The 60,948-nt window shown below is 38.8% G+C and overlaps 2 protein-coding genes across 3 annotated transcripts in view; one reads left to right on the top strand and one right to left on the bottom strand.

Moving 5' to 3' along the window:
• Window positions 1–1,100: 1,100 nt before the first annotated feature.
• mideasb (mitotic deacetylase associated SANT domain protein b) lies at window positions 1,101–39,716 on the top strand. Of its 2 annotated transcripts, none has more exons than XM_007252178.3 (13): window positions 1,101–1,186; window positions 16,301–18,296; window positions 21,794–22,084; window positions 23,920–24,271; window positions 24,644–24,710; window positions 25,977–26,119; window positions 27,373–27,476; window positions 29,660–29,735; window positions 30,269–30,357; window positions 31,014–31,157; window positions 31,272–31,394; window positions 32,298–32,482; window positions 35,457–39,716. In XM_007252178.3, exons 2-13 carry the CDS (start codon window positions 16,680–16,682, stop codon window positions 35,689–35,691), a joined length of 3,426 nt encoding a protein of 1,141 aa, XP_007252240.3. In that variant the 5' UTR covers window positions 1,101–1,186; window positions 16,301–16,679; the 3' UTR covers window positions 35,692–39,716. The 2 variants fall into 2 exon arrangements, with proteins under 2 accessions (XP_007252240.3, XP_007252238.3); XM_007252176.4 differs by lacking the exon at window positions 1,101–1,186 and adding an exon at window positions 8,906–9,338.
• A 12,868-nt stretch (window positions 39,717–52,584) lies between these two features.
• Window positions 52,585–60,948, bottom strand: part of crip1 (cysteine-rich protein 1) — a 9,954-nt gene continuing 1,590 nt past the window's right edge. Inside the window, exons 2-5 of the mRNA XM_007252175.4 lie at window positions 54,998–55,092; window positions 54,724–54,781; window positions 53,188–53,240; window positions 52,585–52,957 (exon numbers count right to left, since the gene is read on the bottom strand). Coding sequence (XP_007252237.1) covers window positions 53,200–53,240; window positions 54,724–54,781; window positions 54,998–55,092 — 194 coding nt within the window. The 3' untranslated portion in view covers window positions 52,585–52,957; window positions 53,188–53,199. The remainder of the gene's footprint in view (window positions 52,958–53,187; window positions 53,241–54,723; window positions 54,782–54,997; window positions 55,093–60,948) is intronic.

Here is a 60,948-nt window from a genome sequence, read left to right as displayed (position 1 = left end):
ACACCGAGCTGTGAGTGTTCAGTGGTTTTGTGAAAGTGTGTGTATGTGTTGGATTACACAGATATAACAAAGTAAAAATGAGTTTTGAGAATGAGAATTTGTATGAGGTGCAGTTTTATCTGTGTAAACATGAAAAACTTATTAACTACTATATCTTTTGTGTTTCCTGCTTACTGTGTAAAACCTCCAGCTCTTCCACCACATGGACAAAGTTCAGATTACTGGTGTGACTGGGAAACATTGAGAGGAGGCATAATTGATAACAAAGAACATAATAGAGCATTCCGTTCTTTAAGGTTGATGATGGAAAAACAACCTTTTTTTCTTAAAACATTTTTTTTTTATTTAACATTGCCTAATAGAAATCGGTTAATGTTAAAATTCTGACATTTAATCGATATTTAGATACGGCCGTAAAGCCTGTCATAAAAATAGTAACACAAACATACATATTTATATTAGTAATTATAGTAATCCAGTAATTCAGTTTATAATGTGAAACTGCATTTCTTTCTTTAATTGTTGATGGTTATGGCTTACAGCCAATGAAAACCCAAAAATCAGTGTCTCAGAAAATTAAAATATAATATAAGATCGATTGGTACTTTTGGTAGTGTGTCAAGTCCTGCTAAAAAGTTATCATCAGGGGGATTTTTGGGGTTTTCATTGGCTGTTAGCCATAATCATCAACCACAAAAGTTGAAGGGAAATTGAATAAAAATGAACGAATATATAAACATAATATATAATCTACTAAAATATGACTGTTACATTCTGAACTGAATTGCTGAAATAAAGTAACTTTAAATGATATTCAATTTTATTTGAGATGCACTCCTATATATATATTTTTTTGGGGGGGGGACCTTAACTGCAGAAGCCTGTAGAAATCACTCCTCAACGTTACACCATGCACATTCATTTATTCAGTGTTCAGTTTAGTGTAAAAAAAAACGCTCTGGTTAAAAGTCTTGCTGCTGTAAAAGTGTTAAGAATTCATTCCCCGGGGAACTTAAGGTCCGGAGAGCCAAATTTGGGAATATCCGATTTTTTTTCACCAGTGCTGTGCTCATGTTACTAACTAGGAAGTGACGATGAAAGTTTTTTTTCTTCTCTCTGTTGAAAACAGCAACACGCAGGACAGAGGGGAGTGCTGTGTCTTCAAACTGCGACCTGAAATATCGAGGTATTGTACTGCAGGCTGCATGATCTGTGTGTGTGTGTGTGTGCAGATTTATTACATGCATTTTTGCACTAAGGAGCGGAGCTTGTTTAGGTTGTTTTCTGCAAAACGTCGAGAGCAGAGCACAATGGGTGGAGGTGCTTCCCTGCAAAAAATGACAGGAGTACAGATGTCAGATTTAGAGTGTGCTGTAGATGCTTCCTAAACTGTAACTGTTCTATAGGGTAAGGGGGGTTTCCCCTCCCACGAGGGTTCTGCTGTGAGACCTCATGTTGGGGGCTTTGTTGAGTAGGTGACAGTAGGTGTAACTTATATATTTTTTTAAAAGAAAAAACTAGAGGTAAAAAGCTTTTCTCCATTATTATCAGCTTTTCAAATGATCACTGTGCATTTTATCATCATTGATTGCTTGAGATGAGAAAAATCAGTATCAGATGATCTCAGATTGTTGGTACAGTAAATGAGCTTAGGCCTCCTTTTCTTGTGCAACTTGGTGTTGCAACAGCTGCTGCTTTTTATGGGTTCTTTAGCCATCACCTCCCAGTTCTGTTTAGTTTTATGGAAGCACAGTGTTGTTTTGTCATAACTATAAATGGCTGTTAAAAACAGGATCACTTTGCATGCTATAATATGATTTACAGGGTGAATATAACTAATACATATTTGTACTTTCCCTGCTTTATATATAGAGGGTTGATAAACTGATATTTTACATACATACTGTATTTCTTCGAAATACAGCCCAGGCTCATATCATCACGATATCATTAGTAGACAGCAAAACCTTCTTAACTTCTTCATTTATTGGAAGTCAGTGTACAAATGTTTTATTCCAGGCCATATTTGATACATTTATTGTTAATTCAAACACATTGTTGTGTATTACCAACAGCAGATTTTATGCGTATTAGCTTATCAACCAAGGCAGTTTAGCTACTTCCATTTATTCTGATGTTATAAGGAATGTGTCAGGTGAAAAAAAGAGATATACAGAGCTCATTTACATACTCTTCATGTCCAATTGTTTGTGGACACTCCTTCTAATTAATTTTAATTAGGTACACACTGTACTGCAAGTATACAGCTTGTCTAGTCCCTGTAGAAAAAAAGTATTACCAACAGAATAGTACTCTCTCTGGCAGATAGACATGACTTTCGTGGCACCATGCCTAATACCAGATCCTAGAGGGGTAGAAATCCCCAGTACTGGGCTGTGGAGCAGTGGATCTGTGTTCTCTGCAATGATTGTACACCATCTAATGATTCTGGAATGAGTGGAGGGGATGGTGAGGGGGGTTGTGAGCATCCAACATCTTGTCCTCACTAAGGCCCTCTTTGCTGAATGCAATCAAATCTAGACACACCAAACACCATAATGTTCCAAAGTTAGAGTAGAAAGCCTTTCCTAGACAGTAGAGACATGTATTCCAGTAAAAACAGAATAAACCCTTGATTGTGAACGAGCTGGTGACCCAATACCTTTTGTCCATATTTGGACATATAGTGTATGTGTATGTCTTTTTCAAAAAGACAGAACCAAAAACTGAGAGATTCAATCAATCAACCTTTATTTCCACTCGGTAAATACATTGAGGGTAACACTCATTTTCAATGCAGTCGAGCATATACAAAATTAAAGGGACTGAAAAAAAAGTTTCAATTATTAAAACAAGCAAACAATATAAGATTTAATTAAGAAGAAATAAAATAATTCAGAGAAAAAGAATATGCAGGCAGGCTAAAATGTAAATCAATAAAAAAATAGAGATAAATAATTAGAATAATAAAATCTAAACACAATTAAAGAAGGCACATGCTATTTGCACCCGGGTGTATGCAGCAGTGTGTGCTATTTGCACCCGGGTGTACATAGCAGTGTGTGCTATTTGCACCCGGGTGTACATAGCAGTGTAACCCTAGCTAAATTAATCAGAATAAGCAACAAAATACAAAACTTTTTACTTAATAACTAAGATAAGGTTAGATACAAGTTACCTAACTGCCTCAAACTTTAATTCAATCAAATAACTTAAACTGAGATCCACCAAAACACTAGCTTAGTTTATTCGTTTTCAGTCAACAGTGTTCGATAGATAATAATTCTCACACTCTGTCTTAAATATTTATCTTAAAATGTAGAGTTAAATTGAGTGATGGGCCTTTTATACATAAATAATAACCAAATTCTGCTTACCATTTCCTATGGTCTCCGTTTCCCCATCTGTGAATTTGCGCCTTTTCGCTCCCTCGCATTGAGTTCTCTTTCTTTCTTTTTTTTAATTAAGGGGTGAAAATAGCCTTGCTGTGTGGCACGTGCTATTTGCACCCGGGTGCAAATAGACACTCCGATTAAAGAAATAAAGGACTACAATAACACCATAATAGATTTGAAGGGATAAAGCAACATCAGAGAATGGTCATGTAAATTAAATCTGTAATTTAGGACAAAAAAATTTATTTATGTATAAGTAAAAAGCATACTATAAAAGTGAGTTATGACTATGTCAGATTCATATTCATTTTGGCTTAGATAAGACTGGACTGGTATGGGTCAGTTTTACTAATTGTAATCATCTCCAAAATGGTAATTTTACAGGAGAAGGCAAAAACCTTCAAAATGCTAACACTTTTAAATTTATGTTTCATCTAATCAGTTTTATATCATTTATATTGGCCCATTCATACACTGTAAAAGGTTCACACAATGTAAAGAACAAATACTGTGCTTTAGTAAAAGAAAATACAGAACTGCATGGTTTTGATTTAACAAAGAAATGTTGCATAACACAATTGTGACACTATATTCTACAATTGCACATTTTTGGCATTGATGCCTAACGTGGTGTGAAACACTGGATGAGTCGGATTGCTTACATTCAGAAATATTCTTACACTCATGTGCAGCGCATAGCTTCAATCAAGAATCGCTGGCCTGGATGTTTGTTGGCTTTACGCTTTATTTTAAGCCATTGCAGAGACAGCAAGCACACACTGACACATGGCTGTGGCCCAGTGTCTGCTTTCTCTTGGCAAGCGTGCTTGGTCATGCCTGTAGCTGTTGTTCTGAGCTGCTCAGCGGCCTGCACATGCAACACCGGCGTATTAGAGACAAGTGGCTCTAAAGTCTCTCTGTGGTTTTCACTTCAAATGAGGGGATCCTACCAAATACCATTACAGAGTAAGGGCCAAGCACTCGGTTGATCAATTCAAGTCTTTAGATTATGAATTATTGAGACAAAATATACATCTGCTTGCAAGGGGCTTTAGCTAATCTATTTACTTTTGCATTTGTGTACTGAATGATAGTCTTACTCTGAGTGACTTACATGCGAATTATGTTACACGGATGGACGAATCTAGCATTAGGGGACTTGCCCAAGGACTCTTATTGGTGTAGGGTGGGGGAATGAGAAATGAACCCTAGTCTACCCTTGGGGAAGGCAGTGTTGTTACAGAGTACATTACCAACCACTATATATAGGCCTCCAGATGTAGAAGAACATATTACATACAGTAAAACCCCTTACACTCTCACTAAGAGTACTGAGAAGAGGTTTTTAATAGGGATGTCACAATCTACACATATTTTAAACACAATCCAGTTCAGAGTCTTTGTTTTTACCATGTTTTCAGTGCTGTTGTGCTGCTGTTTTTGTCCAAGCACTGACCAGTGCATTCAGGCTAATGCTGATGGTAAAACAAACAAACACACACACACACACACACACACACACACACACACACACACACACATACACATACACACACAGAAAGTGACTAAAAACTGTAGTGTTTTAAAGGAACTAGGAGTTGAATGAGCTGAAGGAAGGAGAGTCAGACTGGATTATAAGATATTGACATATAACACATCATAAAACAGTAATAATAAGAAACGTCATTGCTCAACTAAATAAATGATTTTAGTATGTCTCATTATATAAAATGTTACAAAAAATATCATCAATTTATTTCAGCATTACTTAGGAGCACTTCTTATCTAAACTGTTGGACATTTTTTATACAAACCTAATCTAAATTAAATTAATTAAAAACATGATGCTTCAGCATATACAGCTCTGTAAAACAAATAAGACAACCAAGCTAAACTGCTTTTGCACCCGCAGTGGCATAAAGATATCAAAAAGCAGTGTGTAAGTCTGGTGCAGGAAAACATGCCAAGATGTATGAAAACTGATTAAAAAACAGGGTTATTCCACCAAATACTGATTTGTGAACTTTTAAAACTTTATGAATATGAACTTTGTTTTCTTTGCATAGTTTAAAGTCTGAAAGCTCTGCATCTTTTTTGTTATGTCAGCCATTCTTAATCTCATTTTCTGCAAATAAATGCTCTAAATAACAATAGTTTTATTTGGAATTTGTGAGAAATGTTGTCCGTAGGTTATAGAATAAAAGAACAATGTTCATTTAACTCAAACATATACATATAATTAGCAAAATTTTAGAAACTGATTCAGAAACTGAAGTGGTCAGTGTGAGTGTTTTACATGATGAGTGATTTTTAATGAATATTCACATTTGATTTTTGGTGCACCTCAACAAATAGTTAGTTGAAGCACATTTTTCCCCTTATTTATGTCTACAAACATAAAGATTGGATCAGATTAGTGTAGTATAGTGTAGTATAGTATAGTATAGTATAGTATAGTATAGACTAATACACAGCATTAAGAGACTCGGATCAGATCAGTAGGAAAATGACCTAATCAGAACACCCCTACTTCTAACTTATATTAATAATATATATATTTTTTGCTATATTACACATTTAAAAAAAATGTACTGTATATTACTATGTATAAGAAATCTCTATTTTCCCATGAAATAGAATAACTATTTAATCATTCAAATGGTACTTTGAGTGGTCAGTGTTCTATATATAACCATTTCCTTTTCTAAAGTACCCATTAATGAGTGTGTACATAACTTCTGTAAGTGATGTATTTAGAAGTAATATATGACTCAGAATCTATGAAATCCTAAAAATGTATTATTGTGCACTGTCTTAAGACATAACCCTAAAATTGGGTCTTTCTGAAACAGACATGCTAAGCTTGCTGACTTTAAACTCTTGCAGGGAACACTGCTTCCAGTGTATCCTCCTCTAGTGACTCATGTTCCCCAATAACTTCCTCCCTACAAACACATTTACCGAAATGTGGCTCTGCTAAGAAAAACTAATGTGTAAAAACTCCAAACACACTTTTCAACTAGTCCTGTAAACAGATTTACATTATAGCTGTTGTTGCTTCAGTTATAAATGAACATCTAAACAGCAGTGCAGTAGAAACTGTCAGCATTCATCTGGAGGATAAATTGTTTCAGTGGGTGTAGTGTAGGCTACAGTTTCTCAGGACGTGACTCTAAGGAGGCCCTCCACACCCCTCCCACTACACACATATTCATCGTAAATGTATGAGCTGTGCATCCAATGCAATTCATGAACATCAGCATCAGAGAGCAACCTTTTTTCATTCTGAATGTGTCTAAAACTACACAAACAGTAGTGAAATAAATAGGGATTTTTGACACGTTGATTAATATAGTATGTGGAATGGTTTTGGTGTTATACTAATTTTATTCGCTTTACGAAAATATGTTACTGAAAAAAATGAAACCGTAATAAAATTGTATTTAAATTATTGCTAATGTACCCCTCATGCACTTCCTAGTGTTAATCAACTTTAATGAAAAGCAATGTTGGTGAGCAAAACTGGACAGCTGAGTGGATTATGTCTATTTGTGTGTTGTTTATTTTATCTATGGATGTGGGAAGATCTTTTGAGATTATGGTACTGAATTTTTAAGCAAGCAAATATCTGCGTAATTAAATATAATGTAAAACTAAAATTATGTTTTTTTTTATTCATTACATCCAGTAGAACATGTAATGTTAAAAAATGAGAATCAACAAAATACACTTATAATTATTATAATGCATACAAAATATCAGACTATCATGTTGTTAATGTTAAATACTACATTATAGTTTTACTATAGCTTGCCTTGTGATGTGATGATACTCATGTCTCCCATGGCCACAAATAACTGGTGAGGGTTGTGCTTTGGTTTACTGTAATAAAAAAAAATTAGCTTTAGTTTACACAGTACGCCCAAGAAGCACAATACATTGCTCTAAATAAAAATAAATGTTATTTCCTCCATCTCTGATGTTAACTGTAGTGCTTTTAGATCAAGGTTTTAAGGGGTGTATTATATAATTCGATTTCGAATGTTTACGACCAACAACCAAATTATATATGCAAGTTAATTACGCCACCAAGTTTGACCCCAACTTCTAACGTAATCTGCTCTGCCTCCGTCCAATGCACAAGTTTTTTTTTTTGTCTGGCTGAATGTTTGAAACGCTTCAGCACAGACAACACAATGACAGAGGAGACATCCTCAGGTGTGCAGTGTCCAGCTGTAATACTCTGGAGCCAGTCTTGGTTCAGACTTCCAGTTCAGACCCTGCTCCATGCTGTTTACACTCTGAGTGCAGTGTGTACAGCATTCACTGCTCGCAGCTGCTCGACTCCGTTTCCTACGCAGACATCTGTGCACTTACCGTAAGGGATAATGTACACATTACTGAATACTGGCTGTTAAATAGTTCATCCAGGCCATTTAAATGGTCATCCCCCACCATTGTGAGCATGAGTGCAACACCAAACACTTCCTAAGATTTTTATACTCAGCAAATTAACTAATTCAGTAATCCTTACAACCAAGATAAGATGTTTACAATAATGTTGGCTTTATCTCCCCTCAAACAAACAAGTATATATTAGTGTTTTAATTTACACCACTTATATAAATATAATTAAACCACAGTTAGTTCTGACTCTGCAGTGTGATTGGATGAGAGGCTCTCTTTGAGTGCTGTTATCAGCCGGTAATGCACTTTCACTGAAGCTCTCCATGTACTAATCCGGCACATACAGGTAAACTTGCAATGATGCAGCGCTTACAAGGCAAACAGCACAGCCACAAACAGAGTAGCAAATGAATTAATTTAACTCGCGAAATGTTTATAACCAAACAGATTTTTAACTCAAAATCTTTCAATAAGCAGTGATAATTTAACTGTGGTATAATCACAATAATACACTTAAGGTTCGTGCTATAATTTGTAATATTGGCACTCCTGTGTTGCGATCAGACGTTACATTACATGTTTTAGCACTCCCTCTCGTGTATTATTGCTTTATTGCATTTTATTTTTTTTCATATTCATTATTTTATGTACATTAAATATCCACTATAAAAACTTGTCTTAAGAAAAACACATGTGATTAATTAATCTGACTACATTATATAATTGATTGACACCACAAATTTACGCTACGATTAGATACAAATGCAAAAAGATATAAAAAAAACGTAGAAACTGTTAATAATATTACATGATTTCATTGACGTTTTCTTACACATATACGTAAGATATAAGCTGGAAATGGAAATGTAGCCATTTTCCTTTTTCATATCATGATATTCCCCCATTATAATGAAAAACTACACAATTGAACCTTCACTTGCATTGTGTATTGTAGTAGTCTGTGGATTTGGGCGCAGATTCCCCACAGTGACGGAATTTCCCGCATGACCCCGCAGCTCCCCGCATGGACGGGAAGGCCTTATATGGTGCTGGAAGTGGGTGTGGCCAGGCGGAGCAGGAGGGGGATCACAAGACTGGAGCTGAGCTCCAACAGAACGTGTTGTTTCGCCAGTAGCGCTGCTGTAATAAACTAGGCAGCGTTTTCGCTGTTTCTTTTTCTCTCTGCGCGCGTGTAAAAGACTGAGGAGAGGAGCTGAGCGAGCCGTGCAGCAGCTCCACAGAGCTCCACCCCTCCACCCCCTCTCGGATCTCCCAGCTCGCTTTCTCCAGGAGAAAGACTAGAAAAGAGAGGAAAAACAAGACACTTCTCCACTGCATGCCTGTGTGTATATGTGTGCGCTGTTTGTGAATCTACCTCTTGAGTAATACGGGAGTGAGGTCAGCATAGCATGACTCAACCTCGGATATGCACGCAGTCATTTCTCTACTACCGCGCTACCCGCTGGGCGCGTGGACACGGCGACCGTCCGAGCTGCTGAACTGGACCGGGCGGAGAGAGAGAGGAGAGAGGAGACGGTAGGGGTTCTCTCTTATAGTTGTTTTAGTTAGTCAGTGTCTGCAAACTCTAAACTGGGTCACGGGCATGTTTACCAAAATGGTGGACACTTGAAGTAGCTAATGCAGCAGTAGCAGAGAGAGAGAGAGAGAGAGAGAGAGAGAGAGAGAGTGTGTGGGTTTGTAAACAACGTGAGGCTAACTAACTAAACAGCGTATAGCGCGGCTCGTGCAAGACAAGCTTAAACTTCGACATGCGCGTGCAAAAACACACAGCTCTGCTGAGTGTAACAGCGACACAGACATGCATGCTCACGAGAGGGCATTAGGTAGCTGCTCGTGATAGCTAACCTATGTTGGGTTAGGTGGTTTGATTTGTTGTTGACGTGGGTCACCATCTAACCTAGCGTTAGCTTAGTTAACCTAGCGTTATCTGAGGTAGCTAAGTTGCATCCCAATCATATTTATTCATCTAACTGCTCAGTCAGTTAGCGCGTTACAGAGTTGACAAGATAGAAAAGGCTTCCTGCAGCAGCGCTCGTGGCCTCGCCGTTTCGCCACTATAGCGCACTTTTTTTCCAAGCCGCTCGCCTTTTACACGGCGTATTGTTGGCGCACTTTGTTGCAACGTGCCGTGGAATTAGTGACTGGATAATCCCTTTTCTGCAACAAAGGACTTCTCGTAAATAGCGCTGAGCTGGCTGGACTGGAAAAAGGGAGGAGGGGTCCAGGAAGGGGGTACTGGTGGCCTCTGGTGTGTATGTGTGAGAGCGAGCATGTGTGTGCGCGTGCATGCATGCATGCATGCATGTTCTTCTATTTTTTTTTGTTTAGGACAGCCTGTTGTTTCAGTGCTCGACAGACCTAGCTAACGCATATACAGCTCTGGTAAAATTAAGAGACCACTTTTTCTGAATCAATTTCTTTGATTTGGTTATTTATAGGTATATGTTTAATGAAAATGAACATTGTTGTTTTATTCTATAAACTACGGATAAGGTTTCTCCCAAATCCCCAATAAAAATATTGTCATTTGGAGCATGTATTTGCAGAAAATGAGAAATGGCTAAAATAACAAAAAAAGATGCAGAGCTTTCAGACCTTAAATAATGCAAAGAAAACAAGTTCATATTGATCAAGTTTTAAGAGATCAGAAATCAATATTTTGTGTCTTACACACCGCTTTTGGACAATGTATGCTGTATATGATCATCCATCTTCCTCTTGATTATATTCCAGATGTTTTCATTTGGTAAAATCAAAGAAACTCCTCATTTTTAAGTGGTATATTTTTTCAGAGCTGTAGTTTGTGTTTGCCATTGGTTCGCAGTTTACATGAAGAGTCAGGCGGGATTAGCTAACTCTTAAGTGGCTGTGCTTGACGTTGCAAGCCTATTAAACGTGCTGCGCCTCCCCTTTAGCCGTCTGCTGAAAGTGTGGGCTTGTGTAACCCACGCGTTACGCGTTACCGCTGCGCCACATGTAACGCTAGTTAGCTAGCTTATGTAGGTTATGCTAGCTGACTGGCTGGTAGCGTTTTTGCTCGTTCAGTGAAGTAAAATATATATATTTCATAACATTTTCTTTACAGCAGTCAGCGCTGTTTCTGACTGACCTTGTTTACACTGCGGCGCCCACCAACCACACACACAATACACACAGAGGAATGACTCCTACCTAGGTAGTTACATTTCTCGTCAGCGTGCCTAGTCAGGTTACGCCGCGCCGCCCCGCGAGGCTGCCCGCGAGCAGCTGCAGCTGGCTATTTCGAGTAGCTCTAAAGTGTAGCCCCCCTTTGCTGTCATGACATGGTGGTCGCTACTTTTGCAGCTCTGAATGTCAGAACCAGTTGCCGGTGTTGTGTCGAGTTGTGCTACCTTGTCAAACAGTGTTACCATAGTAGTATTTAATTTGTAAAAAGGTAAAAATACAAAAAAGCACCATATAGGACACCATATTAGAAAATACCTCCAGCAGAAACCTGGGGGTCTGATATGTGAATAGGCTAAATCACTGTATCAGGTAAAGTAAAAAAGTTAAGGTCATATACGTGACTATAGACCGTATTTCAGAATCAGAATTTCCTTTATTGTCACATGGTCACAAGTACCAGCGAAATCAACCCATCCATACAATAACTTACATGGGGAGACAGGACAGGAAGACTGTGCACGCGCAGTCATTATTGTATTACTTTATTATAGTTTATAGTTATTTTTTAACTTTCCTTAACTCCTATTTGCAGTTGTTTTTAACATTCAAGTAGGCTGTTTAATGCTGCTTAAAAACTAGTATCATTATCATGAAAAACATGAAAACATAAAAAAATGTTGGTTGGCGCATGTGCAGTAAATAAGCACATATCAATGGGTAGTATAACTCGAAAGAACACCTGGAAAACCGTTTGCACAGACCTAAACCCAAACACAACGGGACCTAAACCCAACGTATAATATCTTATACGTTGTTATAGACATTGTTACAGACTGGTAATAACCAAATCAACTAACTACTCTTGCTGCATGCCGTACCCAGACTCCCCCTTAAAGGTACTGTAACTTTAAGATGCACGCACTGCATGTTGTACAGGACGTTCTGGATGAGCTGCAAATGAGCCTAAGGCCACCATGCACAAAGCCCAAGTTTTGAGGATAGAGGAGTATTAAACCCCCCCTTGCTCTGGACCGTGGATCAGTGGGACCTGATGCTGTGCTCAGTGATGAGCATCATCCAGTACCTTTGAGTACCCTGAGTGGGAGTGGCAAGTTTGTGATTTCTCAATCCTGTCCTGAAGGCACTCTGCCCTGCACATTAGGGGTGGGAATCGATTACTATCTCACGATTCGATTCGATTCCGATTTTGGGGGCCACGATTCGATTCAAAATCGATTTTTGATTCAAAACGATTTGAATTATAAAAATTTCTGCTTCTGGCTTATGAATCTTATTGAAAAAAAAACCCTCCATAATATACACTGGTCCTGGAGCAAGTAATGTGTTACAAAAACAATAAAATGTGCAGGAATGTGGGTCCTCAGTGACAGAGGAATCACTGGGATATCACAATGACGTTAATGAACAATAAATAAATAATAAATAACACTGCTTTATTACCAGGCTACTAGCGGTGGTGTGTAGGTGACGCTGCTGGGCTGATGTGATGATAGCAGTGGAGCGCTAAAGTTCAGGAGCAGCTGCTGATTAACTAGTTAATTTAAGGTCGTTGTATTTCTTCAGAAAGGGGGCAGGAGGTGGAGAAATTAATTCATATTGTCCATTCCTTAATTCCTCTGTGATGAGGAGCTGAAATGAGCTCTGATTAGCTTATTGTTATTTTTCCGTTCCGCCTTAAATGCTGCAGCCCGCAGCCACCTGTAGCGTTATTTAAGGTGGAACTGGAAAGTTAGCTTGTTAGCTAGCTAACAGTTACTGAAACTAACTACTAGCGATCTTTTTTATGCTTGTTATGAAGCATTCTGCCATAAAACATTAAAACTACACGTTAATCTAAGGTAATATAGTGCTTGTTCTGCCATCTTACCGGTGATTCTCAAACACCTACTACGCTCTGTGTGGGTCTGGAAGACCTCGGTTTGAAGGGACAAGCGGGTTGCCAGGTCCAACAAAAATACCCAGCCCAAAATCAGTCCAAAACCCGCCCCTCAGAATCGATTTTGGGACATTTTAAATCGATTCTGAATCGTAGTAAATGAGAATCAAGATTCTTATGTGAATCGATTTTTTGGCACACCTCTACTGCACATTTCAGTTGATTTCCCCCTGCAGCTCTAAAAAGAATTTAGTTAATGAGCTTATGAGATGAATCAAGTATGTAAGTGACTGAGAAAGCACTATAATGTGCAAGATAGGTTAACACTGAGAAACACTGGTCCTAATAATGACTAATCTATCAAACAATTAGAATATCATTGCAAAGTAATTTCAATGTGATTATGGCTTACAGCCAATGTAAAAACAAAAATCAGTATCTCAGAAAACTAGAATATTATATATGACCAATTGTTACTTTTGACAGTGTGGGCAGTGTGCCAGGTCCTGCTGAAAAATGAAATCTGCATCTCCCAAAAAAAATGACGACAGCATGAAGTGCTGTAAGAGTTTAGACTTATATAACACAGTGGACAGACACCAGCAGATTACACGACTTTCCAAACCATCACTGAGCATCTGTAGATTTTGCCTTTCATTTGGAAATCAAAGGACCAGAGTCTGGAGGAAGAGTGGAGAGACACACAGTCCAAACTGCTTGAGGTCTAGTGTGAAGTTTCCTCAATCAGTGATGGTTTGGAGAGACATGTCATCTGCTGGTGTTGGTCCACTGTGTTTTATCAAGTCCAATGTCAGTGCAGTGTTTTCCCAGAAAATCTTACAGCACTTTATGGATCCCTCTGCTGGCAACTTTTATGGAGATGCGGATTTCCTTTTTTTGCGGCAGGACTGCCCATATTGTCAAAAGTACCAATTGGTCTTGCATAATATTCAAACTTTCTGAAATACTGACTTTTGGGTTTTCATTGGCTGTAGGCCATAAACATTAATACAATAAAATAAATAAACGCTTAACGTATCACTCTGTGTGTAATACATGTATATTATGAGTTTCACATTTTGAACTGAATTACTGAAATAAAGTAACTTTTCAATGATATTCAAATTTTTTGAGATGCACCTGTATATAAATGTACTTACGTTTGAATACTATTCAAATTCTTCTGGGTTAAAGCCTTTGCAGAAGCATCTGCAGCAATGCTGGACAAAGTCCCTATAAATACTAGAGGTGTGCCAAAAAATCGATTCACATAAGAATCTTGATTCTCATTTACTACGATTCAGAATCGATTTAAAATGTCCCAAAATCGATTCTGAGGGGCGGGTTTTAGACTGATTTTGGGCTGGGTATTTTTGTTGGACCTGGCAACCCTGGGGATAGCGCTTGTCCTTTCAAACGGAGATCTTCCAGACACACACAGAGCGTAGGTGTTTGAGAATCACCGGTAAGATGGCAGAACAAGCACTATATTACATTAGATTAACGTGTAGTTTCAATGTTTTATGGCAGAATGCTTCATAACAAGCATAAAAAAGATCGCTAGTAGTTAGTTTCAGTAACTGTTAGCTAGCTAACTAGCTAACTTTCCAGTTCCACCTTAAATAACGCTACAGGTGGCAGCGGGCTGCAGCATTTAAGGCGGAACGGAAAAATACAATAAGCTAATCAGAGCTAATTTCAGCTCCGCATCACAGAGGAATTAAGGAATGGACCATATGAATTAATTTCTCCACCTCCTGCCCCCTTTCTGAAGAAATACAACGACCTTAAATTAACTAGTTAATCAGCAGCTGCTCCTGAACTTTAGCGCTCCACTGCTATCATCACATCAGCCCAGCAGCGTCACCTACACACCACCGCTAGTAGCCTGGTAATAAAGCAGTGTTATTTATTATTTATTTATTGTTCATTAACGTCATTGTGATATCCCAGTGATTCCTCTGTCACTGAGGACCCACATTCCTGCACATTTTATTGTTTTTGTAACACATTACCTGCTCCAGGACCAGTGTATATTATGGAGGGTTTTTTTTCAATAAGATTCATAAGCCAGAAGCAGAAATTTTTATAATTCAAATCGTTTTGAATCAAAAATCGATTTTGAATCGAATCGTGGCCCCCAAAATCGGAATCGAATCGAATCGTGAGATAGTAAACGATTCCCACCCCTAATAAATACCCCATAAGAATGTATATGTGACAAAAGAAATGTATACTAAGCAATAATGCAGGTGTTGCATCTGTGGATTTTGTACTTTAGTATCTTGGCCAAAATCAGACCAAAGCTAATAGTGACAACATGAAGGAGATTTTATGATTACTCTTACTCTCCGTTCACCAGTCTCTGCAGCAATGTAGTGCACTTATGAAGGCTTCTGGTTTTAGTGCTGATTGCATGGCCAGTCTCATGATTGCACCAGCTCATTCTTGAGTTACTTGTGGTGTCGATTTTTAAAATCACTTATTGCTCTGTCGCGTAAGGGCTTCTATTATGAAAGAAAATCTGTCTGCCTGGGTTATGAGTGCCGACCAGGGAAGACAGGCTGTTAACCTACAATAAGACTTTTTTTCAGGGCATCACAAGTCTCATTATAAATAATTGAAATGGGACATGGTGTCCCTATTCAGTAGCCTTTACTGCAGCACCTAAATGGCTTAGATTTAGAACTCAAATCTTAAACGTCTTCAAAAATTCTCTCTGCATATTTTGAGGGCATATGACTAGTTTGGCAGCACTTAATGAACAGGCAAGATCAGAGGTGATATAACCACAGAATCATTTCCTTGGAGAAGTGTTTTACTGCTGATAAATGTTAATGTATGTAAGTGGAAATTGACTTGAGATCTGAGGCCTTCTTAATATTACCTTGTGAGAATAGGGAGCATAGGATGTTAAGGTTTTTTGTTGTTGTCTTTGGATGATTCAATGTATTATGAAACAATGTAATCATATTACAAACTGTAGCTGAGTTTCATGATTGAATGAAAATTGGCTGACGTGCTTTGAGATTGCTTGCAGCTTTTGAAAATCTCTCACTCTCACCCTCAACTCCACTGTAAATAATTGTTCATTTGTAAGTGCACACTTTTCCAAACTCACAGTTGAAAGCCTTCTCACATTTCCTGCTGTGACTCACAATGTGGTAGCATTGGTGGTTTGCTGAAATGAGTGTGAGATGTGAGAGTGTTTCTTTTTGTTTGCATGCAGTGGAATAGAGATTTAGAAAGAATTCGTTAGCATGTTGAGCAAAGCTGAAAATTACACCATGGATGCACCATGCCTTCAATCCTTTCACGAGGTCTCTATTCATGAAAGAGCTGAAACAGGCAGTTCAATTGGACTCCCACTGTGTCCTAAGTACTCCCACCCAGGGCTGACCATAATGCTGTTTTTTGACCACTCTCTTTTTAGGTTTTCACCAATGAATGAGCGACACAAGCAGAGCTCCAGGAGACCCAGTTTGATTTGATATCTTAGAAGCGGTGGAAGACAGTGAATTTGAAAGAAGACTCAAAGAAAGCCAATAGACATGTTTGAGTATCTGTCAATTGATACTGTGGTTTCTGCAAATGGGATGCTGCAGTTTTGCACCTTAAAACTCACTTCCATTCCCACTATGCTAAGCAGATTTGGATGACCACAGACTCTTTGAAACCTTGTGGATACTTTTGGGGAATAAAAGTGACGTAGATATTTCATCCCACTGGAGAAAGCTCTGTGTGATTTGGGGACCTGAACTCTTCTTGCCCCTTCACGAGCCCACTCCAGCCCCCTATCAGTGTCCTTATTCATGATAGCCATGAGTCTGCCACCTCAACAGAAACCCAACACAAAGAGGACAGGCAAGCGCATCACTTTCTTTAACGACCAGGCCGTTGCAATGAAAGAGGCCTCTCAGCACACAGAGGGCTCCTACTATGGCCTGGGGGGCCCTCAGTCAGAGCAAAGCCACAGTGAGGCTGGAGCAGTGGAAAGTTCTAACGCTGAGACGCAGCACATGTACCTCAATTCTGTTATTTTCAGCCCAGAGAAGGGAAATCAAAGTCGTGGACATTACCAGCAGACCATGCCCATGAAGTGGTCACAGCAGGACCCTTCTCAGCAACCTCAGGAGAGGCCTGTGGCGTGGCCCCATGGTGGCGGTATGAGTTTTGGTGAAAGTTTTAGAAAGTTCCTGAGCACTCAGCCTGGTTTTACTAAGCAAGTTCATGAAGGTATGGCAGTGCCACAGCAGCAGCTGTCCTCCGTAAGAGTAGCGGTAAAGCAACAGCAATCATCTAATACGGGCGGTGAAGCCTTTAGGGATGCTCCTAAAACCAATAGGGGTCTGGACTGGGAGCAGCATCAACAACAAAATCATCAGCAGCAGCAAGCCTTTCAGCAGGGCCACAAGCCTGGAGTCTTAAATCCTCAGCAACATGTGGCATCCAACACTGGGAACACATCAGTGCTCCAACCCTTTCAGTTAGCTTTTGGGCAGCCCAAGCAAAACCTGGGTTACTATCAGGTGTTTCAGGGTAACAGACCCTTACCAAATTTGAACTACAGTGCCCAGACAAATTCCCAACACCAGATTCAGAACATACAGATGCAGCAGCAAGACCACCTGCAGCAACAGCAGCAGATTCAGAGACTGATGTTGCAGACGCAGCAGCAGCAACACCAGATTCAGCAACAGCTTCAACAACAACAGCATCTCCATCAGCAGCAGCAGGTACAACAGCAGCAGCAGCTACTGCAGCAGTCACAACAAATTCCACACTTGCAACAGCAAGCACAGCAGCTAACCCAGATGCAGCAGCAGTCACAACAAATACAACAAATTCAAATGCAGCAAGTCCAGCCACTACAACAACAACAGCAAGCGCAGCAGCAGCAGTCGCAGCCACAGCAAGGTCAAGCGCAACAGCCGCAAGTTCAAAAGCAGCACAAAGTCGAACCAATGCAAAAACTGCAACAAAATCAGAAAGTAATGGACTATTACCCTAGTGGCCAACAACCTGCCCCTTCACAATCTGAACAATCTAAGTTAACTGAAAAGTCTCAAGATGAACCACCATCAACTCGGGCCAAGGACCTCCCTACCCAGCAACCTCCGACTGTTTCTCAGCCAACCTCAGAGGCACAGCAACTGCAACCTGGGCCCCGTAGATCTCGACGCCTCTCGAAAGAAGGAGGAGGACCCTCTGACAATCCCTTCCTTGTGCCTGCTGACCACCAGGCGCAAGGCTCTCACAATGGCGCCCATGAAGCCGGAGAGGCTGCAGCCAAACAGGGCATTCGAGCAGCCCCTACAGGAGTCATCCAGAGCACTCGGCGCAAGAGGAGGGTCTCTCAAGAGGTCAACCTCGAGACTCTGGCTCAGAAGGCCTCAGAGATGGAGTCCCTACCCTCGCATAATGTTAAGGTATGTTTAGCTGAATTTTTTTTTTGTGAATTTGTTTTTTGCTCTCATATTTAGAATTGTAACAATTGCTATTATAGAGAAATAATGTGTAACAGATGTTTTTCTTCCTGACTGTGTCTTGTAATGAACTGCAAATGATTGGAACACTTTTAATCAAAGTCTAATTGTTGTTAAGACTCCGTGATTAGATAGAACATGACCGATTACTCAATCATGATTAAAAAGGAGACTTCACCTAGTGCTGAAGTGTGTGTGGCGAAACCTCTCTGAAAGGCCTACTGGTTCAGCAGGTTTCAGTAGTGTGCTTTAGCTGTCTGTTCTAAAGGGAGTGTGAAAAGGGCACGTACCACCTGCTGTCGTCACAGCTCACATGAGGTGTCAATCTAAACCACTGCTACGTTGCATATACTAGTTACTGCACTCCATCTTCAGCTCACCAATCAGCAATTAGGCCTGCATTAAGCAATTCACACTTTCACATGACTGATGAGCATCTGCTCCTAATGTTCGATAAGTTCGATAACTTTTCATTTTAATAATTCAGCATTTTGGAACTTCTTTTCAAGGTTGTTTAAACTGGAGTGAATCTAGGACATATCTGCATAGGCTTTGTGGTTCGTCACTTTTAACTCCGTGTTGGGTTGGCATTGTGTTTGTTAGGGCTGCAACAAATCATTATTTTGGTATTTGGCTAATCTAATGATTATTTTTTCCATTAGTCAAGAACTATTCTGCCAGGTCCTCCATCTCTAAAAACTATAGAAACAGCTGCACATGAGATTTAGAATGCATTGAAATCTCTAGATGTTGTTTAAACGTGGAAAGTACTCATATTTAGTGATTAAATAAGTAGTCTGTTGTGTTTGGGCACTTTTGGAGACAGATTAATTTGAGTGTATCCTGTGTGATGTGAGACATTTGCCCATCTACCATTGTGTTTCTGGCTCCAGCACCATGTGTAATTTGGTACTGTTACAAATAAACGGTTAGTCGACAATGAAATTGGTGAGCAACAAATTTAAATAATCAACATTGCCGATTATATTGACTGAACGTTACAGCCCTAGTGTTTGTAGGCACATGAGTTGAGATGTCCCTTATCTGATTCACTTGAGAGTATCTAAATTGGTTGAAATAATTATAATGAATTTTTGAATGAGCTGCTCATTTGAAAACACCTAGTTACCATGCAGCTTAATTGTTTTGTATATTAAAGTACAGTAATCTGGGAACGAATCTTTAGGTTTTAGATATTCGGAAAGTGCATTCTTGCTTCTAAAAAAAAAAAAAAAAAAAAAAAAAGCTACTTTTGTACTTGGAACTGCTTTCAATGGATTTACACTGTTTCCTTTTAGATTATTTTTTTTAAGCAATGGCTGCATGCCCCTGCTGTATATGTATAATACTGCCAGAGAGAGCCAGCATCTAGGATGCTGGGATCAAGTTTGTTTTTATTTTCTATTTATTGCATAATTTAAACTAAATTAATTATGTTGAACATTATCAAGTTCAGATAGTTAACAGCCTTTTTTACAAACGGGCTGTTTTTGTAGTAATATTGATCTAACGGAGCTTTTGCTCTTTACTGCTAATTAAAAGACTGGCTGCCAGTCTTTGTTTATGTAAATGTCAAGTCACCTAATATACTGTGGCTTTCTGCATCTCAATATGGCTTCAAATGAATGTAATGTAGTCTAAATGCTGCATGTCATGCTGACAAATCAAACAGTGCTCGGACTCATTAGGTGCCTTTGTGCGCTTCCTTTTCGTGTATATGGTTAAAATTAGAAGCCCTCTACAGATCTATGTAATTGCTGTGCAGTTGTAAAACAGCTACGGCAATAATTTAAATTTTTAACACCGTATTGAGGTGATGTATGCAAATAAATGATTAAACACAGATTTGTATTATTTAAAGATTTAATGTAATCAGTTACCAGGCCAAGAATCTGTGTGTCAGCGTATTGTTTATTCATGTCTGTACCTCTTTCTGGTTATTTGTGTTTGTGGGCTGACACAGTGCCAAGGCCACCAGGTAGGCCAAGTGGAGGATATGTTTGCTACTGCAGAGAGCTATTTCTGCAGCAGTAGAGCTACTCAGAATGCTATGCAAACCTTACTGTCTTAGTCAGTGTGTGTATAAAAGCATAACCTAACTGGAGGACGCTTGTTAACCTTAAGTATTGTTTTGGGTGATCACTGATTTATGTGCAGTAAAAGGAAAGCAGACAGGATCTTATCCATGTCATTTCAAATGAAATGCAACTAAACCTCTCATGCCCGGTCTGGTTACTCAGGCGAAACAGGAAATGTCTATAGAAGACGGGAAATGAAGCTTTCACAGAATGCTGTGTTCAGTTTCTTGGGCTCCTTTTTTAAAACGAGAGAATTTGGCTACAACATTTGCTGGTGAACACTGGCCTTTTAGAAATTGATGCAGAGCAAAGTTGTGTCTGTGCTGATGTGTGCTGCTCTCAGCAGAGACAATACTGCTGGAATTGCTGTCTTTGTGTATCAACACAACCACACTAAAGCTTGTGTTTATTGCCCTGAGATCTTATCCTGTGGGTAAATACCTTTATTTCAACATACAGAATTCTGGTACATGAATTACAATAGCGTGTCAGTGCATGCGTAGTTGCTGCGTTTACCTTTAGGGTAGTGTAGGTGGTTGGAGTGGATATAAAAGACTTTGTTGTTTTTTTGCTGTTTATGCTTCATTTGCTTGTACTTATCTGATTATCTATCTGTCTGGCACTAGGGCACCAGCCTTGTTTAACTTTAACTTATTGGTCTTAGTCTTAGTCAAACAGAGACAAATAGAAGCTTTTGTATGGTCTGAAGAGGAACAGCTTGAATAACAATGTAGTATCTGAAAGCTGTATATAGTTATGTCCAATTTCTTGTCTTTAGTATTGAAAAGCTCCTATTGTTCGTAATGTCAGTTTAAACCATAAATGATTTGACATATTACAATAGTTTTACTATTTTATGTTCTCTTTTATATTGTCCTCTTTAAATTACTGTTTGGTGTGAAATTAACAGAGCTTTCTCCTTTAAATTTAGTTAATTTCCTGTCTTAAGTTTTATACTGTAACTGTGTGGCTAGTGAAGATAATAGCAATAATAAAATCCAATAGCCTGTTAATAACATAAAGCAAGCTGTAGGTCTGAATAATCACACACTTTCCACAACCGGTTTCCTTATTACATAATCCCAAATAGACTTGCACAGAGCCACTGGGTGGGGTCTCCTTTACTTCCTGTATTACTTATTAACTAGACCTAATTAAAAACTAAAGAAGCAAACTTTGGACATCAGTCATGTCTTGGCTGATTTGAATTTGATGTCATTAGAAAATTGTCTTTATTTGATTTGTCACCAGACTGTCACTTTAACCATGCTTGTTGTTGTAGGTATATATTATTGGAAAGTAATTTCTACATAAGTTATATGATATGTGATATCTTTTGGATGTCTGTTTGTCTGTCTATAGGAGGCACACAGACCCTGGAGCCCCTCTGCCTCAGGCCCTGGCCGAGGGGTCAGAGAGATGGAGGGGGTGAGTGCGAAACGGGCCAGAGAGGAGAATCTGGTGCCATTGGTTATCCCAGTGTCAGTGCCTGTGCAGCGAGCTGATACTGCTTCCTCAGATAAGGATCAGGCCTCTCTCTCGTCAAGCTGGCCTCTGCGGCCTAATGACTCCGGCCGGCCGGACCACAAACCTTCAGTCATCGTCACACGCCGGCGCTCACTTCGCAACTCTCTTTCTGAAAGCTCCAGTCAGGTAATTCTCCTCAAATATGCTAGAGTAGGGTGTTTATTTGATCAAGCCGTGGTTGGGATCTTGACTCTTTTAAGTTATTGATTGTTTCAGTGCTTTCCAGGTTATTTGTTCTAGTTTGGCTTCCAGTACTGTTATTATAATTTTTTTAAAGCTGTTTTGGGATAACCGCATCGCTTACATAAGTTAAATGCGCTAAAACGACTGGATTAGTGATTTTAGTGTTCACTCTGCACAAACGCATCCACTCCAAATTCCTAGTAGTGTTAATGAGGCCTAATTACATGCTTTCAATCCGAACATAACTGTAACCCAACAATACACCTGGTCTGAACTTGACCACAACCAACCAGTGACTAAATAATATCATGATGAGGTCATCTGTTGAGAGAGCTTACTGATAGGGTTACCTAGCTACACTGATGGTAATCATTACATACTCTTTAAGCAAAATGTGTAATTATAGCCTAAATTGTGGGTCTTAGTTCAACAGGCAGTTTCCACTCTTATGAATATGTACACTGTGGATATGAATTAATTAATGTTACTCAGTAAACTGTCATATTATTACCTAAACAGCTGATTCATCATCAAGCAAACATAGATTTTGTTCATTCTGGTGTATTTGTTTATCTGTTTGCGAGGTTTACTACACCGATGAATCTGCCTCCAAACCGGCTGTTTGTTTGTTGTTGTTCAGACAGATTTGAAGCTATATAACATATTTAACATATTTAAGGTGGAACAGAACAGTCAGGTTTCAGTTTCAAAGCAGCACATTAGCATTAGTTGCTAAGCAGTAATTGGAGGAAAATGAGGTGTGAAAATAATTTCAGTCCGTCAGACATAGGTAGGCTAGACCTACAGAATTAATTTGCCTTAATTGCTATAATCCCATATTCCATAGTGTCCCAATCCCAGCTGTTACAGAGTGGGACATTTTATTTTCTCAATACTGTTAGATTACCACAGAAGTTTGCCATATTTCCATTTGTCCCCATTCCTATGTAACTCTCTGCTCCAATGTAGCAGGTTTCAAGCATTTATGGTAAAATACTATTAATACTAATATTAATGTAAATAAACTAAAAAAAAGAGTGTAGGCCAAAATTATTATTATTATTATTATTAAAGGTAAAAGAGACCAACTGTAAGAAATGTGTAATTTGAACCCATCCTGAGCCTGACAAATATGTAGGACTGTGGTGATAAATAACAAGGGTTGGGAGCCACAGTATGAGATCATGGGGTCAGTCCTCTGACCATGATCTCTTTCTGATCCCCTTGACACCCCTCTGTTAAAACCTGGATTAAGTCCCTCCATAATCCTCTCTGTTTGTTTTTCAGCCCTCGAGCCAATCCCCTGTACCCCCAATCCAGACACATTTCCTTTTCTTCAAGATTTTTAACTCACTTCTCCCCCTTCAGTTCATCCAATCTTCCAGGGATTGGTAGATTACAGAGTTTATCTTCACCACCCAAAGGAAATGCTTCTATAAATATTGTTCTTTGCAGTAAATCTCATCATTGCCGCCTTGCCAAAAAAAAACAACACATCAACCATTTCTTTCTTTTGGGACAAATCATGCATTTCTTTACTTGTTTTAGGATTTATTAGTTTAGGACTGTTAATGAATTAATGAATGAGGAAACATAAGTAGATGTAGAGCAAATTTGAATGCAAAATATGAAAAAAAAAAAGTAAATAGTTATTTTTTTGTTTTCCATTAGAATGCCTCATTGTTTGTTTGTATTTATTTATTTATTTATTTTCCCCTCTTCACACTGAGTCACTCTTGTTTCTGACTGCTCTTCCCTTTTTTCCTTCTGATTTCCAGAATGGCGGATCAGAAAGCGGTGGAGATGGTGAGGGCAAATCGGGCAAGTCGAAGCGGCGGCCTCGTCCGGAGCCTCTATTTATTCCACCGCCCAAACAGGTCACCTTTATTGCCCCGCCCATCTACTCCAGCATCACACCCTACCAGAGCCACCTGCGTTCCCCAGTTCGGCTGGCCGACAACCCCCTCACCCTGCCGCCTTATACCCCTCCGCCCATCCTCAGCCCAGTACGAGAGGGCTCAGGACTTTACTTTTCCACTATCCTCTCTGCTGCAGCAGCAGCTGCCAGTACCCAGGGCCTGCCTCCGCCCGCCACGCCCAAATCTGCAACCCGCAGCCTCCTACGCTCCAGTAAGTGGTATTTAAGAAAAAGCTCAGAGTGAATAAAAATGAATGGAAGTGGTGAACTTTTGTGATTGGCTTTTATAAAGATGGTGTTGGGGTTGCTTTAGTAGACACTGCTTACTCCCCTATCTTATCACCTAGCAAAGAAATACCTAAAAACAAAATCTCCGAAAACATCAGCTTTACAGAAAAAAGAACATTGTTAACTTTTAACAAACGTGAATGTAATGAGGAACAAAGTAAATCATTAATATGGCAAATTTTTGAATGAGCGTGATGGTATACTGGTTTGGCATTAGTAAATACAGCTTGGTTTTGTAGATAACTGTGTGAACGTAAATTATTTTGTGTGACTGAATATTTTATTGTGCATTTCAGACAGTACAGAAATCACCCCACCAGTGCTCTCTGCTATGAGCGAGGCCACTCCTGTCAGCATTGAGCCGTAAGTATTGTCTAAAAAAAAAACACACACACAGTTCTGACATCAGTCCACATCCACTAGGCTGTCAGAAGTAGCCATAATAATTATGGCAGATCTGTCTTGTAGGTTAACCGTTTAAAGGACCATTTAAAGATTAGATTTTCTGTAGTAACTCATAACATTATTAGGATGTATCATTAGATATTAAGGAAACATGCTGAGTTTAATCAATGGCAGCTGGTGACAACAGATTTTTAGCCAGTATTTTCTTGTTTGAACTGTGTGATATGTTACACATATTTTATACTTTGAATCTGCCCACCACTATTCCCCCAACTTTTTCCACACTCAGAGTTTTCCATACAAAGACTACAGCACACAATCAGTCTAGCATTTTGGACATTAAAATGTAACTATTCACTGATTAGCTACAGAGTAAGACTCCAGTAAGACGCCATTACTTGCTACTGTATGTCAATCTGGCAACCAGTGTGAGCTTTGTGTATGCGGATGAGTGGGTGGGGCAGAAATCTCCATTCAGTGTTTGGAAATTGGACTCCTGTAGACATTTCACACACTCAATCTTATTTATAACTGATTGTTCCTTTAAAGTCACTAGGGTTTTTGTTGCACAACTCAAATTACCGTATCTTACCAGAGAACCTGGATACCTTGTAGGTAGAAAACTGGCTTTGTGGGATTCTTTCATGCTTGAGATGAGCAGCAGCAAAAATTCCAACTGCAAAATTTGTATTACCATTATTTAGGAGAGACGACTGACCTGAATGTGCTGTTAAATGATTGCAGCAATATGCATAAATGCATTACAATTTTTACCAGTCTTTAAGTTTAAACAAGCAGCTAAAAACAAGCTTAGAACTTGTATAAATGAAGAGCTGTAATAAAATGTTATTTATGCATGAGCATACGGCATTCTTTGTTTCCAAACAGCATTGTGATGTTTTTTTTATTATTATTTAAACCATTTTTTATTGCACCTGAATCCTTTAAAGTGTGGAGTTTTTAACCAATACACACCATTCTCCCCCAAAAAATGGCAAAAATTTAGAGGACCTTAAAATGGACAAGCCTAACCTTTTAAATCAGCTTTACATTCTTATGAAATATCTATTTAATTACCATTTAGTAATAGTTAACTAGTCATGACTATTATTAAATACTACTCTGCCTATTTCTTTGTAAATTTCTTTATCATATCAGCCCATTAATGTCTCTCTATTTTTTTTTGCTTTCTCTCTCTCTCTTCACCTCTAACACTCTCCTCAGGCGTATAAACATTGGGCAGAGGTACCAGGCAGAGATTCCTGAGCTGCGGGAGCGTTCAGCTGCTAAACTCGACTCGCACAAGGCTGAGCTGGTGTGGGCGCCGGTGCCTGAGCTGGAGTCCAAAGGCCAGCAGCAGGAGAGAGGTAACCCCACACACATACACTCTCTCACAGAGCACTGTGCACTCATCTGCTCCAGAACTCTTCAAAGCAGAACATGAGAGACCAGTTTATTAATAGTTATTTTGCAGATTTCAGTGTATTGTGGTGATAAAAGCTGTTAGTTTTTCTTAATCTGAATAAAAAGGTGGAACTAACAGTGTAAACCAGCACTGTCCGCAACTTTAAGAAATTCTTAAAACTTGATGAGGGCTGTGTACTGACCAATCCTGCTGATGCAATACATATCACAATGTATTGCAATAGTGTAAGCAATAAAATCTATATTAAGATTTTCAATTGCCAATTAGCTACCATCTTATTGGATCTTGTTTGAACAAACGAAACATTAGCAAGATTGTGGTGCTTTATTAAGAACAAAAACAACAGCATTACTTGTGCATTAACTACAATTATTTTCACTAAGCTTATTGCTGTATGCAGTTCAGTTCTTTTTAAGAAATATCAGCATTATTGGCTAATTAAATTATATTTATATTAGTGGTGTCAGATTAGAACTTTTTTTTAACTATTATTATATCGAGAAAGAGAGAGAGAGAGCACTTGAGTGACTTCAGCAGTGACAATGTGTCGAGAGTTAGAAGGAAAATTAAGTGTGGATGAATCTTTTAAAGTAGAGCCAGACTTTAAAGCACTTCGACATGTTTACCTCGTTGTGTGTGCTGTCCACATTTCTGTGCACATTCTCAGCTTTTGTTTTTTTGTGCCAGTACACTAATGCTTTTTTTTTTTTTTTTTTTACATGGCTGTGTGCCCTATCCACATTTTATGTGCATTCCATGCAAAGTATCGAAAATAAGCACATTTTTTAAAAATAAGCAAGTTTTCGATACCCAGTCTTAGATACAATATATTGCAATATATTCCATGCATTCAAAATCTTGAGGGTAAATGAAATGGTACATGTACTCTGTAAATACTATTATTTGTCTAAAATGTTAAAATGACTTCATATATTATGTTTTTTTTTTTTTTTTTAATGAAATGTAGACAAGCCTTTTTTTTTTTTTTTACACAAAATATGTACTGAAATATTCACACAGTCTACAGGGCAGCCAGTGTTTTTAGATCATGCAAGACCAATTGTTATTTTTTTTGCAGTTTTCTGATGACAGTTTGCTGTCTATCTGTTAATCCTTGCATCTTTTATCTCTCCCTCTCCCTCCCTCCCTCCCTCCCTCCCTCTCCCCCTTCCTTCCTTACCCCCACCCCCCCAGTGGATGACCTCATGCACCTGGCTTGCTCCAGTGTATTGCAAGGTGGAGGGACCAACCAGGAGCTAGCCATGCACTGCCTCTATGAGTGCAAGGGTGACATCATGGTGAGTGGAGATGATGTAATCCTGCACCGGTGTGGTGTAAGTGGTCCACGCTGTCTAAGAGAAGGGGCAGCGTGACTGATGAGTCATGCAGACTTGCAGCAGATTTTTGCGCTCATGAAAGAAATATCCAGTAAATTTGGGTGGATTCCTGCGAGTTGACTCATCCCATCACGTTAGGTTTGGCTGTGGTGCTCGTGGCTTTTGTACAGAGGATGAAAGTGTTTGGAAGGCTGCGCGTCCATGTGTCTGCCTGAATGGCCGAGTAGTAGGAAGTAGCTTTCTGTGTGCATTCAGCCATGAAAGCAGCAGCAGCAGCAGCAGCAGCAGTAGTGGCAAAGAGGCCTGTGTGATAGTCCTGAGCAGGTGCTTCTGTGTAGGAGCTGTACAGCATTGTGGGCTATGTGCCTGTTCTTACTGTACGGACTGTGCAGCTGGTACGTATTACTGATGATCATTTGATAGTTGTGTGTGCACATGCACATTTACAAACAGACACAGAAGGCTTAGTCTTTTGCTTTGGGACAGCTTCAGCTTGCAGCTCGTGGTTGGAAAAATAAAGTGACAGATCGTAGCAGAGATGGGGATGGAAGAAGAGAGAGAGAGAGAGAGAGAGAGAGAGAGAGAGGGAGGAATATTAGCCAGTGACTGGCACTGCTTGGTTAAAACGCCTCCAGTTAAATACTCTTGCCTATGTTGCCAAGGAGATAGAGAGTGACTTCTCTCTCTCTCTCTCTCTGTCTCTGTCTCTCTGTCTCTCTCACTTTCTGTCTTTCTTTTTGTGCATCTCTCTCTCTCTTTGTTTCTTTTTGTGCATCTCTATCTCTTTTACATATCTTTCTTGCTGCATCTTTCTGTGCATCTCTCAGATTCAGGTTCAAAGTAGCTTTATTGGCATGATTGTTATGACAGTACTGCCAAAGCATTACAGCAAAAAGATCTCTTTTGTTTTATTCTCTGTATCTCTCTTTTTCTCTCCCTGCATCTCTCACTCTATTTTCTCTCTGCAACTCTTACTTTCTCTGCATATGTATATCTTCTTTCCTTGTTCTTTTTTTTCTTTTTCTTTTTTTATCATAATTTCTTTGAAGTTCAAATTTAGTGGTAGTTTGTGGGATTAAATTTTCTTTTTCTTTTTTTATCATAATTTCTTTGAAGTTCAAATTTAGTGGTAGTTTGTGGGATTAAATGTGATATGATAAAAAAAAACTTGAAAAGGTAAACGTGACAATAACTAGAAATTAAACTACATAACTGTTTACATTTAACTATTTTACAGTTAAATGATCAGTAACAGATAAAAATAAAGCTGAGGGAACTGGATCAAAATAGATTATTAACACTGATCTAATCTCTTGTGGATTCTCTTTTTCTGTTGCCTATTTTCTTATCTTTATCTCTCACCATCTATCTGTCTCTTTTTTTCCTCTTTCTGTTTCAGTTTCTCTCTCTCTCTCTCTTTCTTGCATCTCATTGTTTTATTCTCTGTATCTCTCTTTCTCTCTCCCTGCATCTCACCCTCTCTCTTTCCTCCCTTTTTTCTTTGCAACTCTTACATTCTCTGCATCTGTCCATCTCTGTATATCTTCTTTCCTTGTTCCTTTTTTATTATAATTTCTTTGAAGTTCGAGTTGTGGTTTGTGGGATTAAATGTAATAAGATAACAAACATGTGAAGATAAAAGTGAAGTGTAAAAATTAAACTTGTTTACAGAATTATTAACTATTTGCAGATTAGTGATAAATAAAAGAGATAAAATAAAGCTGAGGGAACTGGATCATAATAACACTAATAATCTCTCACTGCCTTTTGTGGGTTCTCTCTTTCTGTTGCTTATTTTCTTATCTTTATTCCTATATCTCCTTTATCTTGTGCTCTCTTTTTTCCTACCTCTCTGTTTCTGTTTAAATTTCTCTCTCTCTCTCTCGCTCTCTTGCTGTGTGTATGAGCGAGTGAGCTGGCGTTCTCTTTTGTTCTCATTAATCTCTTCATGCCAGTGAATCCAGTGGAGCTGGCCACCAATTTACCCTGTCAGTTTTGTTCTGCACAGGATTGGCTCTTGTTTTGGAGGCAGTGAATGAATGAATAAATAAATGAACAAATAAATAGTTTAATGAATCAATAAATGCTGTACATTCAAACTCCAGGTTGAACAGTCCTTCACTGTCTTTTTCTTGTATTTCCAGGGAGCCCTTGCCCTTCTTTTGCTGAAAAAACCCATCTTTCCCAAATCTCACCCCCTGGCAGACTACCATTACTCTGGTAAGTACCTAACTTTCCCCCCTGTTTAGTCATCTTGCAGTCTGTCGTGATCTGTTCTTGTTTTTGTTTCGGCCCCTCTCAGCCCCCTCCTGACTCTTTAGAGCTTGTGTAAGTGTGTTTATGTCCAGGCTTTGTGGGACATTTTCAGTGCTGGAATTCTGCACCACGCTCGCTGTCTCTCGGTCATAAACAATACCAGCTGAGTTCTGGGGAAGGGGTGGGCCGAGGGGGATTACTGGGTTAAAGGGTGGGGGTGGGCCGATGCCTCTGGTTATAGACTTGGGGAGCGAGGGCGAGAGATGGGTGGAAAAGGGGGGTGGGGGAGGAGTGTGTATGCAGCATGCAGTTAATCCCTGCAGGAGGACAGGAGCACCATTGTTTATTTGCCCATGTGTGTCCTGCTGTCTGCCTTGTGTGTCCGTGTGTGGCTGTGTGTCACTCTTGTCTGCTTTCCTCTTTCAAGCATATAGACTCACAGTAAGTGTCTGTCTCTCTCTTCTCCTGTTCCCCCGTCCCCTTTCTCTCCCCTCCAGGCTCGGACAGTTGGACGGCCGAGGAGAGACGCTGCTTTAACAAAGGCATCGCTTCGTGCAAAAAGGACTTCTTCATGGTGCAGAAAATGGTATGATCTCATACTATGTGCCTGAACTGCAGGAGGGAAAAGGGCAGCCGCAGCTTTCTATTAAGATCACATTTCCCTTCAGACTATACTTATAAGATGAGAAATCGCCATATAAATATATAACACTCCTTGTTTTTGAAAATAAAAGAAGCTGAAATTTGTTTGATTACATTTTATAAAGCTGTATTGTGTCCATAAAGCTAATCACTTCTTCATGACCACTGACATAAAGCAACGCAAACGTGCAGAGAGATGAGGCATATGTCAGTGCTGTCGAGCTGAAGACTTTTTTTTTTTTGTTCTAAGATTAGGATATATTTTTCTGGTTCCCTTTTCACAATAGAAATTAAATATCTAATTGAAATATTGTCACACATGTCTGTCAGCATTATGTGAACCCCCACTTATGCAGCAAACATTTAGATATATAATGTAGTGCAAGTTTTGCTATTACTTAAGGAAGTGATGGATTTATGAGGAAAGGTAAAGTGGTAATGAAAAAGAGGAAGACAAGGATAATGCTGCTGGAACTTTATTTAAAAGTGTGATTTATAATGTTCACTACAATCTGTATGCTATGCAAATGGATAATTAGAAACTTCTTATTTAAAAAGAAATGGTCTGACAGTAATCATGTTTGTGCTTGATTTTTTAAGGTAAGCTCCAAAACAGTGGCACAATGTGTGGAGTTCTACTACACCTATAAGAAGCAGGTTAAGATCGGCAAGAATGGCACACTCCTGTACGGAGAAGCAGAACTACCTGAAACACGGCCCACAGAAGAGGAGGTGGACTATAAAGTAAGCTTGTGTGTGTGTTTGAGTGTGGGTGTGGGTGTGGGTGCTTTAAGCTTGTGTGGACAATTGTAACTGCATTGTGTTTGTAACCTCAACTCCCTTACCTTCAATCTGCAGAGTTCACAGAGATTTGAATTGCGAAAGGAGGAAGAAGTAGTCAGGAGGTGGGAAGGGTCGGCTGACAAGAAGAAAGAGAGCAGTCCTGCCAGAGTGGCAGAACCAATAAAGCCCACTGAAAATGTGAGTATGAAGGCATGGGCCCTTGCCTTGAATCAATAGAGAGAAAATAGAGTTCAATTTTTTGAATAAAAAAAAAACCCTTCATCCCTCCATCTCTTTACACTGCATGAGTTAAACTTGATTCCTAATTCTTTAGTATTAGATGAGTAGCATCTAGCCAGAGAACACAGCTCCACTGATCCACAGCTCAGTGCTAAAGGGCTCTATACTGTTATAGCTGAAGCCAGATGTAGGCATACAATTAATAGGTTCATGTTGCTAGAGGATACCTGCAGGGTCCTATTCTATTGGCAATACTTGACTGAAGGGACTAGAGATGCTGTGCACATTTGCACATGCATATCAGCAATCTGGGAACCCCTTCTAATTATTAATTAATATGTTCAAATATTAACAAAAAATATTGTAACTCTCACACTAAAACCTTGAATCTATGTTTTTGCTGTATTTTACTTTTTTTTTTACATAATATAAATCTGACAGTGTTTCTTCATATTAGACCAAAAGTTAATGGTGAATGGACCAATAGAAATGCTTTTAAAATACTTATTACCTAATAATTTTTTTATGTGCACTTCCCTTGAAAAGACTTTAAAAGGCTTTTTTTTCTTACAGAAAATTAAAAAAACTTTTCTGAAGATATCAAATTTATGCATGATTACATGAATGTCATGTATGGTGCCCTCTTGTGGCCTCCACCAGCAACAACCTATTTTAACAACATCCTTATACAGTTGCAATCTGACTGCAGTAATCCTATAGGTTAAGTGCTAAGCTGTGCAGTGCTGAGATAAGCAAAGAGGACTCATGTATATGTATATAGCTCTCATTGTGCTGCCTGTAGCTGGGTCTGCTGATTGATTTAAATCTCTTCTTCCCCTGTATATACACACACACACACAGGCTGGGGCGGTAGTGGTATTGAGGAATCAGGGGGATGTAAAGAGGGAACAGACTGTCTTTACGGTCAGCCGTGCTCCACCAGCACCCCCTAAACCTCGGCAAGAGACCCCGGGGCGGAAGACCGGGGCCGGAGCCAAGGCTGCGGTGGCACAGGAGGGAGAGTTCCCCTGCAAAAAGTGTGGCAGGTAAGAGACAAGCCAGCGTTTTACAACTGGGAAAGCCTGGTCAGGTCAAATTTGCTGCTTTGCCTTTTTCATGTGCATCAAGTATATTTGATAAACCAAAACATAAATTATATATATAGGTAAGAACATTGGTATTATCCATATTGCTACAAAATGTTATTAAAAATAACATTTACCTTACAACACCAGGAATTTGAGTGAGACATCTGCTAGAACAGCTAGAATTAAAACAGATCTGCCTTTTTCTCAATACCAATGTTTACATGCACAAGTGGCTTGCAGTGGTGTAAGAAAATATCAATATATTCAAGTATCACAATATATTTTGCAATGATGTATTGATTCTCACAAACAGTATTGATTTGATTTGTAATTATTAGTTTACATGTAAATATTTGTGTTGTGTTGTACATTAGGGCTGAGCAGTATGTCTAAAACACTCAAAATGCACACAAAATGCTTAAAAAAGTGGTGATCTGCAATTTGATACAGAAGTATGATGTTAAACTACTAATATTTATTTGTAGCACCAAAAACATGAATATACAGCGTGCTGTATATTCAAATGGCTCACTTCTAACTATGAATCTAAGTAATATCTTAATAATATAAGTAAGACAGTTGCATTTTTTTGGTATTTCAAGGAATGAATGAGATGGTGAAAAAATGCATTATGTTGCCGCTTTTAATTGCAATGTTTCTATGACATTTGCACAAAACTGTACATGTGAGTGTCAGAGTAAACTGTCTAGCCGATGCAACATATGGCCACTCATTTTTATATATGATGCATTAAACAGAATACATCAATATTTACTAGTAGGCCTGTCTCGACAATTATATTATTGACTGTACATTAAATGAACTTGACTTATTTAAATGAACTTGAAAATGACTTGACTTGATTTAATGTGGACGTATATGGGTAATCTCAACAGCTCTAAAGCAACAGTTCCTGAGTAAATCTTTTCCGTTACCTGAATAAGTGCTAGTGTTATAAGCTAACTGGATACAGCCTGTCAAAACTGCTTACTGTACATTTGCTATGAATGCTAGTATGGTTGTGAAGCCTGGCTCAAAAAATGCTGAGTAAATCAAGCACAGGAGATTTGCTCTCAGTTTTTTAATGAAGCAATCAATAATGCTTAGCGCTTCCTGAGCTGCGTGAGCAACATCCGAGACTGTCAGAATAGGAAACAATAAAACTAACATCTGATTCCAATAAGAGGTCTCATCACAGTCATAGCAACGACTGGCTGTGCTATCAACAGTCTCTTAGCAACTGCAAGTCTTAAGTGATGTTGAATGCCGTGCCCTCTGGTCTGAGCATATCTGCCCGGTGACTGTGTGTCTGTGTGCATCTGTGCATTTAGAAAATGAAAACATTTCGTACGTGCTGTCCTTCTTCCCACTCACCATTGGCCACTGCTGTCCATCTGTGTTTTTCGAGTGCATCTGCTCTCATTTGGTCAGAAACGGATTTGATCACTCATTCTTGTTGCCTATCCTCCTCCTCTGTGGTCGTAATCTGCAAATGTGTTAAAGCGATATGGCCGTGGCGTCTGAGTCAGAATATCTGTGGCATCAAATTTAAACCTCAGAATGTACTCACATCAGCAGATGCACTAACGCGTACAGTGCTGTGCAGCTCCAGCTCTGCTCCTGCAGACATTTCCTCCAGCTTCTGTTATATGCTGCTGAAGCTCATGCAGCGCTCCACAAGACGTTTTTAATTATGCAGGAGGACAGCTCTTGAGCAGTGGAGCTGCTGATGAGTACTCTGTTGCAAATTATTACTCTTACTATTGGTAGTGTTACTATTAGTTCTACAACTGTTCTTGTTACTATTACCTCAATTCTTGTTAATAAAACTACAAATACACTGCCTGGCCAAAAAAAGTTAAATCCAGGTGGTGATTTTATTTTTTAGCAAGGCAGTACAGTATTACTACTGTTAATACGACTTTTTCTACTACTACTAAAACAACTTTCTTTTGCTAGTACTAATAACTTCTACAACTATTAATCATACGACTGCTACTGTTATTACTACTACTTCCAAAGCTGTTATTGTTGTAGGAACCTACAGATATTACTACTACAACTACTGTTATTACTATTTCCTCTACTACCAGTACCGCTACCAAAACAACTTTTACTCTTACTACTACAGTTACTACTAATCCTGCAACTGTCATTTTTACTAGTATTGCTACTTCTACAACTGATACTACTTCTAAATTATTATTAGTATTACTAGTACTACTGATACTACTTCTGTTACAACTATTACTAGGATTACTACTGTTACATTTACTACTTTTGCAACTATTAATACTACAAACACAAGACATGCTACTGTTACTGTTGGCACTGTTACTTCTACTACTTCTTTTTTTTGCAACTATTACAGCTTAAACAGGCAGATTGCCTGTTGTTACTAAACCCTTACAATCAAGTGAGTTTTGTTCGGATTGGCTTCCTCTTTTTTGTACCTCATTTAAATAGTACTCCTGAGAGGTGATTTGAATAGTTAGAGAAATGCAAATAAGTTGGTTCTTGTGACCACACAAGCAGTGTCTTTCTATATTTGGAGTGTATGTGCTGTTCAGTAACAGCACATATTGATATGTTCCTGTATTGTCGCTGTCCAATGAAACTTTCAATGGAAGTTAATGTAAAAACTTCAGGTAATTTTGGAGAAATTTTATTATTTATTGGTCCATACATCAAGAAGTTTCATCACAGTATAAGGGACAGTTGGTTTGTTGAAATAATGTAGTAATCTAATAATCAACAAAAATGGAGATGCTTGTTTTTCATTGGACAGCAACACAATTTTTTAAATACATTCCTTTTTTATATGCACAGTTTGAATATTGCATTGTAACACTGTATATCAAATTTTCTACTTTTATGCCAGCTCTCAGTCTGTGTGCTGTAACAGTGCTGGTGTGTTGTGATCCCTCCGCAGGGTGTTCTATAAGGTGAAGAGCCGCAGTGCTCACATGAAGAGCCACGCAGAGCAGGAGAAGAAGGCGGCGCTTCTGAAGCAGCGCGAGGCCGAGGAGAAGGCGGCAGCAGCGGCGGCAGCCTTGGCAGCAAGCCACCAAAACGGTGCACGAGGGCAGCAGGTGGGGCTTCGGCGAGCCAGCAGTGAGGACTCCTCAGATGAGGATGAGGACGCAGATGATGAAGACTGGCACTAACAAACACTGACTGACACTCCTTCTACATGGAGTATCAGCGGGCACTTCTGCAGTCGGAGCTGATACACCCGTGTGTGTGTGCGTGCGTGAAGTGCTGTGCATTCAGTCCGGAGGCTCAGGCTCTGTTGCTGTGTCCTCAGTGTAGAGCTGCACAATGTGGACTAAATGTTTGTGGACACTCCTTTTAATAAACATATTTAGCTGAACCTGTTGGCACCATGCCTAATACCCAACACAAGGCTTGAGCTAGAGGGACATGGATCTGTGGAGCAGGGGAACTGTATTCTCTGGAATGATGGTTTTTCATCCACTCCTTTTGAAAGTAGTTGGCCAGTTAGGCATAATATGGGCTGGTGATCTTCCAAAGTCCATACAATCTAATCCTCATGGCAATTCTTTAAAATTCTTTAAAATCTAGTAAAAAGTCCTCAGATCCTCTTGACAAAAGCATTATGGGTTCTTATTGAAATCTAAATACTCTTAATTTCAGAGTATTTCAGAGTGCAGGTGTCTCAATACTTTTGCCCATATAGTGTATATGCCTGGCATTGTGTGGTACAACAGGAACATGTTACTGGTTCATGTGATAATATGAAAATATTAATGTAAAATTTGTGAGGTAGTGCACGTATCAGCTGATACATAGATTATTTAGGAGTTTTGCCGTTTAGATAAATATAATAATATATTTTTTGGTAATACAAATGCAGGGAAATTAATAACATGCAGTATAAAGTATTACCTAAACAGTCAGCTGCATTTAAGATATTAAAATATCAATTCAAAATATTAGTCAATTCTTAACATATGAAATAAAAAAATAAAATAGTTTAATTTAATGTCAGTTCAAATATTTGGGGATGTGCAAAATCAGGTATTATGAGTTCTGAGTGCTTTCAACCTCCACTCATATCAATATAGTATCGCAATACTCAATATTTAACAAACAATATATTGTGCAGCCCTACACTCTGGACATGCAATAGATGCACACCTTGAAGGGATTGTGTGTGTGTATTAAAGGGAGGGTAAGTGTGTGTATGAGTGTGTGTGTGTCCTATAGGCATTCAGGGTTTTTCTTTCAGGCATAGGGCTACAGGGAGTACAAGCCTGTGTATGTATGTGTGTGTGTGTGTATGTAGAGAAATGGATGGTACAGAGCACTGTCCTTCAGCACTTTCAGACTCCTCTCACACGTACACGCATTGATCTGGGTACAGCTCAAGAGGTCCATCATGCCCCTCTACGCAACCAAACACAAGCCTCGCTTCGTCCCTTTATTATCCACCGTGAATAAACTGCAGGATATGCAGGACAATGCAGGAACACAATGACAGACTGGAACATGTGTTCTTCTATTTTCTTTTCTAAAAGAAAAGAATATAAGTCGCAATTCACGGTATTTTTTGCCGGCTCTTTCCCAGTTGACTGCCAAAAGCTTGCACAGCCATGCTCCTGATCTTTCTCTGTTTTTTCTAGTGCTGTACCTTTTCTTTTTGGGTTATGTTTTCTTATGGCCACATCGCTGATGCCTTGGATGTTCTTGACCATGTTTTATCTTTACATGACAATCAATTTTACAAAGGTTCCTTTTTATATCCAACAAAGTATCGTTGTTATTCATATATTCATGACTTATTGTTATCTTTATTATTATTATTATTATTATTATTATTGTCATTGTACAGTTTTATTGTTATTATGTATTGTTTCTTTTTCTATTTTTAAGTTTGTAGGTGATATTTTTATTTGAAGATCTTTTTCTCATTTGACTATTAGTTTATTTAAGATTTAGATTTAGATAGTTTGCTACCTGTATTTGTTTGTATGTGGGAGTGTGTGTGTGTTTGTGTGTGTGCACGCTGTGTACAGCTTCTTCATTGGGGTCGGTCAAGAAAAGATGATGTGAACTAATGGCGAAAGTGCAATAGAACAATTTCATTGCTTTAGAACTCTTCAGGCCCATGTCTTCTCATCCTCATCCCCTCTGCAGGTCCAGCTGAACTTGAATTTAAAGTTGGACCCTAATTTATTGTAGCCTATATTGAACAAGAGCATTTAAACATGTACTTCATAGAACAGTGGTTCTTAAACTGTGGTACAGCTACCACTGGTGTATGCAAGGTATCCCAAGGTGGTACACACATCTCTCCCAAATTCCAAATAAAAATATTGTCAGTTGGAGCATTTATTGCAGAAAATGAGAAATGGCTGAATTATCAAAAAAGATGCAGAGCTTTCAGACCTCAAATAATGCTAAGAAAGCAAGTTCATATTCATAAAGTTTAAAGTGTTCAGAAATCAATATTTGGTGGAATAATCCTGTTTTTTAATCACAGTTTTCATGCATCTTGGCATGTTCTCCTCCACCAGTCTTACACGCTGCTTTTGGATAACTTTATGCCAATTCTGGTATTTGTAATTGTACACCTGCTTACCCAGTTTCCATTTGTATGCATTTTATTTGTGGAAATTGATTTTTTTTGGAGGAATGACACTCAAAAGTTTGTCACAATTTAAACATAAAAACATTGCAAATTAATGGAGGCTTTATTTCATCATTTTACACAGAATAATGCGGGAAATTTTGAATAGCCGATGAATTACTAGTTCTATTTTTATTATTAAAGCTGCTGTCCTAAAAGTGTTTCTAATTGGGCACAGTACAAAATATATTAGTCTGGTAGGTTTGGTTGGCCGCATCAGTTTTTCTGGTCACACAAAAGAGAATGTGGCATCGTTTGCTGGGTAGCTAAGCAACTGTAGCAAAATGAAATACTCCACAGCACAGAGTTTTGTAACTGTTCTTCTGAATGCTTGCTGCATTTACGCATTCCCACCAGAGAGGTTTCTAAATCCCCAAATTAACAAAACTTACAGACTGGCACTTTTTTGGTATTACAGATATACACTGCTTTTTTTTTTTTTTTTTTACATTATTCATCATATCGAATGGTTTTGGATCGTATATTGCAATTAATATTAATATAAGAGTTCGTAACCATATCGCCAAGACCCAGTGGTACGTGACCTAAATGTTTGGGAACCACTCTATATAGAAAATTCAGAACAAATTTGTGTTCTTGTAGCTGTATAATGAAGCAGAACGCACTTGAATGTCTAGAGTCTGGTGAAGAGCCTTTTCCCTTCACTGCTTCTCTCGGACTGTCCACTAGTTCAGCACTTGGTTTTGTCTCCAATGGCAACAGAGAGGCTGCTAAGTAACGACAACTACCCACACCCCCCCATCCCCTCTGCTTCCCAACCTTACCACACAACATCCCTTCTCCTTTACAAACGGCTGCTCTAGGAGAGTATCAGATTAACGGCTACAATTACTGCTAATCACACTCAAGTCGACTATGCACTGTGTTTGTGTTTGCATGCGTGCCTGTCTGTTTGTGTTGAAGTGTGAGTGAGTGAGTGAGTGAGTGAGTGTGTGTTTGTGTTGCACTGTGGCTGTGAGTGTGTGTTTGTACACATGTGCATATGCACCTGTGTGAGTGTGTAGTTGTTGCGCCAGAAATTAAAACTGTTTCAGATTCTGAGCCAAGTGAGAAAAAGAAGCTTCCTGGTCTCTTTAGCATTTTTCTTGTTTTTCTTTTTTCCAATTCTGTGTTTGTAAAAAAAAAAAAAAAAAAAAAAAGAACATTGTGAAGAACATAACTTGCTCCTTTATCAGGGCAGGAGATTTATTGTGTTAAAAGTGGTCTAGCCAAGATTTTTTTATTTTATTTTATTTTAAACACCAGAAATGTTAAATTAAATAAATGCAGGACTTGCTGCCACGGAGCCACTCTTCTCGCTTTCATTCAGCCAAGGGATATAAATATATATATTCAAATATATGTATACAAATGTAAAGAAACAAATTGTATACTTTCTATGCTATTTTCATAGGGCCTCATACACTAATGCTGACCGTGGACAGAAATCTCAAGTGCTTTTTACTACAGTATAACTTATTTCTGTTTAAATTTGATTATCACTTGTTGTTTTGGAATATTAAATATGATTAAAAACAACTGCAGTCTCTGTGAAGTTCATTTGACTGTGATATGACTGTTTAAGTAAGCCATACTAGTAAGTGTAGAATGTGCCACACGGTGGCAGTAATGTCAAATAAAATGGATCAGATAGAAATGGAAGTAAATCTGATTTCAGGACAGCATTCACAAAAAAGTTTATTTTCAGCTACGTGGGCTCCAGGTGGGCATAGACTCTGAGTGGGGTTTTATATGTACATTTACGTGTCTGTTTTACTGGTACCAGTTGGGTTTCCCAAATGGGCCCTGTAGTTACATCCCACCTATTGACCACCTGTGGTAACTTCCCATCTACACTCTAAAAAAAAAAAGGGAAGATATAAGTACTTTTTTGTACTCTCTTCATAATTGTACACTCAAAGGTACATTATTGGTCTTTCCAGGGTCAGATTTGCCCCCTTTGAAGTACAAAGTAAATCCTAACAGCAATAAGTACAGATTTGTACCATTTAACCAGCCAAAAGGTACATTCAGTATTCTCTATCACTGTACTAATAAACAATATATATTTTAATTGCACATTTTTTATTTAAAAGCCAGACAATTTTAGATCATCAAGTTCTTGACACATATTCAGTTGATGATAATGTTCATAATCTTTATAATCTTTAATGGTACCAAAACATGGGAACAAAAAAGGTCTTTCACTGAAAGGTACTTTTTTTTGTACCTCAATATAAGGTACAGCCCCAGCGACAAGCTTTGTACTCTAAGTGTACTCTAAAAGTCTTTAAGTGTGTAAACTTCATGTGCAGTCCATTGACTTCTTTTCCAATGCAATCTAAATTTGCTTAACAAACCTCCAGTTATAAGTCCCCTTTTACAGAAAAAATAGAAACCAAAGGCACCCCAAAGCATTATGGGAGCACTGCTATGTAACAATATCACCATGTCACTTGGTTGGGTCAATGTTTCACATTTTAATACACTAAAAAAAACACTAAACCTAAAGTCTCGAATCATAGTCGACACATTTATGTAAAAACAGCACTACCTCTCCAAACAAATAACAAAAATCTGCCACTTGCTTATTGGCAGCAGCCACTTACTGACTAATTCAGTAAAGGACTCTTCAGAAAGATACTGTGAAAAACCTGTGGAGTTTAGTTGTAACATGACTTAAGTTTCGTATTTGTTTTCATAAAGTGGCCAATGTAGAAAAAATACTAGAAACGTGTCCCTAAAATGCACCCATGTTTCCCAGAGGAGAATGTGAGTAATTAAAGCTGCTTTGTGCTATTATGCAACTAGTTCCCAAGCTGAGCAATACAGTTAAACTACCTAATTTTGGGGCATCAAAAATGGGATACTGCTCAAACTGTCTATAGGTCAGTTTTAAACCTTTATTCTTTTTTATTCCAATTCCTTGATATATATCATTTTGTGTGTGTGTTATTACTGTAGCTAGCTCAAAAGCTAATAAATTTACAGTCAAATTATCCAATGTTGTGGTTTCAAAGAAAATTTGGATACTTGTTAAACTGTCTGTTGAGGTAATATATCATTTTAAAGAAGAGAATGTGCACAAATAAATATTTTTTGTGTTATTACTGCAGCTAGTTTAGAAGCTGAGCAATTTAAGAGGCAGGGCAGAGTAATCTAAACTTAACTACAAAGTGGTTGCACATAAAGTTTAAGGGTAATGTCTTCATTACAAATTGTTGTTCTATAAGTACATTTATGAGAAACTAATCATGCCCAAATAAAACACACTTCCACTTCCAGCTTAAGAGCATCATTACTGGTTCCAGGTAAGAGACACTAACCTGAGCAAAACTTAAACGCTGTTTATATCTGCACTGTACATTTAATGCACAATAATGTTTTTTTTGTTTGTTTGTTTTAATGTGTATTTGTATATATGTGTGCGTGTGCAGATGTGGAAATCAGAAGGCCAGGGTGGAGGATTTTAATCACCTTGCTCTGGCTCTGGCTCACCAGGGCTCAGTCAGGGACTGCCTCAAACTTTTCTTCAGTGTAAGTGTCTGAAAAACACGTGTGCACACACTTTTATTATTTTATTTTTTTGCAGTATCTCTGATTGTGTGTGTGTACGTTTTTGTCTAGACTGAGACAGAACTTGAGTGCAAGTGTGAGCTGTGCAATTGCAGCTCCGCTAACCTCAGGTGGATGTTCCACACGCTGCCCAGGTAAGCTGGCTTGCCCCAGATCATGTGACCTGTGTATATAAATGATAAACTGACCATCTGAAGCAACTCTCGTTCTCTCTCTCTCTGAATGTGTGATTAATGACAGTGATCTGTGTTTTTAGGGTCAGTCTGTGTCCAGATATTCATTAGTCAGTGTGCTGAATCACATTGGGTCCAGCATTCATTATGGTAAGCTCATTCAAACACAATAAATCTAAGCGTTGATGTTCAGTCCATTCATCAGCATAACATTAATAACGGCAGATTTATGGTCTATAAGGGAATCACACACGGTTTTACTCTCATTGTTACTTTTCTCTCTCTTTCTATTGTAGGACACTATCTGAGAGACTGCTCCAGCCGGGCGGACTCCTGCTGGCTGTGCTTCAATGATGATAGCGTCGCGATGATGACGGAGAAGCAGGTGTTGGAGAGGAGGCGGAGCAGTGCTTATGTTTTGTTCTACGAGAGAGACAGTTAACACTGTATTCATGTTTCTCCCACAAATGCATTAAATTCTTTTTTTTACACCTGCTGTATTGTTTTACATTTGCAGAAATGTTTTAGCTTTATGATGATATATATATATATATATATATATATATATATATATATAGTATGGTGGGTTGTTGCTTTGCACGTTTTTGCCTCTCAGCACCCGTGTCTTGGGTTCAAGTCCATGTCAGGGTGAAGTTCGCCCCCTATCCAGTAATGATAATAATCATTTTTATGACTGGCAGTGTTTGGTTAGAATTGTCCCAAAATTTCATCCACATTCAATGCAGCATAAATAGGACATGGAAAAAGTCATTAGACACAATATTAGCTTCAAGTCAGTATAGTATAAATTATATAGTATAGAACATTTTAAACTTTTAACTAAAATGTACATATCACAACTAAACACAATGACTAAAAGACTATTCTTCTATCATTCTGTAAAACTCAGCAGTTGCTATGAAAGAATGCATCCGTGGGTGTGGCTAGAATGGGTTAGACAGTTAGACCACCCCAGCAGCCAGAGGAGGACTGGCTTCCCTGTGAGCCTTGGTTCTCTCAAGGTTTCTTTCTCAATGGGAGTTTTTCCTTGCCATTGTTGCCCTAGGCTTGCTGACCGGGGGCTTTGGTCTGGGGGAAACAGTATATATATACAGGACTGTATATAGTGTATATATCTGTTAAATTAATTTGGATAAACGTGTCCAACAAATTACTCTGAATAAACATGAATTATTTTGTGAGCTGTTGATCTACAGATGTAATGCTCATCCTTTTTTAGACAGTGGATTCACTGTCAATCATTGTCATCACGCCTTCCATAACAGTGACAGTAAGTTTAAGATCAGGCTACATCTTCACTCACTATACTATTTTTTTACTATTTGTAAATCAAAAGCAAATCACTTTCATTGTCACATCACAATAAGAACAGGTGTACAGGTCAAAAGTCCCTCCTTGCAGATACTCCATCTATCTATCTGTCTGTCTAATAGACCAAGGGTTCCTCGACTAACCACTAGATGGAGCTAGTTGCCTGCTGCAAAATAACTGACTGAACGCGTGCAGTAGTTGCGAGAGTGCATGCTTAGGATTTTAGATTGAGGATTCAGTGAAAGTGTCAAAGAATAGTTATAGTTATAATCACGCAATACATCTGTTTAACCTAAGTTCTGCCTCTCTTTCTGACCTGATATGTATTTGTCTTGCTCTAAAGCTGAATACATTTTGATTCTAAAAAAAAAGTAATAGGTTAACCCTAGATAGATCACAGGTATGCATACAAATAAAATTATACATATACATCCATGCCTGCATTAGTCAACAGGTGACTGTAATCATTGTTTAGTTCAAGGATCTTAAGCTTGTAATAAATGCAAAATAAAATTGAAATGTTTAAAAAGAGCATGGGCTGTCCACTGGAATCAGGCTCAAGCAAGTGTCAGAATGAGCAACTAGCATTCTAATAAGAATAAAGACAAATGAGTGCCACATGAATATGAATATCTGTTCACAGACACATGCGCTGTTATTCATCCTCAGATCTGGACAAAGAGATCAAGAAAAACGCATTTGCCAAGCGAAGGGCTTTAGGCAGAAGACTTTGGGTATTTGGGTATTCTTAGTCTTTGATGACACGTGTTAGCAATCAGAGATCAGAGGAGTTCTGTTATCTACTTTATAAAAGTGAGAGCAGGACGGCGGTCCATGCTCAATACCCCATTGTATCTCCAGCGCTACAAAACACGCACAGGTTTTAGGACACCTTCTCATCCAGTGTTTCTTTAGAAATCAAAGGTGTCAATGGATAGATTGTCTACAGCTTGTCTACGTCTTCTGGGAAGATTTACTGTACACTTTATGTTGGAAGATTGATGTTTGGACTTGATTGATTTTATTCAGGTTTGAGATCTTTAGTTCTGGGTTACAAATGCCTCTCTAGCTACCCAGGGTACTTAAATGAGATCCATCACTTCAGAGAACACTTTAAAGTTGCTAGGGGGCTTAATATCCCTCTAGTCAACACTGGGCACAGGAAATAGTGACCTTAGTAAATGTGCAGCTGCTCCAGAGTGTCCTAAAAATAAAGATTTTGAATTATTATTTTTAATTGTATCCCATTTCTCTATAATTTGGAAAACAAGTAACACATTCCCCTCGTTAGGACTCCCTGTATCACTACTAATGCCCCCAACACTAGGAAGGTGAAAATGTCCTATTTTAATGGCAATGCCTACATGCAACACTTGTATCAGCAAATGAGCTAATTAGTTTGATAATAAGCAGGGAAGTACCCAACAAAAAGTGACACAGATGTGCAAATGCCCACACATACTGCTTGTAGATAAATACTAATCGATTGGCAACATGCCTAATGTTGCCAGATGTGGTCAAGAAGGGTTTAATCGCCCCAAGATTTGAGCTGTGGAGCAGTGAAACTGTCTTTTCTTGAATGAAGAAAATATCCAATATTTTTCGGATGAGTTGGATAATAGATATGGATGAAGTAAGGTAGGAACCCACTCAGGAACCCAACATCACTGTGTAAAAAGCAGGATAAACTCTTTACTGCTTTAATACCTGCAATTTTGGAAGAAGCAATAAATAAACAGGCATCCCAGTACTTTTGTCCATATATTGTACATTGCAGTTCAGATTATTGATCAGTGTAGGGCTTAAATATGGTTATTTTCACATGCCCAGACACTCTCCTGTAGGCAATGACAAAAAAGAAGAAAAATCAAGATTTTTCACCACCTTAGCCAGCCCTATATCTATCAACAGGCCTTGTGGTGACCGTGAAGCACTCCTGACCATTTTCTGTTTCGACATGATCAGTCACTTATACTGACATTGGCAACACAGTACAAACAAGTACTCGTGTTTGTATGCATGTTTGATGGGTTGAAGCACTCATAAACCATATGTCTCACTGCAGAACCAGAGAATGAGCAACATCTGGATCAGCTGGAGCAGAGATGATCTTCCACACCGGAGCTCCCATTTACATTTACAGCTTCTGCTGTAATTACAGTAATTGCTGGGCAAGGCTGTTGTCCTTGACATCTCCCGTTTGCATTTCTAATTTAATCACCGTCTCAACAGGAGACCTAAATTTAGGACTGCAGGAGATAGCCTGGAGAACTGGAGCTCAGTCCTGCTCCTCTGTACCGTCAGCCCACAGTAGTACTGGAGTACTGGAATGACCCAATCATCATTCTCACTACCTTTTATAGCACAAAAAGGATCTTTTTAAAATTGTTTTATTTCTTTAGGACTCCCCTTATCACTGGTAATGCCCTAGACTAGACTAGCACATGCCTCCTCCGACACATGTGCTCACAGATGCCTTGTGCTGTGGACATCACCCTATGGAGTGATGTGGGGAAAAAGCGTCATCTAACCACCTGGTGAGAGCAAAGCCAATAGTGCTCTCTCAGTGCTCTGGCAGCTGATGGCAAGCTACATGAACAGGATTCGATGAACAGCAATCTCCATGTCCCCAATAAGTTTTGAAACAAAAAAATGCTAAAACAACCCCATATCTGCACACCTTAAGACAAATTTACAGGAAAGTTTTTCTGTAAATCAGTTTTTAAGAGTTGTGAGAAAGAAAAGGCAACAATACAAAGTGGTAAATGTTAAGTTAAATGTAAAAGTTAAACAGATAAAACATAAAATATCATACTTTGAGTTCATACTGACTGCAATCAAAAAAGTCAGAGTAAATGTAGGTAACGCTGTTTTTTTAATTTTGGGTTGTACTTGCAGGTTGCTGATCTTTTGGCCGTTTCATCATAGGAGTGCCCTAGGGGTTCTCTTTTGGGCGGTCCATTTAGTTACAGTGTCAAAAATGTGACAATCCACACACACACACACACACACACACACACACACACCCTCCCCACTCTCGACCCTCATTACCAAACACTAGTGCGCTCATTATAGCACATCTGCAGAGAGGTGCCGCACTGGAGCCAGATGCTTCCAGCAAGCAAAATCATTGCCAGTTCCTCTCCGTCATTCCTGTGGAGCAGAGGAGCGGGACATGGGAGGTGGGAGAGGGAAAGTTGAGAGAGTTGGGAATATGTCAGAGTTCCATGTTCAGTCAATTAATGAAATGAAGACCAGATCCAGCAGTAACTCCCCCGCTTATCCAGTATGAATGGAACTCTGTTTCGGGTGTTCTGTTGAATTAACACATTCAGGTGATTTATTTGGCAAATGGACATTGTTCTACAGTAGAGCTTTTCCCTAGATAGCAACTAATCAGCATAGTACTCCATGCTCAGTAACTAGATTTCACAGGTAATGCGTTCAACTTGAACCTGTAGGCTTCACAAGTTTGAAAGGAAAATGTGAAGAACACACATTAAGAGTTTGACTAAATTGAAAAATCATCATATTTGATTCTTAAAAGTAACTGAAGTTTTTGCATTGATTACTAATAAAGCAAGAGCCGATTACAGTCAGTATAATAACTCAATATATTGAGTAAACACCCAGAGTGCAGTTCGAGCTTCATCGAAAGCCCAGAACTAAAAGCCAAGTCCTCCAGTTCACTAATAACTCATGATGTTCACGATATTTTTTGCTGAATCTGGATAAACCACTTGTTATATATACAGCTCTTATATATACAGCTCTGGAAAAAATAATGAGACCCTTTTTTTACCAAATTGAAAACCTCTGGAATATAATCAAGAGGAAGATGGATGGTCACAAGCCATCAAACCAAGCTGAACTGCTTAATTTTTTGCACCAGGAGTAAAGGCATAAAGTTATCCAAAAGCAGTGTGTAAGACTGGTGGAGGAGAACATGCCAAGGTGCATTAAAACTGTGATTATTAGGGTTATTCAACAAAATATTGATTTTTAAATATGAACTTGTTTTCTTTGCATTATTTGAGGTCTGAAAGCTCTGCATCTTTCTCATTTTCTGCAAATAAATGCTTTAAATTACAATATTTTTATTTGGAATTTGGGATAAATGTTGTCCGTGGTTTATAAAATAAAACAACAATGTTCATTTTACTCAAACATATACCTGTCAGGGTGGGGGTGCAGGGAGGACGAGGAGGCGGACGCAAATGCAAACAAAAGGGATTTATTAAAGGAAACAAATACAAACTACACCGGGATTATCAACTGAAAACAGGACTGAGGAAACAGGGTAAACATGGAACACTGACAGACGTTAAACGTACAAGGATCGACACCAGGGAAATGGAACACGGACCTTAAATAGAGGTGCACACACACAGGGAACAGGAAACACCTGGGACGAAGGGGCGGAGCTACAAAAGAACACAGGTGAGTGGAAAAACACAGGCAGAACACAGGGGCACGGGTCACGTGGGACAACACAGGCACGAGGACAGACAAGAAACAGGGCCAGGACCTTACAATACCTAAAAAAGGCAAAATTAAAGTGGTCTCTTAATTTTTTCCAGAGCTGTATATGAGTTTTGTATATATAAATAGTTCTTGTTTGATTTTGAATGTACCTTCCACACTGCATAAATCTGCACAAAAAGCTTTTGAAAGGTCCATTTCACACGTCAGAGTGGAATCAAGTAGCCGGGAGGTAAAAACGTCCTTTGGAAACTAGAGTAACGAGCTTACTTTGGTCGGCAGTGGTTTTATATTAATTCCATGACTCAGTGACTTATAAATGACAGATAAACCTATAAAATTATTCCCTGTTATTTTTGGAGAAACGTAATAAATAGCATATTCGTCCCGGTGCTGTTGTGTTCTAGCCTATTTAATGCTCTTTTACGAAGGTAGCTTGTGAAATATCCTGTCATAAAACCAGTGAAAGGAAAGCGTCCTGCTGAGTTAGGAGGGTAAGAGTTTAACAGTTTAGGCAGCTTTATGCAGCGTAGATCTGACCTGACACGATTCACTGGGTGAAGAAGTGTAACGGTAGTTAAAGCACAGTCTTTAAGATTTTTTCTTTAAAATCAAAGCAGTAGTATTTTTTTAAGTAGGGGGTGACAAAATATTTTAATGAATAATGTCCGTGTCCTAGCATGACCATCACTGCAATGTTGTATATATTCACTTTAAAAACTTTAGTGGTCTGGTAGGTTTGTTTACCTACAGTAATCGCTCACTCCATTTTGACAGTATGTCATAAATTAACACAAAAAAGCAATATACTCAATCAGTTTATGTACATTAACCTGCAAAAGCAAAAGTAATATTCTACATGCTCTGTGCAATTACACACTCTCACCAGAGAGGTCACTATTTTTTTATTTTATTTTCAAATGCTATGTAAAGTTGCTTTAAATTAGAACTTTAACCCTTGTGTAGTGTTCATATTTTTGTTACTCGTTTACTTTGTTACTTGTATTTAATTCAACAAAATTAAGCAATTTTGGGGGGGGGGGGTTGGGGTGGTGTAAAAAATGAAAACACCACACAAGGGTTAAAGGCTTGGACAGGCTGTGTTTTTACATGTTTTGTTATGAAAAGGCCTGGATTTTCCTAAATGAGGGTCTTAATAGTCAATGGTAGAGAAGTTTAAGGAGTGACACTCTCTTTGCTAAAGTTCTGCTGATGTTCTGCTGGTGTGCAGAAGCCCCTGGTTTACACCTGAGACATTGCCAGAGGACTGTGATGGTTTCATTTCCGGAATGTTGTCTAAAAGGAGAGGTTTCATCAGGCAAGATCTGTGGTAAGCATATCCTTCCTGTGTGACCTGTTAAGACCCAAAGGGTGGAGGGACCATGAACAGCTGCATGATTTGAGGTTATTACTGATTACTGCATCCTCCACAGGGTTGACTTCTCATCAGGCATTGTGAGAGGAGTGGAAATGTCAGTAATCTGCACACAAAATGGAGAATATAGAGAAATAGACCATTCTTTTTATTCGTCTTTTTTCACCCTCTCTCTCTCTACACAGATTAAGGAGAGATAAAGGGTCTTTGTTCAGAGGGCAAAGGCGAGAAGGAGAGAGAGAAGACATGAGACAGAGAGAGAGAAAGAGAGAGAGAGAGAGAGAGTTGGCTGGGTTTCTGTTGGGTCTTGTTTGTGTCTGTTACCATGGTGATGACTGTCCTGTGACAGTGGGAGGAAGCCGTTGCCAGTATGTCTATAGTGGGGAGGGCAGCAGACAGAAGATGGGGTGGTCCCAGTGCCAAACCAGAGACCACCCTGATTACATTATGAGACCCCAAAAATCACTTTGAGTCAATTTTCTCGAAATGCGGGTGGGATTGTTCTTGATTTGAGCTTTCAATATGCATTGGAATGTTACCATATATGGATATATTAAATAAAAAAATATATGTTTATTGTGGTTTCACCTCTTGATCTTTATGTTTTATAAGTCATTAACCTTTATAAAAAACTGTTATGAATGGTTTGGCAATAGTTTGATTTAGCATGTCTTGTGGAGTAACCCAGGGTTCTATTTTGGGACCAATTTAACTGCTGTTAATTGTGACAGTAATCATCAGTAGTTATAAAAGTGAAGTGCAGAGGATACAGTGTCTAAGCAGTTAGGTGGCAAAATTATGACCTAAATCTTGACACTTCTGTAATTAAAACACTTTCACAATATGTAAAAATCAAGGATGATTTTTTTTTGTTGGAGGAACTGCCTCTACTGTCCAGAGATGATGTTCTACTAGATTCTGGGGCATCGTGAGGATTTGATTACATGAGAATTACAAGGGAATTAGTGAAGTCAGGATCCTGGAGGCTCTATGTCCCACTAGCTCCTGCCAGGCATTAGAAATGATGCCAGTAGATTTATGTTTTTTATGCTCATGATAGTTTAGATAAAACTATTCTATTGGCAAGAACATGACAAGCAGACAAGCAGAGCGTGTGTATGTGTGTGTGTGTGCATTTGCACACCTATATCAGCAGTACTGGAAACCTTTAAATATAACAATATATAAACAGAACCCAACAAAAATATCATGCAGCTTGTGTTGGAGGGAACACTAAATGTACTGTCCTAAATTAGCCCTACAAATACAAATCTGTTCATTCATTAGGTGTTCCATTTAGAGGGTGTGTTCTGTGTTCTAGTGGTAATTTTGACTCACACTGCAAGAAAAGCGTAACGACTCGTGAGTCATTTAGCTTCATTTGGTGCGACTGAATGACTAAATTCGGAAGAACTGATTGACTTAACTCTCAGTAATGATGCAAGTGTGACGTTTCTTCTGAATTAACACTGTGTTCTGGTCACACGGGAGCATGTGCTTCGCTCAGGCTTGTTGACTGTAATGCAGTTTGTAGGAACCAATTTGCCTGGTATGTTCCGTGCAGGCTTCCAGTGGTTTAAGTATCAAAATAGTTGGCTCTGCTCTCTTCTCACAGTAGGAATCACTGAACAAGCCTGTCAAAAAAGAGGTGTGTATGCAGTGTTTCTGCTATTAAATTATTGCTACTGCTACTTAAAAATGTTATGATTCTATGTCATAAAATTGCAGGTACACAACTCTTCTGAAAAAAAAAAAAACCTATGGTTACAGGAAGTAGAGGTGTGATATCACCCAACCCAGTCATCCTAGCTGTGTTCACAATAATTCACAGAATAACGGTTGGGTTAAATCTTGATTTACCGCGGTTCTGCCCCCTCCCCCTCTCCCCCGTTGGCCTGCACTCACACCGTGTTTTAACAATCCGTGCCCGAGCACGCTTACTCCACTCACTGCTCAGTGGGCTGAATGTGCCGAATTCAACACCCCAGCCATGCAAAGCACCCTCTCTCGGGAGCACATCTTCTTAATAAAAGCAGAGATAATCCATTCTAATTTACTTAGAAATACAAGCCAAAATCCGCAGTTATCTCAGTCACAGCTACATACATAGACACATGGGGCTGAATTCTCACACTGCATGTGTGCCATGCCCAAGTCCAAGTGAACTGTGCCCTGGCCCACCTCTTCAAGCGGTTCGGAGCAATCACACTAGTCCAGAGATGGAAAGTAAATAATTACATTTACTCAAATTACTGTAATTGAGTAGATTTTATGAGTAATTTCTAATTTTTAAAGTAGTTTTTAAAATAGGTAATTTTACTTTTACTCAAGTATATTTTCACACGAGTAATTTACTTCGCTACATTGGAAAACTCCCCATTACTGAGTAACAAATGAAACGCTGGGGGAAAAAAAAAACAAATCGTCTGAATAAAAAAAAAAGAGTTTTGTTCTCCATGGCAGCGCAGCTGAACGTCTCCATGCAGTGTTTATTACGGTTAAACGGAAGAGACGCTGTTTGAATCAGCTGTGTAGCCTGGGGTCTGTGTGCACGGCTCGGGGGAACCGGTGTTCTGTCGAGTTATGCTACCCATCGATATGTGTTTCTTTACGGCAATGCGCATGCACCGACCATGTTTTTTATAATAATTCCTTAAGTTTTTATTAGGAACATTAATAGCAGTTAAAGCATAGCAATGGCAAGTTAAAAAATAATAATGAACTGTAAAACTATAAAAATACAGTTTATAGTCACCTATATGACCATAACCTTTTTACATTTTTAACAGTAAAGAAAAAAATGGATCGTAGAAACCTATATCACTTGTTCTTGAAAATGTTTATGGGCTGGTCTGAACAAATACTGCCTGTAAGGTCCAAATTATTTAATTTACTATAATTTAATTTGTACTTTTTTACAATAAATAAATAAAAGTAACTATGTAACTTTTACTCAAAGTATATTTTAAAATGAGTATCTTTTTTACTTTTACTCGAGCAGGTTTTTAGATGGGTACTTTTACTTTTACTTGAGTAGAATTTTAGCAAAGTAAAGGTAATTTTACTCAATTACAATTTTTCAGTACTTTTTCCACCTGTGCACTAGTCAATGCCTAGTGTGAGTACAGCCTTATTCACTGAATACCAAGTGTAAGAAGTAATGCTGAACCCTTCATTTCATTTAATCTATTTAAATAGAGTGTAAACGTAGTTTAATCTAGCATTTATCACCTCTCCCTACTGTAATTTCAAATAACACAGCTTTAATATGCAATGCTATACTACACTATACTATACTGTGCTATTAATATTTATCTAGAGGTGGAGGTCAGGATTGGTATGGACATGAATGTGGGCCTGCTGGGCTTCTGCTGAAAAAAACTCATTAAAAGTAAACAATGGTGTGTGTGGGATTAAACAAAACAAGCATAAAATTAGAAAATAAATTAAGAGAGATTTGACACACTGCTTCAAATGTACAATTGATTCTTTAATAAGAAAAAAGAAGCTTGAATAGTGCTTCAAAATTATTGGTCAGACCATCATTCCTTGGTGCGAAAAACAAACTACAGTACATTCTCCAAAAATGAAAGCTACAGGACTGGTTTCCTGGACATGAAGGACTTTTGGTTCCTTTGAGACTAGGCTTTAGCTTAATCTAAGTCTGGGAAACCAGTCCTCAGTGGTTACAATACAAACTGGTATTTTCAAAACAACCTAAAGGCCATGGTTTGGTTACTGTTTCCTTTGGTTTAGCAAAATAGATTAAAAAAATGCAGTTGAATGGTGTCGTCCAACTTCCTACATTCCCCAGTAGACGCTGGTTTGTAGAGGGAGGAAATCTGTAGGTGAAAAAAAAAAAACAGAAAGCAGAGCCAGTGTAAACACAACGTTATTAAAATGTGTGGACAGGGTGTGCACTAGCTAGAATAACTGATAAACACTACAGACTGTTTTTTCTGGATGCTAGCCTTGAATTGCATTATCAGTGGGAATTCTCCATTCTCAATTCTCCAATTCATTTTTTTATACTGTATAAAATGGCCTTGAAAATTATGTAAAATGTCCTCACCTGTGTAAAAGTTCAATTGAATGAGTGGCTTTCGGTTCCTCCACGTCCAAACCCTAAACGAGAGAGAGAGAGAGAGAGAGAGAGAGGGAAAGAGACAGACAGAAATATGAATGAAAGTCATACTATGTTAGCTGATAGTTTTCAGCTCAGTGGTGTCTGACCCACAACAGTGGAAGCTCTAGTGTTCTGTGTTCTGACCCCAGTTCATTATTAACATTGCTTTGACAACCTCAGTCAGCTGATATGACATTCCTCCAGATCTCTGAACAATGAACGGAGCATTTTAAGCCTGAATGGACATGATTTTACGCAGTGTTCTTACACCAAGGATGAGCCTGTTTTTCTTATCACAGCTACTTATCTGTACGTCACACATTGTGCCGCAAGATCTGGGTATGTGGGAGGAGACCCGTAGGCAGCAAGCTAACATTGCGACAGTGATTAGGCAAGTTGCCGGCATGCTAATTCCACAGTAGCAATGTTGGACTAGGCCAGAATTGATTTGGGATGAGGCCAGTAGCCGGTCGGCTAATGCTGTGGTAGCGATGTTGGACCATGCTGGTAGCTCTACGGAAAACTCTCAATTTTGCATTTAGTTCGTTTAGTATGCTCTTTTTGCAGGTTGCTTGCTAGGCACTTTGCTAAATCTGTAAAATCAAGCCAGGAATCTAGCACAACATGTATTTTCTTTATTTTTAAATGTTTTGTTGCATATAACACTATTTGAGAGCTGTTGTCCATCAGAGTAGACCGTGAACCAGCCACTAAACTGGTTAATAAACTGACGAAACGGTAGCTTGGCCCCGCCCACTGCACTGGAAAAACAGTAGTACTTCTAGAGCCATCGAGGCAAAGTAACAGCTAATCTTCACTAATATAATGTGATTATAATGTGTTTTTTGTTTTTGTTTGGGGATGGTATATGTAATAAAAAGAAATGCTTTCAGTGCAATGGAAATAAAAAAGCTATTAAATATTTTAGTTAATTGGATTTATTGCTATATAGATTTTATACTAGACTATGCTTGAGTCTTCTTTTCTGTGCATTACAGTCAGTGAACAGCATTCTTTCATTTTTTTCATCACTGGAGACAAATCAGGTCTGAAAGGGTTAATCCTGGTCATGGCATCCCCGTTGCCCAGCACATTTTAGAGGATTGCCTGTGTTAGCACACCCACTACATGTCTGAAAGGGCTTGGTAATGAGTTGATTAGTTGAATCAGATGTGCTGGGAGAATAAAAAAAAGAATCCATGAATTTGCAGGCCAGGAGGGCGCCAGGAACAGGATTGAAGAGCAAGGTTATGTAAGATGGAGCCTATTTGTGGAGTAGTTATAGACAGTAGGCCTTGGAATCCAATACTATCTCTCGGAGCTCAATAAAACACATGTGATAAACGCTTAGGGTGGAGACCTAAACACTGTAAAAAGTCAAGGAGGTTAATTAGACAGTAAAACAGCTCATTGTGTGCAAGCTAATCTTTGACACCGAGCTGTTCTCCCAAACTGCTTATAAAACGATGGCCATCGACTCACCTTTGGGTCCAAAGAGCGCAGAGTAGCAGGGGTTGTTACAGTACGGCTTTCCCTCGTGCTGCAAAAGAAAACATAATTCCTCTGATGAATAATGACGGTAGACGGGTCCAATATGTCCGCCCTTCCCCAAAACAAACATACAGCTACTGCAGCTCCAGACATTGTTTTGACTGCAGCCTCAGAGCCAAGTGTCAACATCAGTCTCTCGAGCCCCGAGTTTTAAATTACTTCTTTCATGTAGTCGTTCAGTCGTTCATTAGCGGTGAAGTTTTACCTCTGCATGGGAGCCGGCGGACAGGGTCTTGTTGCATTTCTCACACTTCAGGCAGGGCCTGTGCCAGTCCTTTCCTAGAGATGACACTCTCTCCGCTGAAACAGAAAGAAAACACGGTTTTAATTCACAGTTAAAATGAATGTTATTAAAAACATATCATCTATTGGTTTAAAGACTGACAAAGGCTTCAGTAGTCTTCAGCATACACAGAGTCTGTTGTATTGTACCCTTCAGCAAAACATAAAAAGTCTTTTCACTATGGTTCAACTTTAAAAACAAGAAATTTCAGGTCTTTCCCACATATTTAAACAAGAATACCATACATAAGAAGAATTCATTGACAAAAATGGAAAGATAAAGATATTCAACAGATCTGTTTCTGCAATTAAACACTCAGGATCACAAGGAACATGAATAGTGTTGGGCAAAGCTAAGAAATGTAGAAATATAATGAAATGAAATTGTATTTATTGATAGATCACACATAGTACTTCTTGAACGTCCTTCATTAGGTCTTACCAACTTGCTTAAAAGACATGAACCATGATTGATCAGTGTTAAATGTAGAGTTCTTCCAGCCGCCCAATCAAGACACTGCAAAAACTTATACTGATAATATTTTTTAATCTGACATAGAGGCTGTTGTAAAAGGCAAAATGTTGCATAGCCTGATTCTGACATAAAACATAAAATGCTCTCACAAAATTAAATCTAATGCATTTCAGTACAGCTACAGTACAGCGATGTGGGACGAGGCTGGTAAATATCATGTTTTTTTCCTCATTTTTATAAAAATGTCTCTGTAATTAACAAGGCCTCCTCCGATACATGTGAAGCCAGACACCGCCTCTTTTTGAACTGCTGCTGATGTAGCATTGCTGAGTAGCATCACAGTACACTCAGAGGAAAGAGCAGTGACTCAGTTCCAATACATCACCCCTCTCGGGGCTCTGGCAGCTGGTTGCAAGCTACATGGACAGGATTCGAACCAGCAATCTTCCACTCATATTAGCAGCGCCTTAGTCCACTGGACCACTCAGAGCCGGTAAATAGCATGTTAACAAGAAGATATCATGTTGGCGAAGCTCAATAGCCAGTGTGCTAATACCACAGTAATGATATTGGCAGATAGCTGGCATGATAACAACATGGTAGCGATTTTGAGTAAGGGTGGTTACAAGAATGTTAACAACGTGGTAGTAACAGGTAGTAAAAGGCTGGTAGCTTTTGTGCTAACACTGTAAAAGCAATGTTGGACAAAGCCGGTAAGCCAGTGTGCTAACACTAAAATACCTTTACATCCAGTGGGATGGCTCTTTATAGAACCAAAGCTGGCTCTTCTTCAACATAAATTAAAATGTAGTATAAATCCAAATCTCAATCCCTGTGGAGAGGTGACAAAATGAACATTTATTTGGAAATAGAGGATTATAACGGAGAATGGATTTGTTCTACAGTTAGAACCATTTCATAAGTCTCCTATAAATCATAAAGTTAAGTCCAGTCAAGAAAACTTAGTTGACAGAGGTTCAATCTCTCCCCTCCCTTGGACAATCCAGAGGGAATTCAGCCAAGCGAGATAGAAAAAGAGCGGTGGGTGTGTTTGTGCGACCAGAGACGTTCCCCTCAGGAATTCGTGACCTCGCCCACTTCTCATAAACGATGCTAAAAGAAAGTCTTTATCTTCAGTGCCACGCATGACAGATTCTGACGAATTCTCATAAATAACCACCAGAGGACTGAACGCCTTGCATCATGGGACTCTTTTTATTGTTATAGATGCTTTTTTGGCGTGTGTTTTTTTGTGCAGTATTGACATTTAAAAGTCAAAAGAGATTTTAGGGCAAGAGGCAAGAGACAAAAGCAAGTCCTGGACGCCATATACAGTCTGCGATTGAAAGTCTGCCGAGAAGATTTTGAAGAGTTACGGCTCCCATAAAAAGATGCAGAGTTGATGTCAAAGATTTATATTTGGGAAAGCTTAAGGTTTTTCAAAGGATCTGTCGTAAATAAAGTGTAGAGTGTAGGGAGATATAGCTGAAATATTGTCCCCACATGTGAAATGAATGTAAAAATGTACAAAATGTTTTATTTAAGTTTAATAGTTGTGGTCAGTTGATTCCAATATTAATCAGATACAGATTTTTTTTTTTACTTAAAGCCCCACTAGGTAGGATTTCCTTGATTTTTTAAATCTTTTTAAAGAAGTAAAATTACAGCTTGAAACTCACTGCAGCGCTGCATTGAGGTGTAATAGGAGGAATAGCGGTGCTCTTGTGTCTGTGCCGGGCTCCTCTGAGCTCAAACCAGGCTCTGTAGGTTTTCCGAGGCGGCCACGACCAACGCTCGCGAGAACTGCGACCTGCTTTCCGACCTTTAGTTCTAACAGTTCTACAAGGACTACTGGTTCATTCTTTACAAACTTACATACAGAAACTCTGGCAGAAGCTGGAAAGAGACTGAATATGTCTGGAAAAGCCATAAAACAAGAAAGAAAAAACTATTTGACCTGAAACATTTAATACACTCTGCAACTGTAGGGGGAGCCCACAAGCACAAAATCTCAATCCTACCTAGTGGAGCTTTAAACTAAGCTTTTAATAATCATTTGCTTGGATGCAGTTTGCTTAACATGCATGGCCATCTGAATAACATTATGCTCGAAGTGTAAAACAAATATTCTATTCTCTAAAGCAACAAGTACATCCCGGAGCAAGTACATCCTGGATACAACCAGGATGACAAGTCAAGTGTAAACAGTTATTTCTCAGCTATTTCTCATATATGCTGTATGTTTGGTTCGGTAATTCTGGCCAGTATCGGACCAATATCAGATTGTCATGCCCCTAGATTTGAAGTCACATTTGGGTTCTATTCGAAAGCCACATGTGTGTGTCATGTTGTCCTCATCAGTGGGTGTGATGGCCTGTGTAGGCGTTCAACTGTCCATCAGAGCCCCAGCTATTCCCAGTGACGCAAACCAAGGAGCTAAAGAGCTTATCCAAAGCACACACACTTACACACTCACACCCTGCCATGGAAAAGCTCTCTGGTGACAGAATAAGAGCCTCTCTAAGGAAAAAGACAGTGCTGGATGGAAATTGTGTTCTTATGTTTTTCCTCTCTTTAAAATAGTATTGTATAGAGCAGTGATCGGCTGCAGACCTTCATGCCAAGTTTAGCTTGAACGCAAAAATCCAAAACTCAAAGCCGGCCAGGGCCTGATAAACGCTGATTAGATGGCTGATTGCAGTTGGAACTAAACTTTGTCGTAGGGAAGATCTCCAAGGGCCGGATTAGTGAGCTCTGATTTGGTGGGTAATGCCTCTCTGGAAAATGGTTTCTTTATAAAAGACTTTATAAAGGTACTTTAGCACACAAAAAAAAAACACATAACATAAAGCACATAAATTCCAAAACATTGTATTTTGTGTGGTAGGGCCTGTAATCTCACTTCTTGTTTTGTGGCTGACTTGAAGACTTGTAGATCATGTGCTGTGATTGATGAGGAATGAGCACACATGCTTTGATTACACCCAAAGCTTCTTCTATCATAATTGGGTATTTATTGAGGTTCAGCTCATTCTCCTGTATCATATGGTTGCTAGAAGTTCTCAACATGCTCCTACATAGCAAAGGTCAGTGGGACTGAATTAACACCTAATGTGTTGAGTTAGCACCTGCAGTGTTTAGTTACGACCAGCTGGATTTCAACGACTGCTGTAATGTTTTCGATGAGTTCAACACTCTGGATTTTGCTTTGTTAGTAGATTGTTCTCCTTTCTCTCGAGCCACCCTTTCTGCCATAGTTGTGGGAGGTAAAAAGCGAGGGATGTTGGATTTCTCGGAGGGTGAATTTTCTTTTTTTTATTGTTTTTCTTTCTCTGGAAGGACAGAGCGCTCAGCTCAACCTCCATCAGCAAAGCAGCAGTAGCATGATTGCTTCCATCTGAACATTAGAGCCCCAGCGAGTGTGAGGAGAGCAGGCATTAGCACCATGTTTAACTGTTGTAATGGAGGCTATTTGGCTCAGCATGCAGAAAGCAGTGGAAAGGAAATTAATGGAGAATTGAAAGAGGAACATCCCTTAGGGCCCCATTTTAGGGACTATGAAATTGCAGTACCTACTGTACCTAAGGGTACCAACTGTAGACATGGGTTTAAGAGTTAAAGAAAATCATGTAGATATTTTTGGCAACTGAATTGAAAATGCTAGAAAAAATTCACCAATTTTTTTTATGGAAATTCCATTTGGTAGTTCATGAGATCTTTGGTTAGAAGACAAATTACCACAATTTTCCATGCAAAATTCCACTTCCTTCTCATATGTTCCAGGGCTGACCTTGGCTTCCACCACTGATGAGTGTCTAATGGCTTTATTAGGTGTCCACATGTTTTTCCTACCTCCCAGGTGAAGGGAAGCAGAAGGGCATTCAACATTCTGTTCATTCAAACCAGCACAAATGACGGATATGAACGATAAAAAACTGTGAAAGAAAACTGACGAGACTGAAAAAAAAAACAAAAAACTTTTATACCCAACAGAACGGTCCATTCTTTTACATGTTAACAGGCAACCATAATGAAACAACCAGCAGCATTTACTTTGGCAGAGGTTGCAGCGTAAATCTGCAGGGAGGGAAAACCAAGGGAAGAATAGAGGATCAATTCATCCTGCTGACAGGACAGTGACCTGGAGCCCAGACGTACAGTAGAGAGCAACAGAGAGAGAGATGGCTTTGTATTCTGGCCTCAGTGAAGGTTCAGACCTCAGGGGGAAAACCCTGCTCTGTGACTGAAGTAAGAAAACCAAGACTGAAGGCTGATGAAGCTGAACAGGTCACATCCTAACTGATTTTCCTCTGATCCGTTCAGGCTCTGCAGTTCTGAAGAGGTCTGCGTGCTCTACTGGAAATCGAAATGCAGTTTCCAGATGTTTTTTTTTCTTCTCTGAATTATTTGATCCTATATCCAGACAAACCTATCTTGGTTATAATTGTGAGACATGGCTGGTTTAAAAATGTTAAGAAATGTAATTTTGTCTACCATATTTTTGGGACTATAAGGTAGATTTAAATCCTTTAATTTTCTCAAAAATCAACAGTACACCTTATAATCTTATGTATGAATTTTGGTTGTGCTTACTAACCTCAGACCGATTTTATGTGGTACACAGCGTTCTGTTATGCCAAATTCCTCACCCCTGCCAGAAAAAGCACCCACTCTGAAGAGCATGCGCTCTGAAATTAGTTTGTTTATTTTGACCAAATAAACTGAAAAAGAAACAACAGCTGTGCTAAAATCAGCAACCCTGCCATGAAAAGCACCATCTCTTTGGAGGAGGTGCAGGTAACATGTTCCTTTTTCATGTCCTCTTACGAATGTTCGAACCTTAGATCATCATCTTGGGTGTTTCCATTTTTGACTTTAAGATTTCTAAGATGTTTCATGTCATGGATTAACAGTATGTATATACAATGCCTAAGGGGACAGCTTGGCAACGCCTATATCTGTGATATATATATATGTGAGGTGTTATCTTTTCGGAGGTTGATGGCACATTTAGGTTGTGTAAGTCTTTAGCAGTTTTTGATCCACAGCATCACGTGTGTACTAGGAATACGTCATAGAAGGCATTACCACCCACAGTGGACAGCACATGGATTTTGGCAGACATCACATCCGCATTTAAAGCAGGAGACCCCACACATATATACTGTATGGTTTAAGTCATGGGAAACAATACTAGTTCTTGTCCCATGACTTTTGGCATGTCAATGTCTAAGACACACTGAATATAAATTGCCTGTTACAACATTAACCCTTTAACTTACCGACCAAGATTTTTTGTGTGTTTTGGACAATACTAAAAACGATTGTTTTTAATTTATTTTAAAGACCCTAGTTTTTTTTTAAATAGAGTTTTTTTTTTTGCAGGTTTTTGTTCATTT

The sequence above is a fragment of the Astyanax mexicanus genome, chromosome 14 (assembly GCF_023375975.1).
Source record: "Astyanax mexicanus isolate ESR-SI-001 chromosome 14, AstMex3_surface, whole genome shotgun sequence".
NCBI classification, from domain to species: Eukaryota; Metazoa; Chordata; class Actinopteri; order Characiformes; family Acestrorhamphidae; genus Astyanax; species Astyanax mexicanus.
The sequence above is the reverse complement of the archived record's forward strand: the minus strand, read 5'-3'. Positions and strand labels throughout refer to the sequence as shown.

What these genes read in the sequence shown, in the direction of transcription:
- mideasb (XM_007252178.3), top strand. Translation starts at nt 16,680, where the DNA reads ATGATAGCCATGAGTCTGCCACCTCAACAGAAACCCAACACAAAGAGG. An exon ending in AGTGCAAGGGTGACATCATG is followed by an intron (nt 27,477 to 29,659) that starts GTGAGTGGAGAT and finishes TTGTATTTCCAG; the next exon opens with GGAGCCCTTGCCCTTCTTTT. An exon ending in CAATAAAGCCCACTGAAAAT is followed by an intron (nt 31,395 to 32,297) that starts GTGAGTATGAAG and finishes ACACACACACAG; the next exon opens with GCTGGGGCGGTAGTGGTATT.